Raw genomic sequence first — 60,948 nt, 5'->3', positions numbered from 1 at the left:
AGAACTCTGGCGGCTTGCTTTAGCGCGATAAAAAGTTAGTTCCAGTTTCAAACGCTGGGCGCTGGCGGCGGTGTCACGTGGTGGGAAAAGGTCGGATACTAGCGATTTGGGCGGAAAAGGAAACGATGTACTCTCATAATGGACCTCGGACGTCAAACGGAACACATAATATATTGCCATTGTTTTTCCTGAGGATGAAAGATACAATGATCGTAAGTACGAAAAACTGCTAGGACTTATTTTAATTTAATTTAAATAATTAAAACATTCAGCTTAATAATAATAAATGATTTTATTCAACAGTACAAAATATAAAACTATAGGCTATATATAACCATATTTGTTTATCCATTTTTTGGTAGTTGGTTTCATAGTTTATCCGTTTATCAAATTTCGCATCGAATGGTGGTAGTTTTATGTCGATACGGTCGGGCGTGATTAGGCGTGATTGAGCCTCAAACGAAGACCATTTTCATTATATATATATACATAGAATTAAAATAAATTTTATGTTTCATTATTTAATTTTTTTTCATATTTTTATTATTCTTCTTTTTAACTTCCCGCTAAGAAAATTGAAATATTTCGTAAATCGAGTTTTTGACAGATGTTGACGTTTTCACGTTCTAGGAAGTCCGTATGCATAAATTTTCATAAAAGTAAAACAGAAATAAAAAAATGAAGGAACGTTGGAATTAAAAAAATAAATAGCCATAAACCATCTAGGAAAAATTTCGCATCGATACGATCAGTGGTTTAAGCGTGAAAGAGCCTCAAACGAACACCATTTTCTTTTTATATATTATAGGGGAAGATCGTTACCCTTCGTACGCGGGGCACATTCATACAGTCAAAATAAAACTTGAACGAAACAAAGTACAGTCTTGCTTTTGTATGCGTGGGTGAGTCGAGGTACCAACTATACATCAACGAAGTTTCGTGAAATTCGCACCGATGAGAGTGAAGTTACAGGCATGGACGTGTTTTCGCGCTCGGTAAGTAATTTTTTGATCTATGTTTTTATCTCTTGTTACCGTAGATAAAATAAGTTTTCGTGTAGAGTATTCTATCAGTAACTAGCAAAATATACTTAAGATACGTCTCCAATACTTAATTTATGACGTTTTCCTATTAATATTAAAATAAATTATATTTTGTTGTTATTCAGTTAGTGGGGTACATTCGGACAGCACTAGATGGGGCACATTTGAACGAATTGTGCAACTAAATTTGTATAAAAAATTGTCGACGCGAACTGTCATTTTCATACAAATTAAGTTTTCGACTTTCTACATATCACACTACTGTTAAGGCATCTTGACTAAGTTTGATTTTGATGCTTGTGAACCAGATGCTGTGAATAATTTACCAATCCATCAAATAGTAGTTCCTTCGAAGTCAGTTTTGACACCAGAGGCATTTCGACCCTATCCACATTTTGTAAGAAGTAATAAAACAAACAAAATGACGATGACGGCCAAGAAAACCACGAATTTATACTGCCAAACCCGAAAATAAGAAGTGCTAATCCACGCCAAAGAGTAAAAAATGTGATTCTAAATTTAAGATACCTAACTAATTAAATTTTGTTTTACATAAGAAAAGTATTTTATTTTTGTTTAATAGAAGTTAAATCTTTATTTTTGTGTTTAATTTCATTGCTAATAAATGAATTTTGAACTACCCCACAGCTTAAGAAGGTACCCCCAACACTGTACGAAGGTGCCCCGTTGATGGGGCAGATTCGTACGTATTCCAGATTTAGTTTAAATCATAATTGTGGTTTAAACATCGGATTAAATCATTTGTCATTTTTTTATTTGAATCTCAGATAGTTAGACTATAAATTTAAGCTATCAGGTGATTGATTCATGGAAAAAGAAAAAATTAAAAAAATAAAATGTGAAAACCGTACGAAGGGTCCCCACCTTCCCCTATAGATAGATTAAGTATAATATATTAAAGCTAAATAACTTAACACAAAACTATTCTATACAATTGGAAATATTTCAACTAACTCAATGTAATTAAATTTGTTCAACTGTGTTTGAAATAAATTTAAACACACGGCACGGCACGGCAACAAAAAGCACGGTAAGATATTAAATCTTGAGGGCGGCGGGGAACACTTAATGAATTTTCTTCTGCGACATCAATCCATTTTAAACCCTCGTTTGTGTTACCAGCTGGCTTGTATTCTAAACCAATCCAATCAGTGTAGCCAGTACAAAAATATACAAAAAAAATTTCACAATATTCACAGAACACGTGTTACTTGCAACTAAACTGGCTGAGAAATTCCATTGTACATAGCAGCTGTCGCTCCGCTCTCCTGCTGTTCGAGATCCCTACTGCTATTTTTATACACAGGTATCTTTGAAAAATGTTCCTATATGTCTACTCAGGTAATATTTAACATTTTAAAAAAGTGAAAATATATGGTCAAACATAAATTTTTCATAATATTTTTTTTTAAATTATAACAATGGTGCACAAAAAATTTTTGGGTAAACATTGCAATTTATAGTTTAAAAAACAATATCCCACATCGATCATATTAATTCATGCACTGTTACTCTAATCCGAGGTTTTACGGTTTTGAATGCTCCGGGCACTCTACTACCTGTACAGGCTCTATTCACTAAATAACTATCACCTTGTTATAACGCATGTATAGTGATTTTTTATTAGTAAGACCGTTTATTTTTAAGTTTAAAAGGTAAATGTCATTATGGTATAGCTGCTAACTTCACGCATATTCTATTTCTTTTTACTTGTAGATTGTCTTATTCCCATCTCGCTCGCGCCGGCTATAATCACACTGATAATGTTGTGTCTCAGGCGCATCGTAAAATTTCACTCTCATCAATCTTTCATAACGCGCCTCGCGCGTGTCTTCTTTTCTTGACTCTTCCACTGAATTAAATAAAACCACTTATTCCAAGTTATTTTTATTTTTCTTAATAAAATCTTATACTAACAAAGACAGGTAGAGATCGCACTATAATAAATGGATTTCAACAACAGTGCGCTATTACAATAAATAAATATTCACTAACAAACTTAAACAAAATGACTAGATTAAAATATACGTTCCGCCAGTGTTAATTAGGAAGGTGGAAATACTACAAAGGTATCTACGAAATCAAAGGTAAATCACAAATCACGTCACATTCACCTCAAGAGTTTGAACAAGCGAGTTTTAAGCAAATAAATATAAACGATTGGATAAAAAAATGCGATTTCAAACCAAAAACTATATCGCCCGATTAGTAGAAATGCAAAATGTGCCCAACATCCAATCCTATGTAAAAAAAAGCGGGTTTTATTGCGTAGGTTTCAACTCTTGGGCATTCCTTGGGGGGTGGCAGTTTCGACCATCTTCTTGTATTTCCCGACAAGCTCAGGAAGGTCGTAGGCGATTGCCACGTCCAGCTTGGTGATGGGGCAGCCACGGAAGTACGTGCAAGTGGCCGATAGCTGCTGGAACTCATACAGAGGGTTCAGACGGAAGAAGTCTCTGTAAGTGTCAGGGTCGGGAAGGTCATACCTGGAAACAAGAAATAATTAATAGCTATTTATTAGGCAGTAAAATAATCACTGTATAATGTCGTGTATCAATTTTTGTTCGTTATTTTCTTTCCACGGCGTATCTCGAGATGATAACACACACAATAAAGATATTTAACAGTATACATACCTAGAAATGTTAGTAAGCGTGCTGAGACCCTCGTAGATGTGATAATTCTGAGGACTCTCAATAATGGCGTCTGCAATCAGCTTCCTGTTGCCGAAGATCGTCTTGTGGTTGTAGTAGGTGGTTAGGTAACAGTCCACCATTTTAGCGTGGTTCCTTACACGCACCTGTCATATTTTAATAATTTAAAATTTCTTTTAACATTTTATTAATAATTGTTCATAACGCTAAGTGTTAAAACGTAACAATAGATTGAAATAGAATTTTTGCAGTTGCATTCACAGTATTGACACCACTTCTATGTTAACTGGATATAGGTGACAATGTTACGAAATTATTAAATGTAACTAAAAAGCTAAAAATCCAGGGGCTCACGATTAAATGTTAATTTAGAAAGTAACGCTTAGAAAAAAAACTGAATGGTCGCAAAACCGGCGCTTGAACACATGACAAAGAATAGCACCATTCCACTCCGTTTAAATATGTACATAGATTTATATATTAACTACAAAACTTTTATATGTGTAGCATATGATATTAATCAATCTAACATAACTACTAAAACCAAATACTCACAGCAAACCGCCGAGCGCTGGCAATTTTGTTTTCAATGCGCCTGTCTATCGCTTGTCGCAGATCACGCAAGAGCTCGCGCTCTTGAGCCTGCAGTAGCCTTACAGGAGCGGATACTTCAAAGGGCATAGACCAGAGTGACACAGTGTACATAACCGGAGGCTGTGGTGAACTCATGAGGGGAGAAATGTTCCAAATTAATGCACTCTGTACCCGCATCAGCTCTTCGGGTTTTACAATGTCTGCTTTGTTTAGGACTATACGCGTCTGAAACATAAGCAAAGGTATCTTCAATTTTTACGGCGTATTAAGTCTAACAAATATATTATTTTTTAAATAGTCACGCAACATTACAGAACCTTTAACAATAATTACATAGGTGCGTTGTAATTTGATGACCTAAGAAAGCTGAGTAAACAAATATATTTAAACGCGAATTCTCTAAATTTCCTATTTTGCCATTTATAAACGAGCGTTGGTGGTGTAATGGTCAGCATAGTTGCCTTCCAAGCAGTTGATCCGGGTTCGATTCCCGGCCAACGCACACTTTTAATTTTACTATAAATGTATTATAGTAAATATGTATCTTTATTTATATTTCTTTTCAGTTGAACTTTTGGATACGCGTCTTATATTGTCAAAACAATGTAATAATAGTTTACGAACTCATAAAGGTCGAATACGCCCACATACCGCCTCGAACAGGTTCAATCTACAAAATGTTATATATTTACTACGAAAGATAATATTTTATAATCTAGTTCAAGAATTTCAAACGCAGCGTTTATTTATTACTCAGTGAGTAATACAAACTGGTGTTTACGTACGACCTGAAGGTGCTTCGTAAATAATCCAATAGTTTCGTTATTATAATAGAATGTTATACGGTAATCTTTTAATATCTAGATCTAGGTGTCACTTTATCACAAATGTTTAATTAGATAAACTGAAAATTCCCTAATACTTAATAAACACACACACACGTGCGCGTTATGTAATATCATCTATAGTAAAAAAAATTATTAGATAAGGTTTTTAAATATTTCCAAAGCGTACAATCAGGAAAGCAATTAAATAATCAATTAGTTTTAGATGGTGAGTTTAAATTGAATTAAATATGTTGTAGACATAGTTACGACGTAGTAACATTTATACATAGTTAACGAAATTATATTCTAACAAAAAAACTAAATAAATAATCGATTAATATACGAGTTCTACGCAGACGTTGTTAAAGGCCAGACGAGACACTCAAAGTGGTATTTAAAACGAGGTCAAACTAAATTTAAAATGTATTAAATCTAATTACCTGAGATTCCCTGCCTTTTAGCTGATCTAGAATTGCTTCTGTTTCCGGACCAACGTCGAGTTTAGAAGGATCATACACAAGGAATATAATATCTGCGCGGTCAATGAACCACTGGCAGGCATCATTGAAGGGGAACACTCGGGATACTTGCTTCCTTACTTCCAATATGCCAGGTATTTCTACGATGTTCACCTACAAACCAAAAGTGTAATTTTCGTAAGTATTACCAGCTCCTTCGTTGCATTGACAATTTCATATAGTCTATTTGTACAGAAGAATTTGTGAACACGAAAATTGTCTAATACATTTTTTTGTTCATTTAATTTATATTGTTACGAAGACGGGTCGACTGCAATGTTTTTAGATTTTTCCACTACTTAGAGAACTTTTCAGCAGGCTGAAATGTGATTTCTGACCGTTTCAGGAGAGGGTCAATCACATATTAGAAAATCGTGATTTACATAATGTTACCCTAGTTTTCAGGAGGCTGAAACATTTATTCAGGCCGTTTCAGAACACGTGTAGTCGATTGGTACACTTTCCAGGAAACCCGTTTTCAGGCGTTTTCAGGCCTGGTTATACCCCCTTGATGAAGGAATGTTCTAGAACGAATTTTCTAGGTGTGAGACTAGGACGGAATGATACGCGAGAGAGAGAGAGAAGATCGGAACCTTCTCCAAGCTAGACCGAGCACTCTAGAACGCCGTACGACAAGGACGGAGCAATGTGCGAAAGAGATAGCTAGTACGCACGTTCTAGAATTGTGGAATCGCTACTCAGTTGCGCTGCCGCGTAGAGAGTTCTCGAACATCGTTCAAGACTATTCCCAGGGATATATAAGCGAGCCGAAACGCGACCAGTTAGTTCAGTTTTGAATGCGATACCAAGCGATAAACACCGGAGTGACAAAGTGCGAATATAGTGAAGAAAAGTGAATACAAGTACTGTGTGAAGTGCGTTTTATTAGAGTAATTAGTGACAGTATTTTGTGTGTGTATTAAGTGAATTTTTGTGCGTAATTTCCAGTTTTTAGTGTTAACAAATTCCTCGTAGATTTAATTGAAAATAAACCCTTGAAGAGATTTACGGCGTTTCTATCCGATCCCCTAGCTCGTAACAATATTTAGAATAGTTGATGGAAACTTATAAAAAGGTAAAATGTTGCAAACCTTCTCCAATAACTTGCTGGGATACCTTAGACCCCTTAAGCGTTCTTCCAATCCTTGCCGTCGCCTGTCCGTCGTCTTATGACGTCGATGGACCCGCCGCTCTATTTCCTTGACCTTCATAATCTGGTGTGAAATATTCACAATTTCCAGTAGTAGGCATTGCGGTAGGCACGCAGGATGAATTTTGTATCGATCCCACTTCTGATGTCAGAGGTTCAAACGCGATGAATAATTACAAAGTTGGTATCACTACCGTCGCCCGACATTATTACTTAATATTTAAACACAGTCAGTGCGCACGTCCGGCGCAGGCGCCGATCGGAAGGCAACTCAAGCTCTTCACGACCGATTCTACGCACTACTGACAGCTTGACTTTGACAATTGACACATTGACACTTTACAACCTGTAAGATGTCTATGATATTGCGTGGTGTTGCCATTGCGTGGTGTTGCCATTGTAATCAAACAAATTACACCGTGTTCTATTATAACCTAATCTCTGACAACCATATTTGTTTATCCATTTTAATTTTTTTTTAAATAATTTATTTCATAACTATGGATACAGAGTCCTTCAGTCGGAATCATAGAATTACATAAGGTCCTTAAAAGTATGTAATGGTAAAGTGCAAATGTTATATTTATACCATAAATAATAAATATAATATTAGCATAAACATTCTTAAGCAATTACGTTAATACAAATTGTAATTATATGCAAATTAAGTATAATATATTAAAACTAAATAACTTAACACAAAACTATTATATACAATTGGAAATATTTCAACTAACTCAATGTAATTAAATTTGTTCAACTGTGTTTGAAATAAATTTAAACACACGGCACGGCACGGCAACAAAAAGCACGGTAAGATATTAAATCTTGAGGGCGGCGGGGAACACTTAATGAATTTTCTTCTGCGACATCAATCCATTTTAAACCCTCGTTTGTGTTACCAGCTGGCTTGTATTCTAAACCAATCCAATCAGTGTAGCCAGTACAAAAATATACAAAAAAAAATTCACAATATTCACAGAACACGTGTTACTTGCAACTAAACTGGCTGAGAAATTCCATTGTACATAGCAGCTGTCGCTCCGCTCTCCTGCTGTTCGAGATCCCTACTGCTATTTTTATACACAGGTATCTTTGAAAAATGTTCCTATATGTCTACTCAGGTAATATTTAACATTTTAAAAAAGTGAAAATATATGGTCAAACATAAATTTTTCATAATAATTTTTTTTTAAATTATAACAATGGAGTGCACAAATTTTTTTGGGTAAACTACAATTTATAGTTTAAAAAACAATATCCCACATCGATCATATTAATTCATTCACTGTTACTCTAATCCGAGGTTTTACGGTTTTGAATGCTCCGGGAACTCTACTACCTGTACAAGCTCTATTCACTGAATAACTATCACCTTGTTATAACGCATGTATAGTGATTTTTTATTAGTAAGACCGTTTATTTTTAAGTTTAAAAGGTAAATGTCATTATGGTATAGCTGCTAACTTCACGCATATTCTATTTCTTTTTACTTGTAGATTGTCTTATTCCCATCTCGCTCGCGCCGGCTGATAATGTTGTGTCTCAGGCGCATCGTAAAATTTCACTCTCATCAATCTTTCATAACACGCCTCGCACGTATCTTCTTTTCTTGACTCTTCCACTGAATTAAATAAAACCACTTATTCAAAGTTATTTTTATTTTTCTTAATAAAATCTTATACTAACAAAGACAGGTAGAGATCGCACTATAATAAATGGATTTCAACAACAGTGCGCTATTACAATAAATAAATATTCACTAACAAACTTAAACAAAATGACTAGATTAAAATATACGTTCCGCCAGTGTTAATTAGGAAGGTGGAAATACTACAAAGGTATCTACGAAATCAAAGGTAAATCACAAATCACGTCACATTCACCTCAAGAGTTTGAACAAGCGAGTTTTAAGCAAATAAATATAAACGATTGGATAAAAAAATGCGATTTCAAACCAAAAACTATATCGCCCGATTAGTAGAAATGCAAAATGTGCCCAACATCCAATCCTATGTAAAAAAAAGCGGGTTTTATTGCGTAGGTTTCAACTCTTGGGCATTCCCTGGGGGGTGGCAGTTTCGACCATCTTCTTGTATTTCCCGACAAGCTCAGGAAGGTCGTAGGCGATTGCCACGTCCAGCTTGGTGATGGGGCAGCCACGGAAGTACGTACAAGTGGCCGATAGCTGCTGGAACTCATACAGAGGGTTCAGACGGAAGAAGTCTCTGTAAGTGTCAGGGTCGGGAAGGTCATACCTGGAAACAAGAAATAATTAATAGCTATTTATTAGGAAGTAAAATAATCACTGTATAATGTCGTGTATCAATTTTTGTTCGTTATTTTCTTTCCACGGCGTATCTCGAGATGATAACACACACAATAAAGATATTTAACAGTATACATACCTAGAAATGTTAGTAAGCGTGCTGAGACCCTCGTAGATGTGATAATTCTGAGGACTCTCAATAATGGCGTCTGCAATCAGCTTCCTGTTGCCGAAGATAGTCTTGTGGTTGTAGTAGGTGGTTAGGTAACAGTCCACCATTTTAGCGTGGTTCCTTACACGCACCTGTCATAATTATATTTAATTAATTTAAAATTTCTTTTAACATTTTATTAATAATTGTTCATAACGCTAAGTGTTAAAACGTATAAGAATAGATTGAAATAGAATTTTTGCAGTTGCCTCTACAGTTTTGACACCACTTCTATATTAACTGGAGTATATGGATATAGGTGACAATGTTACGAAAATAATTAAATGTAACTAAAAAGCTAAAAATCCAGGGGCTCACCATTAAATGTTAATTTAGAAAGTAACGCTTAGAAAAAAACTGAAAGGTTGAAAAACCGGCGCTTGAACCCATGACAAAGAATTGCACCATTCCACTCCGTTCAAATATGTATATAGATTTATATATTAACTACAAAACTTTTATATGTGTAGCATATGATATTAATCAATCTAACATAATAGTCTAGTCGACAAGTTGAAAATGGTACAAAATAGAGATACTACTCTTAAAATTATGTGCGATAGCTCATTGGATCCGGAATGACGTCTAGAAAAATGTGCCGAAAGCGTGTATTAGCACATAAAAATTTGCAAAAGTTATAAACAATTAAAGATGAAAAAAAATGGCATTTCGTTTTTTGCCAATATTTAATAAACTATTAATATTTAAGAAATTTCAAAAAAAGATTCTGAAAGAGGAGGAAATTTCCAAAAAAACTCCTAACTCCCGGAACTCTATCTCCATTATTTATAATTTTAATTTAACGCTGAAAACAGGGTCTGCGCGTGACATTTTTAGGATTCGCGCGTGGCGTCAAAAGCGACTACGGCACATTAATTAATTTATTTAAGGTATTGAATTTTTTTTAATTTAAAAAAAATATGGTGTGTTCTGTACACTATAATTAATTTATTCCCGTTGGAAATTTTACTTAAAGTTAATTTTTCAACAAGCTAAACAATTGTTAACTAACGAAATTTTCTCGAACTACCGTCTTAATTGTAAGTGAAAAAAAATGTTTAAATAATGGTCGTAAAAAAATTTCGCTTCGTAGAGCCTTTCTTACATTCATACTTAACAAGATTGTGCCATAAAAGTTAATAAAATACTTATACTTTGTTTATAACAATTTTTTTACTTAAACAAAAACTAAAAAATCCAAGTAATGTTGTTTAAAGTTATTGAATTTTCTTAAATATTAATAGTTTGTTAAATATTGGCAAAAAACGAAATGCCATTTTTTTTTATCTTTAATTGTTTATAACTTTTGCAATTTTTTATGTGCATAATAATACACGCTTTTGGCACATTTTTCTAGACGTCATTCCGGATCCAATGAGCTATCGCACATAATTTTAAGAGTAGTATCTCTATTTTGTACCATTTTCAACTTGTCGACTAGACTATAACTACTAAAACCTGAGTATTTACTCACAGCAAACCGCCGAGCGCTGGCAATTTTGTTTTCAATGCGCCTGTCTATCGCTTGTCGCAGGTCACGCAAGAGCTCGCGCTCTTGAGCCTGCAGTAGCCTTACAGGAGCGGATACTTCAAATGGCATAGACCAGAGAGACACAGTGTACATAACCGGAGGCTGGGGTGAACTCATGAGGGGAGAAATGTTCCAAATTAATGCACTCTGTACCCGCATCAGCTCTTCGGGTTTTACAATGTCTGCTTTGTTTAGGACTATACGCGTCTGAAACATAAGCAAAGGTATCTTCAATTTTTACGGCGTATTTAGTCTAACGAATATATTATTTTTTAAATAGTCATGCAACATTACAGAACCTTTAACAATAATTACATAGGTGCGTTGTAATTTGATGACCTAAGAAAGCTGAGTAAACAAATATATTTAAACGCGAATTCTCTAAATTTCCTATTTTGCCATATATAAACAAGCGTTGGTGGTGTAATGGTCAGCATAGTTGCCTTCCAAGCAGTTGATCCGGGTTCGATTCCCGGCCAACGCACACTTTTTAATTTTTCTATAAACTCATTGCATTTTCTATTGAACATTTTCAGTTAAACTTTTGGATACGCGTCTTATATTATCGGAACAATGTAATAATAGTTTACACCCACATACCGCCTCGAACAGGTTCAATCTACAAAATGTTATATATTTACTACGAAAGATAATATTTTATAATCTAGTTCAAGAATTTCAACCGCAGCGTTTATTTATTACTCAGTGAGCAATACAAACTGCTGTTTACGTACGACCTGAAGGTGCTTCGTAAATAATCCAATAGTTTCGTTATTATACTAGAATGTTATACGGTAATCTTTTAATATCTAGGTCTAGGTGTCACTTTATCATCAATGTTTAATTAGATAAACTGACAATTCCCTAATACTTAATAAACACACACACACGTGCGCGTTATGTAATATCATCTATAGTAAAAAATTGTATTTGTTAAGGTTTTTAAATATTTCCAAACCGTACATTCAGGAAAGCAATTAAATAATAAATTAGTTTTAGATGGTGAGATTAAATTGAATTAAATATGTTGTAGACATAGTTACGACGTAGTAACATTTATACATAGTTAACGAAATTATATTCTAACAAAAAAACTAAATAAATAATCGATTAATATACGAGTTCTACGCAGACGTTGTTAAAGGCCAGACGAGACACTCAAAGTGGTATTTAAAACGAGGTCAAACTAAATTTAAAATGTATTAAATCTAATTACCTGAGATTCCCTGCCTTTTAGCTGATCTAGAATTGCTTCTGTTTCCGGACCAACGTCGAGTTTAGAAGGATCATACACAAGGAATATAATATCTGCGCGGTCAATGAACCACTGGCAGGCATCATTGAAGGGGAACACTCGGGATACTTGCTTCCTTACTTCCAATATGCCAGGTATTTCTACGATGTTCACCTACAAACCAAAAGTGTAATTTTCGTAAGTATTACCAGCTCCTTCGTTGCATTGACAATTTCATATAGTCTATTTGTACAGAAGAATTTGTGAACACGAAAATTGTCTAATACATTTTTTTGTTCATTTAATTTATATTGTTACGAAGACGGGTCGACTGCAATGTTTTTAGATTTTTCCACTACTTAGAGAACTTTTCAGCAGGCTGAAATGTGATTTCTGACCGTTTCAGGAGAGGGTCAATCACATATTAGAAAATCGTGATTTACATAATGTTACCCTAGTTTTCAGGAGGCTGAAACATTTATTCAGGCCGTTTCAGAACACGTGTAGTCGATTGGTACACTTTTCAGGAAACCCGTTTTCAGGCGTTTTCAGGCCTGGTTATACCCCCTTGATGAAGGAATGTTCTAGAACGAATTTTCTAGGTGTGAGACTAGGACGGAATGATACGCGAGAGAGAGAGAGAAGATCGGAACCTTCTCCAAGCTAGACCGAGCACTCTAGAACGCCGTACGACAAGGACGGAGCAATGTGCGAAAGAGATAGCTAGTACGCACGTTCTAGAATTGTGGAATCGCTACTCAGTTGCGCTGCCGCGTAGAGAGTTCTCGAACATCGTTCAAGACTATTCCCAGGGATATATAAGCGAGCCGAAACGCGACCAGTTAGTTCAGTTTTGAATGCGATACCAAGCGATAAACACCGGAGTGACAAAGTGCGAATATAGTGAAGAAAAGTGAATACAAGTACTGTGTGAAGTGCGTTTTATTAGAGTAATTAGTGACAGTATTTTGTGTGTATTTAGTGAATTTTTGTGCGTAATTTCCAGTTTTTAGTGTTAACAAATTCCTCGTAGATTTAATTGAAAATAAACCCTTGAAGAGATTTACGGCGTTTCTATCCGATCCCCTAGCTCGTAACAATATTTAGAATAGTTGATGGAAACTTATAAAAAGGTAAAATGTTGCAAACCTTCTCCAATAACTTGCTGGGATACCTTAGACCCCTTAAGCGTTCTTCCAATCCTTGCCCGAATTTTTGAAGCCCAGAAAATGTCCAATCAGCGGCTAGCTGTGTGCCATCTAAGACCTCAGGGTCTTTACCGTGCATCAAAATGTTGAAATAAGCTGGTGATGGTTCTGCCCCTGTTCAATTAAAAAACTTGTGACGTACCATGTATATATCTATTTAGTAGATTATTACAGTTATTGCCTATTGCCAGCAAGAGGTTGATAATAAATGCATTAGAATTATTCAAAAATAGAACTATATTCATGCTTCGAATACTAACTTATTACTTGAACAACGCTTGGGCAATCGAACTAACCGAAGCAAGAAATTCTTCAATTTCAAAATTACATGTACTTTTATAAAATAAAGTCACTTACCAGTTCTCAACGACCATTCAGTGAATTCCAAGCCAGTAAGATAGTTCAATATACTCGATTTTCCACCACTCCAGGGTCCCATGAAGAGTACTAAAGGCTTTGAGAAGATTTCCGGATCGCCGAAATGCCTATTACTTAAATCTCTGTACTTGTAAAGAACTTCTAACGGTTTTATTGAGCTCTCGTAAACGCGTTTCAAGTCTCGAAGAACGATATCAGCTGATTTCTCGATAATAAGTTCTGATTCACTTGCTTCTTCATCTAACCTTAAGACTTGGATGATGTGTTCACGGCTTCTTAAATTTTCGGGTATTTCTCCAATCTAAGAACAATGTAAATTGCTTTTTTATTAAATTTAATTTGGATTACCTACGGCGAAAGATTATCATGATCAGCCATGGATCATTTTGTATGTAAAACATGCTTTTACAATAGACGGTTTCCGATTTCAGAAAAAGATAATATACATATTATATTTGAAAGTGTTACAAAAAAATTTCATTGCAAAAGACAAGATACAAAATCGTCTGAAAGAGGTCCTGATTTCATGGTAGGTTTTATTACAAATAGAGATTTACCAGTAATAAATCTTCTTCAGGAGCACCTTCACCTTCTTCGGAAGCCTCTTCACTTTCTTCTTCAGGTGCTTCAACTACATTTTCTTCAGATGCTTCGTCAGTTTTTTCTTCAGATGCTTCAGCTGTTTTTTCTTCTGAACCAGTTTCCTCAGATTTGTCACCGTCTTCTGCCTCAGTGTCTTGTTGTGTTTCTTCTGCACTTTCCTGCGTTTGTTCTACGGACTCATCCTTTTGGCTTTCTTCTTTTTCTTCTTCAGATTGAGCTTTGTCTTCTTCAATTTGTGAGGAGTCTGTTTTATCTTCTTGAGAATCAACATCTTCTTTGCTTTCTTCCACAGCCTCATCTATTTCAGCCTTTTCTTGAGATCCATCTTCCTCGGTTTTATTTTCCTCTTTACTTTCTTCGCCATCAACTTCTTCGCCTTGAGTTTGTTCTTCTTCAGATGCTTCAGTAGATTCTTTTTTATCTTCTTCCTCTGCAGAAGCTGCGGTTTCTTCACTTAATTCTTCCCGAGTGTCTGTCTCTGTCTCTTCAAGACTCTCACCGCCATCTTCCTTGCTATTTTGTTCGTCCTGTTCTTGTGATTCTTCTTTAGTATAATCTTCAGGGCCTACTTCTTCATTACTCTCATCTTGGGTTTTGGATTCTTCACCACTTTCTAAAAGAATTAATTAAATTAAATTTCACATTTCACATTTCAATAATATATATGTATTACATTACAATCGACGTTACAATCGTACATCATTAATTAATTTAATCATCTTCATCGTTCAAAATAATTTACTTCAATTAAAACTAAAAACGTGTAGTTTATAAATCATGAAATTAATTTTTTATTAAATTTACACTTACCATTTTCGTCTTTTTCCTCAGCAGATGCTTTTTCTTTACTGTCTCCGTCATCTTCTGCTGTTTGTTCATCACTCTCTTCTGCCGTCACATTTTCCTCTACTGTAGCATCCTCTTTCGATTCGTTTTCGTCTGGGCTTTCTTGTTCGTCTTCGTAGGAGACTTGGGACATGTACGGCTCATCCGCTACTTCTACGGATGGCGCATCATCTTCTCCGCTATCTATTTGTTCTTTACTTTCTTCTATTAAACCTCCATCTTCTGTCGAAATGTCTTCTTTTGTTTCATTATCTATACTTAATTCACTAGAAACTGGCTTCTCTGCAGCATCTGAAATATTAGGTTTCATTATTTAATTGCTTTATTTGCTATAAATTATTATCAGAGTATTCGGTCACCATAACATTACACTAAAAATAAAAATTGGTCCCCAGCCAAGAGTTGTCGAATAAACGTGACTAAGTATACTACATCTATGAAATTATATTACACTACGCTTACAATAATTATGTAACGGTAATAATATGATTTTTTGTCGAGGCAATCTACCGGTAGAGATAGGTCTAAATTAAGAAACTACCGCGCAATTTTAAAACATAATAAGAATTGTCCAAAAATATAAAATTAGAAACCAAATTTGTCCAAAAAATAAGATTCTAAATATTTGTTTATCATGTCTAGTTTCAGCTTTAATTTAGAAAGTCCCAATTTTATAAAAAAAAATTATACAACAAAAATAAAATTGAAAAATGCATTGTAACAAGGGCGTGAAAATTAGCCTAGTAAAGCCACTTCTTGTTATAATAATAAAGTTTACAACCTTACGCCAATCTAGGAGTCCCCTGTGTTGAAACTAATTTTTAAGTGTCGATAATCTCCATGTCTCTCTCCATGTTTTGTTGCCCGTACAATACGCACGTATATAATTTTAAATATAGAATTATATACACTTATATTAGCTAACAGATAAACATGCTAATAGTAAAGTAGAGTCAAAGCCAAGGAGACAGAAAATACGCAAGGATAGTTTGTGCTAATTTTTGTAATTCTTAGCTGGGGTAGTCTATTATTACTGACCAACGCAATACGCATGTCGATGACGTCCGCTGGCCCAGTTAAAATAGAATCAACGAGAGATCAATGTTGATTTAAATGTTATTTTTGTAGTTTATAGATACATTGATTTTTGCTAGTAAGGTCAGTAATTGATAGTTCATGTCAAGAGCTAATGCTCATTAGATTATGTTTTAATTTAGTTTAGGGAGAGGCATTATGGTAACACTTATCTTAAAAGTAAATTTTAACATAAAAATAATGACCTTTAGGAAAACATACACTACTAAACTTACAAAATATGATATGCCGTATGTAGAACACGATTTGATAAAGGCTAAAAACCCTTGATCTAAATGTACGCAGATATATATGTAAAGAGAATGATCTCTTTAAATACAGACTATTGTCTTATATATATATAATTAAATTTCGCATGAACGTATCATTAGATAGTAATAATCTCAATGTAAATACAAAATCAAATTACTTTGTTAATACCTGGTTCTGTGTCTCCTGATTCTAGGTCCTTTAGAGCCTTTTCGATGTATGGACGGCATTGTGATTCTAAAGGCACGTCGTCATCGGCTGTAACAAATAATACAATATTTCATTTAACCCCATAGAACGTTACAAAACATATTTTATAGTGGACCCAGCCATACTTTTTATCAGTACCAGGCATAGTGTAGCCACAATTTTATATAAAACTAGTAGACTCGGCCAAGCGTTGCTGTGGCAAAGATTTTTGTTATATTACTACTATGTAAGTAGTAAACTATTCAAGAGAAACGGCAGGAGAACACCAATCCACCGTGCTTTTTTAGTGGTTATGCCATTAAATTGTAGCTTATGTGAAACGTTGGTACTTTCAACACAGCGCCATCTGTTAGAATTGTGACTATCAAATAATAAACAAATATTTTGTAATAAAATAATATTGCGGGTATAAATTGAGATGTAATCTTTTAAGTTGGATCAAACTACATACGATGTGCAAATTTGATATCGGTTCTGTAATTTAGGAGTCCATAGCGGACAAACAACGTGACACGTAATTTATATATATTAAGATTTTGCCTACTTTTCTCTTATATCATTTTATTCAATTGCGATTTTTATAGATATTCGGTCTAATATCGGTGCTCAGTATTCAGGACTTCTGAACCATCGGAATAAATTTATACGAAGGCTGTCCGGATTCCTAAGAAAAGTAGTCCATTCCCTGTGTTTGTGCTACTTCTAAATTGGTTTTGCACTTAAGAATTAAATGTTTGCAATTTTTTATATTAATGACGATAATTTTAAGTGTAAATGAATTGGTATTCCAAATGTTCTGAATAATAGAACCATTAGAAATAAATAAATATTTATAACTATTGAAAAGCCATAATGCATGCTTACTTTATATTTACATAAAAACTAAAAAGTTATGTTATTCTTTACTCCATATTTTTATTTATTTTTCTTAAACGTATAATTAAAAAGAAATAAAACTCTAACTTCTTCGCTTTAACCTGGCGACTACCGGCATTCTAAAGAATAAGTAAAATGCTGTATGCATTTTCAATTACTATAACAATATTAAACAATTCATCAAAATTGTCCTTGACAATTAAACACTTACAATAAATTCCTTTAAAAACAATTGGGACGTCTCCAAAATGCACTAAAAATTAAATACTTTTTTTTACGTACATATAAATACTTATTAAATTTATACCACCACTGCATCTTCTTTTAAATACCTCCGTTTATTCTAAATCTAAAACTGTTCCATTTCTCGAGTGACGACTTACCTACAAGCGAGAAATCACGACGCGGCGGCGCTTGTTTTGTATTTTTCGTGAGATATTTAAGTTAATATCCTGAAAGCTATCAATTACCAATCCTTTAGGTATCTTTGACCTATTCGCTGCAAATTCAAATCATTTCACACCTCGCTCATCCAGATTGGTCCATGAACGAAGGAGCTGGACTTGATAACCTCCTCCATCGGTTACTTTGATGTTGGTAACATATGATGTCAGTTGTACAAGGAGTGAGATATGCGTATGCGGAAATGAGAAGATTCAAAGACAATTTTATCTAATCTTCCAGCGATCCAGGCATCCAGCGTTAAGTTGTCGGAAAAGGAAGTAGCCTGTTTTTGATTTATATGGTACCAAGACTATAAAAGATAAAGGAAGTTGTTTTCTTGATTAGTATCTGTGGCTGCATCTAAAATATGGGTCAAATTTACTGCTTATCAGAAATTTATTTACTTCCACAAAACTTAATACAAATATCTGTTTCATTCAAACTCACCAAGATTCAAATTTCATCGGTAGCTAACAAGCTGAATTGACATTTTATTTCTAACTGGATCTTTATTTTTAAAGTAAATAGACAATGATCTCATTTCGGGAACTGAATGAGTAAATCATTTCGTCATATGCGTAATTAGTCGGTAGCTAGGAGAAAAGTTTTGACTATAATTAACATTTACATATTTTATTTTTACGAAACATACAATGGCGCGTTCGTTTCTTTCCCTATAACTGAATTTGACACAATAGCAAAGCAATAACAACAATTTCGTTCTCCTCCTCTACTTCTTTAGTACTAGCCTCCTATCATAGAGGTACTTAGAATATTCTTTATATTTTTCGAGTTTAAATAATTTGTACGATTATTAGCGAAAATTTGTATGGTCTTTGTAGACATTACACATATTAAGGTTGCCTATATGATTTAAGTTTGTTAAAAAATCAACATAAAAACATTTTAAGAATTAGGTAATATTTAAAAAAATAAAATTTCGTTGTGAATGAAGATTTTAAGAAAGATAAGTTAAATATTATTCAATTATTAATTTTATTTTTGAAAGCGTCACTATGAAGGACAAAATATATCTAACCCAGCTTTTACCTCAAACATTTCGGGTCAGGGTTAAACGTAGAACAACAGTTGCTGTTTCGGAAATAGAATTTTAATTTAAGTCATGAATCCTCAATCACGTCAAATCTTTAGGTATTTTATACCTATTTGTACTTTTGTATTTTTTATACTATTAATTTTATTCAAAGACTAGTACAGTACCTACTCGTAGATTTCGTTCCCACGCAAGTTGTTCAGTTAATTAATTTCATAGTTTAATAAATTAAACATATTATATTAAGAACAGAGTTTGTTCGTTAATGAATACTCAACATAATTCACCGTCTATTACTTTATTTCTAAATGATATTTGTCCGCTTTCTGTTTCAGCCTCCAGCCTTGCTATTGTCCATGCTGCTTGTATCTAGGTAGATCTGGTTTTAGAGTGATAAAAATGATAACTGGGCTTGGCAAAATCAAATCTGATTTAATATCTGTCAAACCACGTTTAGGTTTGAAATTTTTGATAACGCTCTTTAAACTTGTATATATATTAAGTCTACTTGCAATTTGAAGTACCTAATTTACTTGCTGTCATCAAGATACCATTTCTACATTGGTAGATAGGTACGTAGATGAATTATCCATTAGGATGTTGAAAAATAATAAAAATATTAAGTTGCAATGTCCCATATGGATGAAGACTCAATAACTAATGCAAAATTATGACCTATTTGTATTGTGTCACTGTTATAATATCGTCTTGATCCTATCATTTTTCACAAGATGGCGACGCAGCGACAAATCCCTGTACTTCTATTTATGTAAGTAGCTATGACGGGCTAACGTCTGGCGACCATCTACCATTGCTCTGCTCTGATTAATATGAAATAAGTACTCGTTAAGACAGCTAATAGTTATTAAATCAGATCCCCTCGTAGTGAATATTCGCTTAAGGTTATCGCCAGAAATAGAGCGCAAACGCGCTTTTTACATAATTTCAGCGCATGTTACACCGAAAATAGCATCAGTGACGCAGCGCGGGCGTAGAGAGCAAACGTCCCACTCCCTTTAGTTTAAGCTCGAGTTTGCCGGGCAGACAGATGCACCAAATAACTCACCTCTCGCAGCGAGCGCGAGCGTCGACACGGCAAACAGTATGCACAAACACCTCCATAGTTTTAACCTTTTGGTCCACATTGTTAACGTTCAGGAGTACCGAACTATTCAGTCATTTGCACTCACACAAATTCGTCGGACGAACAAACACATCTACACTAAAAACAAGAATCTCACTCTCCAACCCGAGTTGCAGCAAGATGCAGCTCGCGTTAGATCTCCATTGAAATGCGGTCAGCGATTCCGGAAAATGTACGAATTGAATGATCGCTCTGTGACCGCATTTAAATGGCCGTGATAACGAGAGCGGATCGCACGCGACTGTGCACTCAGACGTACTCTATTTCCGGAGACAGCACAGCATCGCTGGTCGAATTGGTACTGGCGCAAGAACAGTGGCGGAGCTGGGAGAACTCGTGCCAACCGGGGCGGGTAGCGGGAGGCGCCGCCACAGGGACACTCTATTCACTCCTATACAAACACATCAGTTTCTCGACTGAAAAGACCGCTTTATTCTGCAGAGTAAATATGATCGTTTGCTATACAAGAATTTTATATGGATTATAATGCTAGATAATTAAGACACGCTGACTTTTATACAAGACAGCTTAATTTAGGGTAAGATTCAGAGTCAAGACTGATCCCTTTGTCTCCAGTAGGTGTCTGTCATGAACCATACGATTTCAACATACGGGAATATAACTTAGCCTATTTCTTTCTTTTACTTTATAGATTATAAGTTATAACTTATAACATATCCAATACGCACGATCGGTTATCGTTATACACAAAGGGTTTTCCACATTCAAGACACACAACACGGACTACGGAATAAATTCGTTTCCAAACTAGAAATGATTAAGATAAAGATATAGATTACAGGAGATGAACTACTTTAGTGAGTGTGAGCGATGATTGGTGCTGTGATTAATATCATGTCGCTGTAGAATATCAGTTGGCACGGTTCAACACCACCCGCTTGAATATCTCAAACCAGCATTCCACGGATCATCGCACACCCCCAAACGTTATTTTTTACATCTCATCTTTGTTTTATCACCCTTAATGTAAAGCTAACCGTTATATTAAGAGTCGTGACTCAGCGATAACTCCCATATGCCAAAAATGTATTGAATTTGATATAGTCAAACTTTTTTATAAAACGCCAATGGGCAGGAATCTCATCGAATGTTAAGTGATACCGCTTAATTATAATAGGCCAATACACTCTCAATGCCGGCCTTTTTAAAAATGGTATGCTCCTTTCTTAAAGGACCCTATGTCGAATTGTGTCGGAAATGCCCCAACGGGCAGCTGCTTCCACATAGCGGAGGAACTTACCGCTAAGTTAAGTCTTGAATCTGAAACTAACCCTTAAAGCATCGAAACCTTTCTATAAAAAACCAATGTAAGTATAGATACCGGCAAACTTCTTGAGCATGAAACAAGGGAGTGGGGGAAAGTTTGCGCATCGCGGGACACAAACGTCAACTGATTTACTAATAAAGCGATCGAAACGTCACTCTCCCAGTGATACCTAAACATCGCTTCTGCGCAGGCAAGGACATTTGCTCAAGATGTTTGCCGGTATCTGTATATGGAATAAAAATGGCTTAAAGATGTTACATCTCAACCCAGGTCCAAAAATTCCAGACCAGAAAGTAGATATTTCTATATAAAACTCATTTGAGTAGTGCATGGCTGTGTCGCTTCAGAGTTTTTTTTCTGTTAGAGACAGTATATTATTTCAGACATTCGAAAATTCAGTATAACTTTAACTAATATATAAGTGTTAGTTATAGGTAACGTACTCACGCCGTCTTCGTCTTCAAGATTAAATTTTACACAGAACATTATATTTAAAACATATTTCAATATGACAAACAATGTATTAGGATGGGGTAGAAGTAATTAACATTACTTTAGCTTTTACTCTTTAGTATTGTTTAAAAAAAACTGTCCAGAGATCCAAAGTTAATTTATATAATTTAACAACAGATATATCTGTTGTCAACAATATATATATTGTTTTGTAAGAGCAGCCAGTTTTTTTTGTTGCATGCATGCATCAAAAAAATATTTTTTAAATTGTAGTTTGTCTACATGTTGGCTCAAAATTTGCAATCCACTGAGTCCAGACACAAAACATGAAACCAAAAAAGAATTTTCAAGGTTTTAAAATAAAATAAATAGTAAAGACAATTCTGAAACACTTACTCTATTTAGCAATCATATCCCACACATTTACTTAAAAATATATTTTTATTTACTTTAAAACTTATCTTACTTAATGATCAATAATAATTAATTCATCTATACTCCAATCTTCATAAGAATGGTCGGGGAGATATCGCCTTATTACAATAGGTATTTTACGTTGCTTAAGCTCTTTCATTGCTATTTGTAGAGGATCGGTCTCTCCTTCCAATTCGACCATAACCGGAGCACACATGGCTATTTGGAGGGCTCGAGTACCTGGAAATAGACCATTCCTCCAAATTGAATATCAATAAACTAACTAAAATAAAACACACCCTTGACAAATATAAGGCTCTAAATTAGGTATTGAAAATTTTATCATTGTGCATGTCGCATTTAAATAGATAAATGATGATGAAATAAACAACAAAAAAATTAATTGATTGAAATATAGAAGTTGCTTGTTGACATACAATCTATATTAATATTTATGGGAAACACAGGAAATTATAAATATGTAGTTCTTAAAATAATGAAAAGAACAAAACCCTCTATCAAAAACTTGTAAATAAAGCTTTAAAGTCTAAGGAAATGTTGAGTAGTAATCTTAAATAGTTTTTACTCATCTTTCTCAACAGCCTCAATGGGTATGTATACCAAGGTATTAAGTATTAATAATATCTTATACTAGCAGACTCGGCCAAGTGTTCCTGTGGCTAAGGTTTAGTTATATTACATAGTAGTAGGTACTATTACTATTAACTATTCCAAGGAAAAAGCAGGAAAACAACAGCCATGGGGATCACAATGCTTTTTTTATGGCTATGCCATTAAATTGTAGCTTATGTGAAACGTTGGTAACGTTAGTCAAATAATTTGCAATAAAATTACATTGCGGGCATAAATTGAGATGTAAGCTATCCTATCTTTTAAGTTGGATCAAACTACACACGGTGTGCAAATTTGATTGATATCGGTTCGGTAGTTTAGGAGTCCATAGCGGACAAACAACGTGACACGTAATTTATATATATTAAGATATAGATTAAAATGGGTTTCAAATCTTAATTGTGAGTAAACACAAAATAGAACTAGTTTTATCAGACAATATAATAGAGAAACTGATGATTGGATTTAAAAGAAGAAAAATATATATATATATATGAAGCATGTTAACTTTGTTATAATTTGAACACATAACCAACAAGATATTGCATGGTAAGGAAAGTTTAAAATTTCAATAAATAACTTATTTAAATGATGTATTTATTTATAGTTATCAATTAAAATTAAAGTTTTCTTCTTTTATTATATTTTTTAGTATCATATTCAGTCATAAGATTTTTTTGCTTATCAAAACATTGTTTTTTATGATTCCATATACTACTGTAGTCAGAAACAGAACTTTAAAAAAATGAGAAGGGTACTTATCAGTGAAATTAAAAAATATTATTTGGGGACACAGAAAGTAAAATTCAAGTTTAATTTAGTGGGTATGTTTTTGTTCTTATGTATGAACTGAATTGTAAGACTTAAGCATATAAAATAGCTGTACCTAATACTCTAGCTCGTTCATATTTGGTCATATATCTAGTTGTAATTCTCTTTGATTTTTCAACTCCTCCACCAGCTTGACCCGGGGCAACGCACTGCACATTGTAGCCCTCTTCCTCTTGCTCCTCAGTCTCTTCTATGTTAGTGTCCTCTTCAACCATATCATCATAATCTCCACCGCCGTCATCGCCATCATACTCTTCATCAGCCATGGTTAAGAGTGACTTTTTTATGAATATATTTTTGGGAAGTTTTAACCAACAATATCTGAAATTAAAAACAACTAACAAGTCAGAACTCAGATTCACATTTCTGATTTCACAATTCACGTCGTTCATATATAATTTACTCTATGGTCAGATTACAGAGTATATTATAGAATATAGAGATATTCTAAAATAAAATTACAGATCTACGTCCACAGACTATCAAGAAGGAAGCATTAGCAAATTTAAAACATAAAATCAAGTAAAAAGACTAGAATACTAGCGTCGAATTATATTTAAATTTAAAATGTTCATAAAATTAAGAACTCATAACTGTAATCGTGAAATTTAAAGTAATCAAAAACTATGTAATAAATAGCCATATGAAATAAATAGATTCATGGTTTTATCACGTTTAATTAATATTATTTTTTATTAAAAAATATAATTTTTTTGATGCACGCTACATTCTACAATCTTTGGTTTGATTTCAACATTGTCTCTGTCAGACTCAAGTGTGACTAGCATTAAAAACAATGCCTAAATTAGGCGAAACTATAATGAAAATAGTTTTTATCTCAAACCCAATAATTTTTAAAATATTCATTAACGATAATTAAATAAATGATATCTAAGTTTGAAACTTTGTACTAAAAAATATTGTAAAACATAACAGCGGAAACTTGACCATTTTACTTTGTGAACCGTTTTTTTTTTCTAAAATTTAGCAACTTTCTGGACGCACTAATTTTTTAAATAAAATTATGAACTAATCTGATGAATTTTCATTATTTTAATCTGCATGTTAATATTCTGCAAATTACATTTTGATCTTCTCAGTATACATCATTAATATACATTTGTTCATTTTGTGGTACATTTTCATTTTTACATAAGCAACACTGATAGTTTCCCTTTTCTGGTTTTGCGTTGAAGCTGAAACCATGCCGGTGTGTATATTTAAATATTTAACAGTATTAATTAAACATTAAGTAATTATTTTGTGTTATATGAAATATGTAAGTCACGAGACGTGTTTGGACAATCTACGAAAGTATGATCCAAAACGGAGGACCTTGCAAACCAAGATAAACACATGGCACTATTTGACGTTTCAAATGGATGCCCAAAAAACTCAAAAATTCAAGAAAATAAGAGTGACAGTGTTGTGAACTTTTGAATTTTTACTTAAAACGTTAATGTGTTAACTTCTACAATAGATTGTTTTAACTCGAATGTGATTAAAAAAATAACCTAAACGCTTTGTATTTCAGCTCGCAATTGACTTATTGCACCCATCCCCAGCGTCGGAGAGAAGGAAGCACAAGCTTAAAAGGCTAGTGCCCCACCCTAACTCATATTTCATGGATGTGAAGTGCCCTGGATGTTACAAAATTACCACTGTATTCAGCCATGCACAGAGGGTCGTCGTTTGCGCAGGATGCTCAACGATCCTTTGCCAGCCCACAGGAGGTCGTGCGAGACTAACTGAAGGTAATATTTGAATTTAAATTAAACACAAAATTATGTCTAAATTTAAAAACCCAGAAAACAACAATAACATACAATATGATAACATGAAAGAAGTTAAAGATATTAAAAGCTTTCATATTTTTTCAGTTATTTTACATTGCACAAATTTTATTTGTTTTCGCTACATAGTTATCTCTTAACATGGTATTATGTATGTTGCTCTTTTACTTTCATATATACTATGTATTAAAAGAATACTGCTTCATTCAAACTTTTATTGATATGATTTGCAATAGACATCTAAATGTAATAAACTAGATATCATTGTTTATTATTATTGTATAGTTTCTGTGCAATATTGTGAAATCTGTAATGATTCATCAATCAGACAGCTGAAAAGTTATTTTGTTACACACTTATCTTTGTAACAACTGGTTTCAAGAAATTGTTTGATAGTTTATTATTGACAAAAGCCATAGGTAATTTAACATAAATTTACTTGACCTTACTAGTAAGACCTCCGGGCTATCACTAATTTCTATCTGTATAAAAATTATTATGGATATTTTTTTTTATTGTAAGACTAAATTATAAACTATTAAATAGTAAAAAAATGGCAAATTATATTAGAAGTTTGTTTTATAAGGACTTCATTAACATAAAATTTTATTTCAGGGTGTTCATTTAGAAGAAAACAACACTAAGCCGCCTGGAGATAGAGCCCTAATTTAAGATTGCATTTTTATTTCTGAAAGTATGAATATTTTTCTTATTCATCTTATTTGTTAAAGCATTATAAATAAAGGCTTTTTCAAAGGGTAATTGAGTTTTTAATTTCTTTTATTATATAAATTTTTAGCTATCCTGTTTGCATAATATTAGAATTGAGGGCAGTAATAAAAACTACATAGTACATTTGTTGGAATTGAACAAAAATTTTCGAAAATTTGGTGAAAATAAATGAGAGATCATAAACGTAAGGTAAAAATGTTGTTTTGACTGGGTAGTCATGAGCATTGACAAACCTGGTCAACTTAAGAGTGCTGTAACAGCGTTCCACATTAACGAAATTTAAAAAAATATATAGAGTAAACTCTTCAGAAAGAGATCCTCTACAAAATTGTTCTGACATAATTTTTCGATAAAATCAAAAGAAAAATGTTATTAAGCAAAAAAGATTGTCTTTTACTTAATTTTTATGATAAAAATTAATTGTAGGCGAAGCGATTTGCTACAAAATATGTCGTCACAAATTTTTTGTACGATGGTGAGTTTAGGAGATATAGCCAAAAACGTTTTCACCCCTTTTTGCAAGATCGCGGGGGACGAGGGCGCCAACCCCACAAATTGGGGTTTAAGCATGTATTGACCCATGTCCCATAAATAAAATTGCGTCCTAACAAATTTTCAGCAAATATAACACTTCAATGGACTATATTATTATGGCGCCAATTCAAAATTTAATCTGAATTTAATTTTGTTCAAAATGGGCTAAAATATAAGTTGTGACGCGCCAACTAGGCAAATAATTGTTAATTTACATATCGACGTAGGAAAGCATATTTGCTGTAAGTAGACAAAATACCTAAAGTGACCTGCCATTAGAATCAGAAAAAAAAGCCGCATCGAATGATCCGGGTCCTGTGTCTCTACGATGAAAAAAAAAATACATACGCCGTTGAAAACGCCCGTACTTTTATTTTTTTTAGCAAGATTAAATGCTGTATGTAGACCAAAATCTAGTCATTTCAGACATTTTGTACTTACAGCAAAAGAAAAACTGCATTTTTTTCTTTACAAATACTTACTCCTTCCCACTTAAAAACTTAACGCTACTTACAGCATTTCAGCGACGTGTGATTTTTACATTCGTTTACTTACAGCAAGTTTAGGGAACCTACAGTTTTAGTTTTTTTTACCATTTACGACATTTTATTTCAACCAAACAATACATTACCAAATGACTACTGCATTTCTAGATCTAATCATAATTACATATAAACTAATATTACATCTTGAATTGCAATTGAAAGTACCCAAATACATAAATTTACTGCATACAGCATATTTACCGCCTGTAAATTGATAATATTTCCGCGAGTACATTTTTCTTCCTTAGTTACAGCGTTTTAAAGGTTTGTGATTTAAAAAACTGTTTGCTGTAACTAGCCAAACACGTACTTATAGTAACTTTGGTTAAAAAGTTTACATTGCAAATGGTGACTGGCAGTTAAATAAATATATGTTTCAAAAATGGTAGCAATATCATGGATAGGTCAGACACTATTAATTTTTTTCCGAAATTAATAAAGTTTTTTGGCTTTGGTGAACAATTGCAATATGTCTACTTACAGCAAATGTGCTTTCCTACGTCGATATAGTCATAAGTGGGCGTACAGACGAATAGCTCAGAATTAAAATTGTTCTCTTAAGAAAGTTTTTAATGTAATTGATCATTATAAAACATGGAACTGTTGAAAATGTTCTTAGGCTTAAAGGCTCGGCCAAGAATAACCTCGCCCAAAGAAGATACGCTAATCCTTCGTGTTGCTAAAAAAGATAGTAAAGGCTTCAAACAAATTAAAAATTAAGTTTATCGCCTGATGACCCGAGAAACATCTCGTCAAGACTGATACGCCTAAGATTGTGCTTGTCCCCCAGCCGCCATCTTGGAAAAAGGGGCTTGTTTTCAACACGTTTTTGGCTATACCTATCATCTAAACTATCCATCGTACAAAAAATTTGTAAAGACATATTTTGCAGTATTTCGCTTACAATCGCTATGTTTATGTGACTTTTTATTAAAGATGAAACGGATAGCAGTTTGGCCGGATACCTGATATTCGGCCAACCATGAGGCCGAATATCCGTCCGCCGGCGAAACTTAGCCGTTTGGTGTATCGCACACACACACACTTGCATAGGGGTGATTGATGCTGCAAGAGCACGCCTTATTGGAATATTTTAAAATGTCTTATGAAGAGTCCTCAAGTAGCAGTTCATCTTCAACACCGGCTAAAAAGAGCAGAGGAGAGGAGACGAAAGTTAGCTGTATCTCGCAAAGCTCATGACACGTTTTGGGATTGCTTTTATGAGGTAGCAAATGAAAAAAATACTGACCAGGTTCAACGTGAAGAAAGAAACGCGATAACCTGTGAGCTGGATTTTTATCTCAAGTCAGTGCGAATTGATTGCAATCGTGACCCTTATTCTTGGTGAGCAGCTAATGCCAAACAATACTCAAATTTAAGTTTGCCAAAATCTATCTTGCACCAGTGTGTACAGCGAAAGACTTTTTTCTGAAGCTGGCCTTATTTATGAAGGGAAGCGAAACCGCTTGCTACCTCACAATACAGAGAAATTAGTATTTATCCACCATAATTTGCTTTTAGTGCAGTAAGAGTACTAATTAATTCATTTTTTTTTCTATTATAGTCATTTATTATTGTGTCATTAAAATTTTACAAGTAAAACTGATTACATTTCTTAAGTGATACTAAGACTTAACTAAATAAAGCAAATAATTACTTAAAAATATTTTTTTTAAATTCGGCCGGATAGTATTAAGGCCGCCGGATACCGCATATCCGTTTCATCTCTACTTTTTATCATAAATCCAAAAAGTTATAGGAAAAAAGTGAAAACATTTCCTTTTAATTTATTCAAAAAGTTTTGTGAGAACAATTCTGTAGAAGATCTCTTTCTGAAGATTTTCCTCTATATTTTTGTTATACTTCTTTAGGCGCGTTATGAAAAATTTATGAGAGTGAAATTTTACGATGCGTGCGCACCGTGACACAAAATTATCAGTATGGGCGCCGAGCGTGCGCGAGCGAGATGGGAACAAGACAATCTACAAGTAAAAATAAATAGAATATGCGTGACGTTAGCAGCTATGCCAAGAATAATTTTTGAATGACCATAATGACATACTTTGTACCTTTTTAACAAATAAAGGAGTTTTAATTATTTTTTCAAAGAAATTTATCAATGCTTTTTCACAAAGACCTATTGTTACTTAGTTAAAAGGTTATGAAACATACCTAGTTATTAAATTGAATTAATAATATAATAAAATAATAATTACTATTAATATTAGTTAATAATTGAATAATATACTAAATATTAAATATTGTTAAATTATTAACGCAAAATATTAATTATTAATTATTTAATATTTAAAAAAAATAAAGAAAGCCAAAGAAGTATCACTTCTTACGCGCGTACATAAGTACACGCACCATTTTTTTTACGGAAATTCCATCTCACACTTCATCCTTCTTAGGAAATTCATTCACGATCTCCGCCATTAAGTTGTGGAATACGCTGCCCGACTCCGTACGAGATTGGCTACCTCTCTGTCATCTTTTAAAACTCTTCTGTATAATCATTTCTTAAAAAATCCTATCCTGATCAATCGTGACTTGTATAAATCTTATGTTTCTTTTTACATCACTATTTGCTGTCCATGTATTTGTAAGATTAGCTTTTAAGTTTTTAGTCTGTTGTTATAATTTTTTTTTTGTATTACTTTAGATTAAGGTACTATGTATGTATATATATATATATATATTTTTTATATAACATTTCTGCACTTCTCGCACGCATCATGTTTCTTTTTTTTTTTTTAGTTTTTCTCTTTAACTAGGGTTGCCTGGAAGAGATCGCTTATTAGCGATAAGGCCGCCCGTTGCATCCCTTATATTTTTTTTTGTACTGTGTTTCATTCTTTGTTTTTTGCAACGAAGTGTAAATAAATAAAAATAAAATATTTTTTTTTTTTTAAATTTCGTTAATTTGTAACAGCGCTCCAAAGTTTGGGTTTGTCAATGCTCATGACAACCCGGTAAAAAAAATGTTTACCTTACTTTTATGATCTCTCGTTTATATTAAACATATTTTCATAAATTTTACTTCAATCCCTACAATTTTACTCATATTTTATTACCAACTCTTTTCCTTACTTAAACGTCAACTTAAAATAACTTGTTTCTTACAATAATTTCTAAGAGGAGTATACATTTTCGAGAATGTTTAATTACCGTTTTGATGGCTACTCTGAATATCCTGATCTTGTAGGTAAAAAGTCGTGGGAACGCTTGCGCCGCACCAAAAAGCACAAATCGACGGTAATTAAATTTGACAAAAGGACCCTACCAACAATAGGCATCGCATGAAAAAAATATTAGTAATGTAAAAAAACTAATCAAATTTCATAGACCTATTAAAAAGTGCTCTGACAGAGGTGTTGGTGAGGGTTTTTGTGCTGACCAGGCTGAACCAGATGCAGATACTGTCATCGTCTTTACTGCACTTCGTGCCTCTCAGTCCTTTCGATTCCGTAACTATCGTAGCAGAGGACATCGACATCCTTATGTTGCTCATGGCATTAGGGAGGAAAACGTCAAATATTTTCTTAAAACCTTCAAAAGGGCATACGTCTGACCAGTTATATATCCCTTCAGCCTTTATGCATGGAGATATCATAGCAAAAATTTTGCTGTTTCTCCATGCTTTTCAGGATGCAAACAGAATGCCTATAACATGGGCTACTAAAATTCATAAAAATTATGGAAAAAATATTCTGAGCTAGCAGGTGGTACAGCGCTATTCCTCAATGATAAAGTAGATCCGTCTTTGCTCAGTCTCGTTGGCCAACGTTTTCTCGTTTCTTTATACGGTGGCAACAAGGACGATTCTCTAGACACTATGATATACAAACGATTCTCCAAGACAGTATAAATAAATCATTCAGTTTATCATCGCTTCCTCCAAACAGGATGAAGCCCGTTTTTACAGTCTCCGAGTGTATCACAAGATGAAAAACGGGGTAAGACAATAAATCGTCACTTACAATAACACCGATTTTAACGTATTTTTTTGACTGCTGGTGTTTTTATTAAAACCGCCAGTTTCTAACGTTCCGAACCACATTCGAAGTTAGCCGCCCAGAGTGCGTGGGGTGCGTAAATTTGAATAATTTCTGCGTCGTGATTTTTGAAGTGAAACTTCTTTATCGGGGTTGGAAAAAATTTTGTGTAACACTTTATCGTTACGCGTCACATTTTTCGGTTACGCGTCACATGTTTCGGTTACGCGTCACATTTGACCGTTACGCGCGTCTTTTTTTTAAAAAGGATTTTTTGGTGTGTTCTTTATACGTATATGAAGCCTGCAATCCCTTATTATTTACATAGTATGTAATTTGCCCATTTTTTTGCTGTAAAAGTAGATATTTATATAGAGATTATTAACATTTTTAATCATAAACAGGTTTACTAAGGGACGATTGCCTTCACGAAACTGAAGAAGTTACTGAGGCACTTCACCGTTTACCTCAACATGTAGTTGATGAACGCAATTATCGTTTAGTTAGAGCTGTCCAATTGTCCGTTACTAAAACAATTTTACCAAAGGAGGAGTGGACAAAATTTGAAGAGGACAAACTCTATCTAACACCAATTGTTGACCAAGTTAAAAAGGAAAAGCAAGAACGTGAAAACTGGGAAAAAAATAATTAAAATCAAAGTGTTAGTGCATGATTTTTTGTAGGTTTTAAGTGAAAATGTTTTAAATCAATGAATAAAACTCTTATTGAAGTGAAACTTCTTTATCGGGGTTGGAAAAAAATTTAGTGTAATATTTTTTCGTTACGCGTCACATTTTTCGGTTACGCGCCATGTTGCTTTTTGAAGTCAAACTTCTTTATCGGCGTTGGAATGAAAGTTCTTTATCGACGTATGGGAGAAATTTTGTAGCAAATCGTCACGTTTTTCGGTTACGCGCCATGTTGCTTTTTGAAGTCAAACTTCTTTATCGGCGTTAGAATGAATTTTTTATCGACGTATGGGAGAAATTTTGTAGCAAATCGTCACGTTTTTCGGTTACGCGCCATCTTTTTTTTGTCCTTACCACGGTTGATCCGAAGAGATTCGAAGCCATTAATAACAAAAATATATAATAACGATAACATGATAGTAATAATTCTATTACAATTAATGAAATTCTGTAATAATCTTAGTAGTAATAAGGTAAAATAAAATAATTGTATTTGTATTCATGTCTATGATAATAAAAGCCTTTTGTTAAACTTTATTTAACCAATTTCGTTAAGTTGCATATATGTAGTAGATCATTTTTCGAAAAATAAGGTCAAAGAAGTTTCACTTCTAACGTGTGTACACTAGTACACGCACATTTTTTTTTTGTATAAGCTTCAAGTGATTTAATCTTACCCCGTTTACTGTAACTTTATTTACAAGATAGATATTTAATAGATAATAGAATATTTAATTATAGTTTTTTATTCTTAGTTACGAAATGACATCATAATACGGCTATTTTTAGTAATTAAGGAAATATCTCAACTTTCCATCTTTACCCAAAAAAAATTACGGGGTACAAAAGTTTCGATCTTACTCCGTTCCCAAGTGTCATACAAAAATTCAGTTATTCTTAAATTTTAACTGGTAACAGGAAATAAATTGGCAACGTACCTTGTTGATATTTCCACGGTACTATACATTACCGAATATGCAAAGATAAGTAAATTAATTAAAATTTTTACTTAAAATAAAAACCGGCGTTAAAAGTATTACATTAGGTCACCCTCGTGTCTTTGCTCGTAAACTCGAAAGGAGATTAGCGAATGGCCTTAAAGTTTTGGAAAAATGGGGTTTTGAGCTATCTAGAAAAGAAATAATTTTTCTCGTGGAACGCTATACCACATTAAAGAACCATGTTCCAGGACCAGATTGGTTCACTAAAATTCTGTAAACGTCATGGACTAATATACGCGTATATTATTCCGAAGGAAGGGAACCCCGTCCTCTCGAACATGGCACAGGCAAAAAAAATACAGAGATGTTTTAACGGCCGTTAGTCCAATTGAAAGAAATATATCCCGTAAATTTTATGATGGGATTTGTGGAAAATTGAGATGGCAAAAGTTTGAGAACGTCTGTTTCAATCGTTGGGGTAAGATTGATATATAAAAAACAAACAATTAGCTGTATCTTTGTTAAATAAAGGTATTTTTTCACTAAAGTCAGATGTCAGTTTTCAAGACACTAAAGGCTATGGACTTAAAACCGTTGACGACATCTTACATTAATTTTAACGATTTTTAGAAAAAAAAATCAATCTTTCCCCGTCGCGTTTTCATCTTTACTCTGTTTTGTAGTCGCATCTTTTTATTTTTTATTTAATTATTTTCTCTGCTTTGGAATTGATTTAAAAATATGTTATTGATATTATATAAAAAAGTATAGTTATTGCTCTTTATTATTACAAAGCCATTAATTAGTACAGGTTAATATTTATTGTTCTACAATAGCTTTAAACACAACTCTGCTCATCTCATCAAAAAACCGTTCAGTCTTGCTTCTAATGCCCGCTTGTGAAAAAGTTGATGCTTGAATAGGTTATGTTATGTTGGTATATTGTTTTGCGTGATATGTATGTAGCCATTAAATACCTATGTCCAAAAAACTGGTTTCAATGAATTAAGCGAAAAAAATGTTTGTTTAAATTTTAACATCGCCACTAAAAATTTAAAAACGCGTTGCTTAGGTATGTCTACTGTCCGGGAGATGGATTGGCTGATGAATTTGCAATTGCAGCAATCAAACAAACAACCTGGACTGGTTTTAAATGTGTATTAAAATAAAATTCTTATTCGTGTCGCGCGCCGTGCGTCCGTAATTGTAACTGCCGGTCGGTCGCAGCCGCGGCGCCCGCGCCCCACTCCCGCCGGCGCAGATCATGTGCCGTGCGCGTGAACAGGCTCCCCGCCTTGGGAACCCTGGTTACCAAGAGACTCGTCCTCTGGGTTGATAGCTGGTAGCAGACAGACCCTGCCTAAGGCCCTCTGGATTACGCCACGTGAGGTCGTGAAATCGGCTACTCGAGTGATGCCGTCTGCCCCTGGATACAGTTTCTTAACTCGTCCCAAGCGCCATCGCATTGGGGGAAGGTTGTCGTCCTTGATGACAACAAGATCGCCCTCTTTGAGTGTTCTCCTCTGCTCTCGCCACTTAGTCCGCTGCTGCAGCTCACTTAAATATTCCCTATGAAACCGGTCCCAGAAATGCCGCTTAAGCTGTTCCAATTTTTGGTATCTGTTTGGATAATTTGTTAAAATAGGTGGTTCTGGTAAAGCTGTCGGCGGCCGGCCTATAAGGAAGTGCCCTGGAGTCAGAGGAGTAACATCGGAAGGGTCTGACGTTAGAGGAGTTAACGGGCGGGAGTTAAGAATTGCTTCAATCTGGGTGAATAGCGTCGTGAGCTCCTCGAACGTCAGATTCGCATTTCCTATTACACGTTTCATTAGTAACTTTGCTGAACGGATTCCAGCCTCGTTCAGCCCCCTCCAGTGAGGGGAATAAGCGGGCGAAAAATGAAATTTAATGCCCTCGCCGTGGGCAGCCGCACTAACAGAACTTTGGCTTGCCTGCAACATTCTGCCTAGCTCATTATTTGCACCCACAAAGTTGGTGCCATTGTCACAATAAATATCATGAGGCTTGCCACGACGTGATATAAATCTACGCAAACACATTAAAAATGCTTCAGTACTCAGACTACTAACCACCTCCAAAGTTAATGCCTTAGTGCTTAAACACACAAAAAGACTAAGCCAACATTTGGATATCTTACATCCTCTGCCCTTGCGGTCTACGATTGAGAAGGGCCCGCCAAAGTCTACGCCTGTCGCGAGGAAGGGATAGGTAAGAGTGACTCGAGGAGGGGGTAAGTTACCCATCATAGGCTGTATTGAGTTACTCTGCATACGAACACACACGATACATTTCCTAAATGTACTGCGTGCAAGATTACGTCCCCCGATGGGCCAATATTGATCTCGTATAATGCTAAGTAATAATTCAGGCCCACAATGTTTATGACGCACATGTTCTTTCTGAAACAACAGTTTCGTAAAGTTATGACGTGCACATAATAAAATGGGATGTTTTTTAGAATACTCACAGATTGAGTTTTAGATTCTGCCTCCAACCCTAATCAAATCATGCTCATCTAAGTAAGGGTTTAGTGACAAAATCCTCGATTTATGATGTATCTTTTTATTGTTTTTTAATGATTGCACCTCATTTGGAAAGGAATCTTGTTGGCAGGTTTTGATTAGGGTCTGAGTAGACCTATCTATTTCATCGTTACTCAGATCACCACTTAGCCGCGAATCCTTCTTTGTTTTACAATTGTGAATAAATCTTAAGATATATCCTACCACCCGGATCATTCGTTGAAATTTCGAGAACCTATCAAACTCAAATGAATGCTCAGCAGACACACAACATGAATATACTTTGAGCTCCGGAAGCTCAACATTTTCTATAGGAGCGCTTGGCCACTCCGTTTTAGGTTTCATTAAAAAGGGTGGGCCACTCCACCATAACTCTAAATCTTGAAGCTTGCTAGGGCTGACTCCTCGAGAAGCTATGTCTGCCGGATTAATTTCCGTAGAAATGTGATGCCATGTAGATTTGTCAGTCAGTTCATGAATTTCATTTACTCGATTGTAAACAAATTGCTTTAGATTACTAGGGTTGGTATTTTTAATCCATCCCAGCACAATTGTAGAATCACTCCAGAAATATTTTTGATCAAACTTACGACTGAGTGACTGACAAACCTTTGAACTTAACTGAGCACCAAGCAGGGCCGCTGCCAGTTCCAGCCGCGGTATGGTACTGGGCTTTAAGGGGGCAACCCTAGCCTTGGCTCATAATAACTTGACTGATACGTTGTCCTCTTGATCAGTACAACGTATAAAATATAAATACACATGCTGCAAATGCACTCTGAGAACTATCGACAAAACAGTGTTATTCTACTGACACTGGAGTGTCCGACGATGGATGCAAAACGTGGCGTGGAATATTTATCGCTTTTATTTGATTTAAATTATTTGCAAAGTCACTCCACTCTTTCGATACATCGGCGGACACCAAATCATCCCAGTCCAGTTTAGACTCCCACAACCTTTGTAACAGCATTTTAGGAACAATTGTACAAGCGCTTAGCAACCCTAGGGGGTCAAAAATCTTGCATGTTGCTGCCAGAATAGTTCTCTTTGTGAACGGCTGTTCAATCTGAAAGTCGACTGAAAAATACAGCTTATCCTGTGAGGGACACCAATTCAACCCCAGCACTGATGATTGATTCTGTAAGTTAGAGTACTGATCATTTGTCTGGGATAAATCCTTTTCAGTACATGTGGTTGAAATGGGTTCACTCGCAAATATACTCGGAATGTTAGTTCTAAATTTTCTAAGTGGGAGGCAAGCCTCAGCTAACTTGTCGACGACTGCATCACGTAAGTATTTGAGTTCTGTTTTGTTATCACAACCGGTTATAAGATCGTCACAATAAAAATCGTTTTTTATAGTATTAGCTACTCGTTTGTCTGAACACTCTGTTGATAACTGAACTAAACATCTGGTGGTCAGATAAGGGGCTGATGCTGTCCCATACGTTACAGTATTGAGCTGCAATGTTCGCAAAGGCTGAGCTTCATTGTCTCGCCATAATATCAGCTGTAAGTGACGTTGCAATTCATCCAGTTTTACTTGGCGGAACATTTTCTCAATGTCCCCCGTTAATACATACTTGTGCTGGCGGAATCGCAACAAAATTGACATCAAATCATTTTGTACTACTGGGCCCACATACTGGATATCATTTAACGATTTACCTGATGCTGTGCGAGCAGAGCCGTTAAAAACGACCCGAAGTTTTGTGGTCTCGCTTTTCTCTCGCAGCACCGCGTGATGAGGTAAATAATTTCCAATAGGCGGCTTCTCTATTTCTGTCAAATGACCTAATGTGGCATATTCATGTATAAAATCACTATACATTTCCTTTAACTTCGGCTGCTTTTGAAAACGCCTTTCCAAATTTAAAAAACATCTACATCAAGTGAGTAAGAGTCTCCAAGAGCCTCAGGAGACTCGCGAAAAGGCATTTTTACTTGGAATCTACCAGACGGTAAGCGAATTGTATTTTCATTAAAGGAATCTTCACAGATTTGTTCATCTGTTGACAATGATCGTTTTGGCATTATGAAATTTTCCAAGTCCCAAAATTTAGAAAGTGAGTCTTTAATTTCCTGACTAAAATGACATACAGATTTCTTGTTACACTTCACAGATGGCATGGCCAGAGTCATGGGCCCTGAAACCTGATAAATCAAAGATATGTGCACTCTGCAAAACGTTTATTCAAGACTGGCGCTCAGTGTTGCCCACTTAGTCTGCCAAATATCTAACACCTTCCCCCTTAAATGCTAAGCTCTCTTACATAGCTAATTAATTAGTTAATAAACTCTGTGTTCTAAAGATTTTTAAGATATATCAAATACCTAGGTAAATTCACAAGTAGATAGGTTGCTGTCTTAATAACAATAGTAATTTAATAACTCAATGATGGAAATACATAATAAGGAAAACAGTAAATAACAAAAAAAAACAATAAGTATATTTCTATGTAAGCTACCTCAATACCTACCTACCTCTCTCCCTATTTACCGAAATTAACACTTTTATTAAAGGTGACAAAAAAAAAAAAAAAAAACTTAAAAATAAACAGCTGCAATCTATTTTAAAGATTTACCTACTACTACAACATACAACATTTATATTTAATGGTCTAAATCTCTACTTGTTACAAGAATATAACAATTTACATTGACATACATGTGAAAAGATAAAAAAAAAATAAGTTTAATTTTAAAAAAAAATAATCTAAGATGCTTATATGCTACCTGAAAAAAAAAACATCTTCGAAGCCGTATCTACGAGGGGGTCTACGAATCCTACTAATTCTGTCTGTTTGCTGATCAGACGTTAACTCCCTGTAGACTACATTATCTTGAATCGGTCCCCCGGGCGTGGACACTGCTGGCACGGTGACGGCGGTGATAGCTTCCTGACGTGACGTATTGCCATCTGGGCTGCTCATTTCATTGTGGGATGCTCTTTGATTACGAACCGTTCTAGGTGACGTCAACATATCAGCTGTGGCAGACGACGCTGTCATAGAATCGGGGTCTCGTTCTGGGCTCTCTGAGGTTGGAAAAGCTAATGAACTTCGGGACTTAGGTTTTGGATTAACATGTGAAGGTTGACGATTTATGTCCCCTGTATTACTATCAACTACTTTGACCTTTCTAAACCTTAATTGATCGATATGTCTTTGTACTTCGGTTCCGAGAACAGATTTAACTTTGTAGTCAGTGGTTCCTAACCTATCCGTCAGCTGGCCTGCTAGCCACTTGTCCCGAGAGCGGTAGTCGCGGTACCACACCGGGTCACCGGGTGTAAGTTGACGCCGCGCTCCCCCCGCAAACTCCTCACTGCGAGCTTGGTGCGATTGAACTCTCGTCTCGCGTGAAGGCTTTAAGGCATCTAAACGCATACGTAAATCCCTGCCCAACAGAATTTTAGCAGGACTCTCTCCTGTAGTGTAATGCTCCGTATTTCTATAAGCTAATAAAAATCGAGAAAGTGCTATGTCCGGGTCTAGTTTTTGATTAACCGCTTTTTTTATGACTCTCTTACATATCTTAACTGCGTTTTCCGCTGCTCCATTTGAAGCCGGATGATACGGGGCTGAGAAAATATGCTCAATTTTATTTCTTTTCATGAACAACTCAAATTCCTTACTAGTGAAAGGTGGACCGTTGTCACTAACCACTTGTTTTACTAAACCAAAGCGAGCAAAATTATCTCTAAGAACAGCAATTACAGAATCTGCCTTTGTGCTTTTCATTCTGATTGCTTCAATCCATTTAGAGCAAGAATCTACTATTATAAAGTAAGTTACACCGGAAATAGGTCCCAAAAAATCTATGTGAATTCTGGACCAAGGTCTACTTGGCCATGGCCAGGCCTGTGGCGTGTGTGAAGGTGGAGCATTTGCGACCGCACCGCACACTTCACAAGACTGACATATTACTTGAATACTTTCATCTACCCCAGGCCACCAGACATAGCTTCTTGCTAACGACTTAGTTTTAACAATACCCATATGGGTATCATGCAATTCTACTAATACTTTATTCCTACATGAAGCTGGAATGACTAACCTATGGCCCCATAAAATACAACCTAGTTCGGTGTAAAGTTCATTTTTTCTATTAAAATATGGTTTTAATTCTTTGATTTCATTTCCTACCGGCCAACCATCTCTAATATAAGTTAACACTCTTGATAATATCGGGTCAGACAAGGTTTCTTTTTTTAAAACTGAGTAGTCCAGAAGAAGAGCTTCTGTCGCAAAATGCAGATATGTTTGCTCTGGCAAAGTATCTTCACCTATCTCTTTATGTGCTGTAATTAATCGCGATAGTGCATCTGCTGTGTTTTTGTCGGTTTTAATATACTCAATATTAAAATCATATGCTGATAACTTGATAGCCCATCTTTGCAACCTACTCGCTGCTGTACAAGGTACTGCTGAATTCGGACCGAAAATGCTTACTAGTGGTTTATGATCTGTTTTTAATGTAAACTTCCGACCGATGGAATTTATCAACAGCAAATATAATAGCGAGGGCTTCCTTATGTATTTGGCTGTAGTGTCTCTCCGCAGGAGTGAGTGAGCGCGAGGCATAGGCCACGACCCGCTCCGAACCGTTAGGTGCGCGCGACGCTAACACACAGCCCACGCCATACGAACTTGCGTCACAGGTCACTATGGACTCTGCAGATATATCAAAATGCACTAGAACTTCTGCACTACATAACAATTTCTTTACTTTGTTAAATGCTAAACTACTCTCCTTAGACCAAATAAACTGTTTACCTGCCTTTAATAGCTCATATAAAGGAGCCAGATGAGTGCTCAAATTTTTTATGAATTTTCCATAGAAATTAACCATTCCTAAAAACGATTTTAACTCAGAGACGTTCTTTGGATAAACCATACCTACAATTGCTTTTACTTTGTCTGGGTCCACTCTTATACCATCTTTATCTATAATGTATCCTAAGTACTTAACTTCGGAAGCCAAAAAATTACATTTGTTTTTCTTAATTTTTAACCCGTTGTTTTGCAAAATACTAAAGACTTTCTCTATTGTTTCCAAATGACTTTTAAAATCCCTACTTTTTAGCAATATATCGTCGTAGAACGTAATCACATCTGGAATATCTTTGAACAAATTTGCCATAAATTTTTGAAATATTCCTGGACTTGAAGCTAAGCCATATACTAAGCGATTATATTTAAAAAGCCCCTTATGTGTATTGATTACAGTGTACGCTTTTGATTCTGAATCTAGTTCAAGTTGATTATAAGCCTGTGATAAATCAATTTTTGTGAAGTATTTATTTCCACTGAGGTCGCTAAACAATTCATCAATCCTCGGAACCGGATACCTATCAATCATTAAGGCTCGATTGAGTGTCACCTTGTAGTCGGCACAAATACGAATTCCCCCGTCTGCTTTGGAAGCAATGACCAGCGGAGTAGCCCAGTCGGAGTGGTCCACCGGTTCCACAACGCCGGCCTGAAGCATGGCATCTAGTTCTGCATCCACACGCGCTCGCATAGAGAAAGGCAATGGCCTCGCTCTGCAAAATATAGGCTCTGCGTCCTCACGCACCTTCAACGCCACCGTACCACCAGTGTACCTGCCCAGGGTCCCGTCAAACACCGACTTATATCTGGAAAGTATATTATTGATTTGATCATTCGATTGGCTTGCTTGCACATTATTTACATTGCAGATTTTAAATTTAGGAATATCTATATTCAGTTCTGAGAGCCATTGTCGTCCTAATAAATGGGTACAGCCATTGTCGATAACATAAAGGTCCAAAACTTTACATATGTTGCCATATTTTACACTGATTTCTAAATATCCTAATGGTTCAATGGTAGCCCCGTCATAAAACTTTAATTTTAACCTGCATGACCTTAACTTTAATTTGTTAAAGTATTTTAAAAATGTACTCTTACTAATACAGGATAAAGCGGACCCAGTATCTATTTCCATATTCAACAATGTATCGTTCACTAACAAGGAAATACACACCGGTTTGTACTTAGCTAAGGACATCTGATAGATCGGCTCCTCATCCGTGTAGTCTACTTCCTCTTGCTGGCGCACCTCGCTCGCCGGCGCCGCTTTGGCCACCGGTCCAGCCTCGCATCCGGCGGCTCCCTGCAGCCAGTAGGTGTCGGCGGGGGCTCCTTGTCCGGCCCCGCGCCCGGCGCCACGTGATCGACCGCCACGCTTCCCGCGCCATCGCCCGCGCCACCCGCGCGATCTGCCACTGTACCCGTAGCTGTTCATCACGCCCTCACCGCGTACCCCAGTCTTCTCTCGTCCCGAACACATACGACGGAGATGGCCTGTCGTTTTGCAGAGGCTGCACACAAAATTTTTGTAGACACAATCTTCCCAGCGATGATTTGTGTCCCCACATGCTTTACACTCACGTATTTGCATTTTATTTACTTGCTCCACAATGAGTGAACGATCCACAACGCCCGCGTCACGTTCCGCCGCCTCAAGGTTTATCGCGAGCGACACGGCTTTTTTATAACAAAGATCTCCTCGGCAAACAGCCTCTGTCTTGTAGATTCACTTTTTAGCCCGCACACAAATTGGTCTCTAATATTATCTTCTAGTGTTGTTGAGAAATCACAAAACCGTGATAATTTTTTTAAGTCTGCCACGTAGTCGGCAATCGATTCGTTTTCTTGCTGCCTTCTTTGACGAAATCTGTAACGCTCCGCTAATATTGAAGGTTTCGGCTGCAAATGCGTTTCCATTAAATTCACAACTTCTTTGAAAGTTAGACTCGAAGGTTTCTTCGGACTGGCCAACGTAGATAGCAAGTCGTAGCTATCTTCCCCCATTACCGCTATAAGCGTGGGTAATTTGACGCCATCTTCAATTTTATTTGCCAAAAAGTACATCTCCACACGTTCAATATATGCTGACCAATTGCCATTTTTAACGTCAAATGCACTAATTTGACCAATCATTATAATTTTCTCAACACAGTTTAATTAATTTTTAAATTTATGTGAATTTTTTTTATCCTCGTCGCCACTGATAAATCAAAGATATGTGCACTCTGCAAAACGTTTATTCAAGACTGGCGCTCAGTGTTGCCCACTTAGTCTGCCAAATATCTAACAAACCAATCATCCAAACTTGGAATAAATTAACTTAGGTTTATTTTCACCTAATGATATCTGGCAACCTCCCTTAACAATATTCCACATTACATCGGACCCAATTAATATATCAACTTTGTTACTTTTATGGAAGTTTGGATCGGCGAGTGCAGTATTGTTGGGTATGTTTAAATCCTCGGGATCGATTTCTACACTAGGTAAGTTTTCTGAAATATTTGATATAATCATACAATGTACATAGTATGTGTGTAGGCATTAATTCTTGACTTTAATTTTAATGTACAATATTCAGTGGCTGTAGATATTGAATTGTTCAGTCCACCGTGACTTAGTACTATTAGTTTTAATTTTAAGTTTATTTTTCAGGTAATCTGTGACAAACGAACTTTGACTTCCACAGTCCAAAAGAACGCGTGCCAGGTAAGTACTGTTGTCACGCTCAACGACGACTTCAACCACTGCAGTGCCCAGGAGGACTTCGCTGTTACTCGAGTATGAGGTAAGTGTGGTCAGAACAGTGCTAGTGCTAGCCACAGTATTCAAATTTTGTTTTTCATGGCTAGTGTTTTGTTTTACCTCGTTAGTTTGTAAGTTCAAGTTACTTTCGTTTTGCAATACTTTATTGACACTATTATTATTATGACATAATAAACTATTATGCTTTTTGTTACAGGCTCTGCAGGAGCTGAGACGACAGTTGGAAGTGGAATGCCCTGGACGAAGACAATTGGAGCAGAGCTTGCGTTTGGAAACTTCAATTGATCACAATTGATCAAATTCTTAAATTGATCACATTTATACACACGATGATTCTCATTACACATAAAACATGATCCATTTGACGTAGATGAGAAAAAAGTTTTAATGTGTCTTGGTTCCTTACTACTACCTTTCATTTCTATTAACCTGAACTGCTCTAGAGCCGCCTTGGACGGTCTTTAAAATATCAGCACGTTGTCTTAAAAATTGGTAAAAATCTTCTAGTTCTATCGACCCACCCAGGTTTAATTTGTACTCTTCCCACTTAATGCTAGTTACACTATCTAGCTTTTGCACTATTATATAAATTACGAGACTATCCCACTTATCAGTGTGTTCACCAAGCGTATTTAAAGCCCTCAAATTCTTTGAAACATGATCTATAATGTACCTGAGTGATCTATGCGACTCCCTATTTAAAGATTCAAGGCTGAATAACGATTTGAGGTGGTTATTAATCAGTACCTTTTTGTTATTATATCTGTTACACAGTAGTTCCCATGCAACCAGATAATTTTCACTGGTAAACTCAATTGATTTTATTGTGACAGCGGCACCACCCTCTAGAGAGGACCTGAGGTAATGAAATTTGCTAATGTCAGGTATAGTATCATTTGCATTGATGAGCGAGTCGAAGGTGTCCCAAAATTCCAGCCATTTCAAGTAATTTCCATCAAAAGTTGGTAATTTTATTGTTGGCAATCAAATTTGATTATTTAAGTGGCTATTAGTCTTGGTATTACTGGAATTACTTTCAAGAGAAAGTCTACGCTGGACAGCCTCATCGCGCTCATCGCGTTTTGACACTATTTCCTGGGCACTAGACATGACCGCGAAGAACTGGCTTTCAATATCGATTCTCTCTTGTAACCGTTTATCTAAATTGCTTTCTAAATCTAATGCTTCTATTTGAGATTGGACCTTTTCAAAGTCTGAAAAATAATTCTTTTATTTTTGTTAGTCTCACATTAATATCACTTATATTTTTTGTCGTTGTCGTGTTGTTTGTACCACGTTTACGAACTAACAAAGCCAATTCATCCCGGTCCGACAGTTTACTTTGAGCCATGATTAATTTGCAAATGATATAAAAGATGTGGGCAAGAATGTGCAATCAAACCAAAATCCGTTGAGGCGAAGCGGGTAGACCCAGCGCTGCACAGCGGATAGGTCTCGCGCAGCAACAAGCGCGCAGCGGAGAACGATCGCGCCCAACCTGGAATGTTCGGCGACTCGGCTAAGCGATGTGCAATAGATGCGCGTATTTAAGCGCGTGAAGTGATAGGGCAATTTGTGAACTAAGAAAAGGCTATAGTTGAAAATATTCAAATTTCATGCAAAGCGAATGAAAATAATAAGTGTTTAACAGTTACGGAACTCTAAATTCAAAGATTTATTATTAAACAATTGGAGAAAATAAGATTTTATGTTTGGGTAATTACGTAGGATCGTTACTTTATGTAACACTATTTTGCTATACCATAATTCAAAGGAAAATATTACTTATTATTTATTATATATTATTTATTATTCATAACTTATTATTCATAACTTATTTCTTATTACTTATTATTCATTACTTATTATTCATAACTTATTATTCATAACTTATTATTCATTACTTATTATTAATTACTTATTACTCATTACTTATTTTTCATTACTTAGTATTCATTACTTATTATTTTTTACTTATTATTCATTACTTATTATTCATTACTTATTATTCATTACTTATTATTCATTACTTATTATTCATTACTTATTATTCATTACTTATTATTCATTACTTATTATTCATTACTTATTATTCATTACTTATTATTCATTATTCATTATTTATTATTCATTATTTATTATTTATTATTTATTATTTATTATTTATTATTTAATTTTTATTATTTATTATTTATTATTTATTATTTATTATTTATTATTTATTATTTATTATTTATTATTTATTATTTATTATTTATTATTTATTATTTATTATTTATTATTTATTATTTATTATTTATTATTTATTATTTATTATTTATTATTTATTATTTATTATTTATTATTTATTATTAATTATTTATTATTTATTATTTATTATTTATTATTTATTATTTATTATTAATTATTTATTATTTATTATTTATTATTTATTATTTATTATTTATTATTTATTATTTATTATTTATTATTTATTATTTATTATTTATTATTTATTATTTATTATTTATTATTTATTATTTATTATTTATTATTTATTATTTATTATTTATTATTTATTATTTATTATTTATAATTTATTATTTATTATTTATTATTTATTATTTATTATTTATTATTTATTATTTATTATTTATTATTTATTATTTATTATTTATTATTTATTATTTATTATTTATTATTTATTATTTATTATTTATTATTTATTATTTATTATTTATTATTTATTATGTTGGGTTATAAGTGTGCAGCGGTAGTCGCGTGCAGCAGTCCAGTTTATTAATAATTGACAATATAAAAACATAACAAGACCATAGCAACGCCAACTTTAAATAACGAACTATGACGATATAATATGTATGCAAATTACCAAAGAGTTTCCTCTAATACACCCCCTTGATTTGCATACACATTTAACAACAAATATGTACTAAATAGTCATTACAAAAATATACAGACATGCAATCTTAATCTACACCTAACATTGAGATGCAGCGGTAATGTTTCTGTCTTTGTAAAGCTTTTGTTAGCACATCCGCCGCCATCTCCTCGGTAGACACATACGATAATTGTATGTCAGTATTCTCCCTTAAAACACTTCTTATAAAATAATATTGAATATCGAAATGTTTAGTTCGGGCGTGGAAGACTGGATCCTCCGATAGAAATAAGGCACCTTGATTATCGCAGTACAACACTATGTTCCCGAAATCGCGCAACCCTATCTCTTTCATAAGACTATTCAGGTAAACTGCCTCTTTTATCGCCAAATTTAAACTAATATATTCGGCTTCGCACGTTGAAGTTGCTACGCATTTCTGTTTCTGGGATTTCCATGAAATCGCAGCCCCTCCTAACAAAAAAGCATACCCGGAGTATGACTTCCTATCTATAGGACAATTTGCCCAGTCAGCATCCGAATAACCAATTAAGCTCTTACCTGTTTTTCGATAAATCAGTCCATAATCGGCTGTCCTCTTAAGATAACGAAGTAATCTTTTCACCGCATTCCACTGTATCTGTCCAGGATTATCACAAAACGCTGCTAATCTTGTCACGGCGTGTGTGATATCCGGACGAGTTCCTGCTGAAAGATAAATCAAGCTTCCGATTAATTCTCTATATGGACATTCCTTCTCCAGCGGAATTTGTGAACCATCGGGTCTAAAATTCACCTCCATCGGCGTGGTCACTGTTTCTTTACAATTCTCCATGTCGAATTTTATCATCAAATCATTAATATATTTTTGTTGTGACAGTTTCGTGGCATACTCATTTTTGACAATGTCAATGCCTAAAATATATTTCGCCAATCCATAGTCTTTTAAATCAAACTCTTTGGAAAGTTCATCTTTGAAAGATTGTATGAGACCTTTATTGCGTGAAACTATCAGTAAATCATCAACATAAACCGCTAAGTATATAGACGTATCAATGGAGTTACCGTCCAAATAGTAGAGACACGGTTCCTTCAAAGACTGTTTAAAATGCATTGACTTCAATTTATTGTCAAGTCTTTTGTTCCATTGACGTCCAGCTTGTTTCAAGCCATACAGTGATTTCTTCAATCGACATACATCTCCACCTGTCTTCAGATCATTTAACATCTTACGAGCCTGCTCTTTTAAGCTTTCGTCTCTTTCTTCTTTAATAATTCTACCTAAGCACTCTGTCAACAATTCTGGAACCTCCATATAAATTTCCTCGTCAAGATATCCATTCAGATATGCAGTATTGATATCCAACTGGTGTATCTCCATGTCTAATTCAACCGCGAGCGCTGTAAGCAGTCTTACCGTGTCTAGTCGGACGACAGGTGAAAAAGTGTTTCGGTAATCGATGCCATATCGTTGACTGTAGCCCTTGGCTACCAACCGTGCTTTCTTCTTCTCGGTTTTGTCAACGTTAAGCTTCGTTGTCAATACATATCGGCATCCTACCGCTTTTCGATTTCTCGGCTTTTGAACAATTTCCCATGTTTCATTTTTTACAAGACTTTTGACCTCAGACAATATTGCTTCCTCCCATAGAGCACGTTCAGCGCTACTTAGGGCATCCCCTAAGGAAGTTTCCACAGTCAACGCAACATCCTCAGGTAAAGTTTCTTCTGCACGGCCATTATTATCATTGGGTATCATTTTATAGACCTTCTTAGGTCGGCCAACTTGGCCTTTCTGAAGTTTTGGTCTTCCGGGACCTCTCTTATACGTTACCTCTGTATCAGCTTGCGCTATTTCACTATCTTCCTCATGACATAGAGAAGGTGAACCAAGGGGTGAATCAGTCGTCTCCACGATCATTTCTCGAGTTCCTGAATAAGATGTACTTGGTATTACGTCCACCTCTACATATTTCGGCTTCCGTGTATCAACATCAGCAGAAAATTGGTCTAGCTGAAAAGGATCATGAGTAATTGCCGATTTCCTGTCATCATTAGTATCGAGCCTCGTCTTGCAGAATTTCACATCCCTAGCTATAATGGTTTTATGGTCTACTGGTATCCATACCTTATATCCCTTTTGGTTCATTGGATATCCAATAAATATTCCATTGACACTTCTGGCAGCAAATTTATCCTTGGTTGGACTCTTGTCTAGAACATAAACTTCAGCTCCAAACTTCTGAAGATACTCAATCTTCACTGGAGAGCCAAACCACTTCTCGTACGGAATTGTACCACCCAAACTACTCGTGGGACAACGATTCCTAATATGACATGCCACCAATACAGCATCTCCCCAAAAACCTGCTGAGAGATTAGATGAAAGTAACATACACCTAGCCATTTCAACTAATGTCCTGTTCATTCGTTCTGCTACGCCATTCTGCTGTGGGGTTTGAGGTACAGTCAGTCTTCTTATTATCCCCTCTTGTTTCAGGAATTGATCAAACTTATTATTACAGTATTCTCCACCGTTATCAGTTTGTAAATACTTTATTCTCTTAGCGGTAAGGTTCTCAACATAGCTCTTGTATTCTTTGAAACATTCCAGAACACCACTCTTACTCTTCAGTAAGTAAACTTCGCACCATCTAGTACAATCGTCAATAAACGTGACAAAATATTTTGCACCACCGACAGTTTCATTTCGAATTGGGATGATGGACAGTTTTTCGTCACATGGTCCACTCGACTTGGAAAATGGGAAAGAAGTCATCTTACCCTGCACACAATACTTACAGTCGTATAAAATATTTATATTTGACATATCAACTTTAATGCCCACATGACCTAATACTTTTATTAAATCCTTCACATTTAAGTGACCTAAACGTTCGTGCCAGGATAGTAAATCGTTCTTAGTTTCGGAAATCGCAGAAACAGAAGCATGGCCCTCCCGCATATAATAAAGGTTGTTTTTTCGATCTGCTATGAACTTAATATTCCCTTCAGAATCGGTTACATAAGCTAAATCTTTCTTAAAAGTTACATTAAAACCTTTGCTTGTAATTTTAGATACGGAAATTAAGTTGCATCGCAAATCGGGAACATATAAAGTGTCTGATAGTTTTATCGGAACCTCCCCATTCAAACTCACAGTTCCTTTACCTTTTGCAAATGTACTCACATTGGTGGCCAAACTTAACTTACTACTGCAATTTGTCAAGGTGTCAAATTTTCCTTTCGATCTACAAAGGTGCGATGTACACCCACTATCTATGAGCCAGTTTCCTCCACATCCCGAACCAATCACTCCGTTACACTCTGAAACAGATAGAACACATGAGTTAAAATTCTCACTAGCACCTAACTCACTAACACATTTTGAGTCCTGCCTTGTTCCTTTACACGGGCATTCCGAAGCTTTATGCCCAAATTTATGACATCTGTAACATTTAAATTTAAACGCTTGATCCGGTTTATAATTCTGCGGATTTTTAGATGTAGAACTCTTCGTGGTTTTTCTCCTAGCGAACATTGCTGACGACCCCCTCTCTGTCTCCTTCCTTTGCTGTCGCCTAGAGGCATCTTCTTCAAGAATTTTAACTTTCAAAGAATTCGGGTCTGGCAATGAATCTCTAGTCTCCATCGCACATCTAAAGTTCTCATAACTTGGGGGCAGACTATAGAGTAAAATAATAGATGCAAGATCATTATTTATATTTATGTCCATGTCTAGTAACTTTTCTTTGGCTTCAAAGAAGCTTAACAGATATTCACGCATGTCGTCCTCCTCACACATTTTGTGTAATATGAGCTGCTTTAACAGTGTCGCTTTCTTAGCGGGACCCGAAGACGCGAAGATGCTTTCTAATTTGAACCAACATTCTCGCGACGTACTCGTCCCCTTAATGTGTCGTAGCTCACCTGGACTAATTGAGAGAATAATCTCCGCTCTCGCCTTTGCATCCGCCGCTTCCCAAAGCAACGCCTCTGCTGGCTCAGCTGGCTTCTTAATGCTACCATCCACATAGCCCCACACATCGCTCTTGATCAATAGAGCATGGGCCTGGATTCGCCATGAGTCGTAATTATCACGGCTTAGTAATTCTATCCGCACACTCGCGAGTGCTGATGCTGTGCCCGCTGCACACTTGCAAGTGTGCAGCGGTAGTCGCGTGCAGCAGTCCAGTTATTAATAATTGACAATATAAAAACATAACAAGACCATAGCAACGCCAACTTTAAATAACGAACTATGACGATATAATATGTATGCAAATTACCAAAGAGTTTCCTCTAATACACCCCCTTGATTTGCATACACATTTAACAACAAATATGTACTAAATAGTCATTACAAAAATATACAGACATGCAATCTTAATCTACACCTAACATTGAGATGCAGCGGTAATGTTTCTGTCTTTGTAAAGCTTTTGTTAGCACATCCGCCGCCATCTCCTCGGTAGACTTTGTGTGGTTATAAGTGTGCAGCGGTAGTCGCGTGCAGCAGTCCAGTTTATTAATTTACTAGACTATGACTGGGCCCATAACCTTTGTTGGGTTATAAGTGTGCAGCGGTAGTCGCGTGCAGCAGTCCAGTTTATTAATAATTGACAATATAAAAACATAACAAGACCATAGCAACGCCAACTTTAAATAACGAACTATGACGATATTATTAGAGGAAACTCTTTGGTAATTTGCATACATATTATATCGTCATAGTTCGTTATTTAAAGTTGGCGTTGCTATGGTCTTGTTATGTTTTTATATTGTCATTTATTAATAAACTGGACTGCTGCACGCGACTACCGCTGCACATTTATAACCCAACAAAGGTTATGGGCCCAGTCATAGTCTAGTAAATTAATAAAAAAAAAAGGGGGAACTAGAGTGCTTAACCTAGTAACGATGGCGAGTGTGCGGATAGAATTACTAAGCCGTGATAATTACGACTCATGGCGAATCCAGGACCATGCTCTATTGATCAAGAGCGATGTGTGGGGCTATGTGGATGGTAGCATTAAGAAGCCAGCTGAGCCAGCAGAGACGTTGCTTTGGGAAGCGGCGGATGCAAAGGCGAGAGCGGAGATTATTCTCTCAATTAGTCCAGGTGAGCTACGACACATTAAGGGGACGAGTACGTCGCGAGAATGTTGGTTCAAATTAGAAAGCATCTTCGCGTCTTCGGGTCCCGCTAAGAAAGCGACACTGTTAAAGCAGCTCATATTACACAAAATGTGTGAGGAGGACGACATGCGTGAATATCTGTTAAGCTTCTTTGAAGCCAAAGAAAAGTTACTAGACATGGACATAAATATAAATAATGATCTTGCATCTATTATTTTACTCTATAGTCTGCCCCCAAGTTATGAGAACTTTAGATGTGCGATGGAGACTAGAGATTCATTGCCAGACCCGAATTCTTTGAAAGTTAAAATTCTTGAAGAAGATGCCTCTAGGCGACAGCAAAGGAAGGAGACAGAGAGGGGGTCGTCAGCAATGTTCGCTAGGAGAAAAACCACGAAGAGTTCTACATCTAAAAATCCGCAGAATTATAAACCGGATCAAGCGTTTAAATTTAAATGTTACAGATGTCATAAATTTGGGCATAAAGCTTCGGAATGCCCGTGTAAAGGAACAAGGCAGGACTCAAAATGTGTTAGTGAGTTAGGTGCTAGTGAGAATTTTAACTCATGTGTTCTATCTGTTTCAGAGTGTAACGGAGTGATTGGTTCGGGATGTGGAGGAAACTGGCTCATAGATAGTGGGTGTACATCGCACCTTTGTAGATCGAAAGGAAAATTTGACACCTTGACAAATTGCAGTAGTAAGTTAAGTTTGGCCACCAATGTGAGTACATTTGCAAAAGGTAAAGGAACTGTGAGTTTGAATGGGGAGGTTCCGATAAAACTATCAGACACTTTATATGTTCCCGATTTGCGATGCAACTTAATTTCCGTATCTAAAATTACAAGCAAAGGTTTTAATGTAACTTTTAAGAAAGATTCAGCTTATGTAACCGATTCTGAAGGGAATATTAAGTTCATAGCAGATCGAAAAAACAACCTTTATTATATGCGGGAGGGCCATGCTTCTGTTTCTGCGATTTCCGAAACTAAGAACGATTTACTATCCTGGCACGAACGTTTAGGTCACTTAAATGTGAAGGATTTAATAAAAGTATTAGGTCATGTGGGCATTAAAGTTGATATGTCAAATATAAATATTTTATACGACTGTAAGTATTGTGTGCAGGGTAAGATGACTTCGTTCCCATTTTCCAAGTCGAGTGGACCATGTGACGAAAAACTGTCCATCATCCCAATTCGAAATGAAACTGTCGGTGGTGCAAAATATTTTGTCACGTTTATTGACGATTGTACTAGATGGTGCGAAGTTTACTTACTGAAGAGTAAGAGTGGTGTTCTGGAATGTTTCAAAGAATACAAGAGCTATGTTGAGAACCTTACCGCTAAGAGAATAAAGTATTTACAAACTGATAACGGTGGAGAATACTGTAATAATAAGTTTGATCAATACCTGAAACAAGAGGGGATAATAAGAAGACTGACTGTACCTCAAACCCCACAGCAGAATGGCGTAGCAGAACGAATGAACAGGACATTAGTTGAAATGGCTAGGTGTATGTTACTTTCATCTAATCTCTCAGCAGGTTTTTGGGGAGATGCTGTATTGGTGGCATGTCATATTAGGAATCGTTGTCCCACGAGTAGTTTGGGTGGTACAATTCCGTACGAGAAGTGGTTTGGCTCTCCAGTGAAGATTGAGTATCTTCAGAAGTTTGGAGCTGAAGTTTATGTTCTAGACAAGAGTCCAACCAAGGACAAATTTGCTGCCAGAAGTGTCAATGGAATATTTATTGGATATCCAATGAACCAAAAGGGATATAAGGTATGGATACCAGTAGACCATAAAACCATTATAGCTAGGGATGTGAAATTCTGCAAGACGAGGCTCGATACTAATGATGACAGGAAATCGGCAATTACTCATGATCCTTTTCAGCTAGATCAATTTTCTGCTGATGTTGATACACCGAAGCCGAAATATGTAGAGGTGGACGTAATACCAAGTACATCTTATTCAGGAACTCGAGAAATGATCGTGGAGACGACTGATTCACCCCTTGGTTCACCTTCTCTATGTCATGAGGAAGATAGTGAAATAGCGCAAGCTGATACAGAGGTAACGTATAAGAGAGGTCCCGGAAGACCAAAACTTCAGAAAGGCCAAGTTGGCCGACCTAAGAAGGTCTATAAAATGATACCCAATGATAATAATGGCCGTGCAGAAGAAACTTTACCTGAGGATGTTGCGTTGACTGTGGAAACTTCCTTAGGGGATGCCCTAAGTAGCGCTGAACGTGCTCTATGGGAGGAAGCAATATTGTCTGAGGTCAAAAGTCTTGTAAAAAATGAAACATGGGAAATTGTTCAAAAGCCGAGAAATCGAAAAGCGGTAGGATGCCGATATGTATTGACAACGAAGCTTAACGTTGACAAAACCGAGAAGAAGAAAGCACGGTTGGTAGCCAAGGGCTACAGTCAACGATATGGCATCGATTACCGAAACACTTTTTCACCTGTCGTCCGACTAGACACGGTAAGACTGCTTACAGCGCTCGCGGTTGAATTAGACATGGAGATACACCAGTTGGATATCAATACTGCATATCTGAATGGATATCTTGACGAGGAAATTTATATGGAGGTTCCAGAATTGTTGACAGAGTGCTTAGGTAGAATTATTAAAGAAGAAAGAGACGAAAGCTTAAAAGAGCAGGCTCGTAAGATGTTAAATGATCTGAAGACAGGTGGAGATGTATGTCGATTGAAGAAATCACTGTATGGCTTGAAACAAGCTGGACGTCAATGGAACAAAAGACTTGACAATAAATTGAAGTCAATGCATTTTAAACAGTCTTTGAAGGAACCGTGTCTCTACTATTTGGACGGTAACTCCATTGATACGTCTATATACTTAGCGGTTTATGTTGATGATTTACTGATAGTTTCACGCAATAAAGGTCTCATACAATCTTTCAAAGATGAACTTTCCAAAGAGTTTGATTTAAAAGACTATGGACTGGCGAAATATATTTTAGGCATTGACATTGTCAAAAATGAGTATGCCACGAAACTGTCACAACAAAAATATATTAATGATTTGATGATAAAATTCGGCATGGAGAATTGTAAAGAAACAGTGACCACGCCGATGGAGGTGAATTTTAGACCCGATGGTTCACAAATTCCGCTGGAGAAGGAATGTCCATATAGAGAATTAATCGGAAGCTTGATTTATCTTTCAGCAGGAACTCGTCCGGATATCACACACGCCGTGACAAGATTAGCAGCGTTTTGTGATAATCCTGGACAGATACAGTGGAATGCGGTGAAAAGATTACTTCGTTATCTTAAGAGGACAGCCGATTATGGACTGATTTATCGAAAAACAGGTAAGAGCTTAATTGGTTATTCGGATGCTGACTGGGCAAATTGTCCTATAGATAGGAAGTCATACTCCGGGTATGCTTTTTTGTTAGGAGGGGCTGCGATTTCATGGAAATCCCAGAAACAGAAATGCGTAGCAACTTCAACGTGCGAAGCCGAATATATTAGTTTAAATTTGGCGATAAAAGAGGCAGTTTACCTGAATAGTCTTATGAAAGAGATAGGGTTGCGCGATTTCGGGAACATAGTGTTGTACTGCGATAATCAAGGTGCCTTATTTCTATCGGAGGATCCAGTCTTCCACGCCCGAACTAAACATTTCGATATTCAATATTATTTTATAAGAAGTGTTTTAAGGGAGAATACTGACATACAATTATCGTATGTGTCTACCGAGGAGATGGCGGCGGATGTGCTAACAAAAGCTTTACAAAGACAGAAACATTACCGCTGCATCTCAATGTTAGGTGTAGATTAAGATTGCATGTCTGTATATTTTTGTAATGACTATTTAGTACATATTTGTTGTTAAATGTGTATGCAAATCAAGGGGGTGTATTAGAGGAAACTCTTTGGTAATTTGCATACATATTATATCGTCATAGTTCGTTATTTAAAGTTGGCGTTGCTATGGTCTTGTTATGTTTCTATATTGTCTTTTATTAATAAACTGGACTGCTGCACGCGACTACCGCTGCACACTTATAACCCAACACAATTCTTAGAAAAATTTTTATGGTCGGATGAATCAACTTTTAAAAAAAACGGCTACATGAACCTACACAATCTGCACGAGTGGCACGTCGAAAATCCACGATTGATGAGACCAGACAGATCACAGTACCGTTTCAAAGTTAACATGTGGAAGTCATAGGGCCTTTTGAATTACCAGAAGTTTTAAATGCTGAAATTTATTCAGATTTCTTACAAAATCATTTGCCCAATTTGCTGAAGGACGTGCCGCTTACTATTTTACAAGATATGTGGTTCCAGCAAGATGGTTGTCCAGCGCATTACCGCCGCTTAGTTCGAAACCACCTTAACGAGGAGTATCCAGACAGATGGATAGGGCGGGGTGGTACAATCTCGTGGCCCGCTCACCCGATTTAAATCCTATTGATTTTTTTTACTGGGGAGCAGTAAAGGAAAAAGTCTATTCCAAGTCGATTCAAAATGTAGAAGAGCTTAGACAGAGAATAGCGGAAGCAGTATAATTTGTGAATAATGGACGATTTGCCCGCTTCATTTCACGATATTTTTTAAGGAGATGTCGAGCCTGTATTGCAGCTGAAGGACGGCAATTTGAACATCTTTTATAAAAAAAGTAATAAATCTAATCATAAAAAAGAAACTGTCTATTTTACTTATTTGCGGCCGTATACCATAAGCGTCACTATCAGTCTCGCTCACATTTTATGGAATGTCTCTCTCCATCTTTTTTAAACCACGCTGTGGTTATTAGGAACGCTTTGGGTACACTAGAATCGTTTTTTGTTATTCCAGAGAAATTTTTAAAAACAGACATTGTTTAACAAAAATTTTTTTTATGGCCGATCTAAGAAATAATGAAGTAAGTGTTATACCACGTTAGAATCCTTATAAAATGCGCAAGCTTTTAAAGCTGCTTGCCAAACTGGAGTAGTACATTTTTTTTCAGGACGATCAGAACTAGTGCGAAAATTAATTTTGAACACTTGGTACGGTATAAAATGAAATTTTCCTACAAATTGGAGTGATCGGCACAGGGTTTAGGATCATAGGTTACATAAAGCACTATTCGGGATGACGTAAGAGAAAAAAAATTAGCAAAAAGTAAATATTTGTAACAACAGGAATGAAAAACTGTCACATGGTGTACATTTTCTGGAATAAAAGGAAAATTTCCATAACTTCAAAAATACATGACTTAATAAATAATAAATAATAAATAATAAATAATAAATAATAAATAATAAATAATAAATAATAAATAATAAATAATAAATAATAAATAGTAAATAATAAATAATAAATAGTAAATAATAAATAGTAAATAATAAATAATAAATAATAAATAATAAATAATAAATAATAAATAATAAATAATAAATAATAAATAATAAATAATAAATAATAAATAATAAATAATAAATAATAAATAATAAATAATAAATAATAAATAATAAATAATAAATAATAAATAATAAATAATAAATAATAAATAATAAATAATAAATAATAAATAATAAATAATAAATAATAAATAATAAATAATAAATAATAAATAATAAATAATAAATAATAAATAATAAATAATAAATAATAAATAATAAATAATAAATAATAAATAATAAATAATAAATAATAAATAATAAATAATAAATAATAAATAATAAATAATAAATAATAAATAATAAATAATAAATAATAAATAATAAATAATAAATAATAAATAATAAATAATAAATAATAAATAATAAATAATAAATAATAAATAATAAATAATAAATAATAAATAATAAATAATAAATAATAAATAGTAAATAATAAATAGTAAATAATAAATAGTAAATAATAAATAGTAAATAATAAATAGTAAATAATAAATAGTAAATAATAAATAGTAAATAATAAATAGTAAATAATAAATAATAAATAATAAATAATAAATAATAAATAATAAATAATAAATAATAAATAATAAATAATAAATAATAAATAATAAATAATAAATAATAAATAATAAATAATAAATAATAAATAATAAATAATAAATAATAAATAATAAATAATAAATAATAAATAATAAATAATAAATAATAAATAATAAATAATAAATAATAAATAATAAATAATAAATAATAAATAATAAATAATAAATAATAAATAATAAATAATAAATAATAAATAATAAATAATAAATAATAAATAATAAATAATAAATAATAAATAATAAATAGTAAATAATAAATAATAAATAGTAAATAATAAATAGTAAATAGTAAATAGTAAATAGTAAATAGTAAATAGTAAATAGTAAATAATAAATAGTAAATAATAAATAATAAATAATAAATAATAAATAATAAATAATAAATAATAAATAATAAATAATAAATAATAAATAATAAATAATAAATAATAAATAATAAATAATAAATAATAAATAATAAATAATAAATAATAAATAATAAATAATAAATAATAAATAATAAATAATATATTAGAGGAAACTCTTTGGTAATTTGCATACATATTATATCTGTTGGGTTATAAATGTGCAGCGGTAGTCGCGTGCAGCAGTCCAGTTTATTAATAAATGACAATATAAAAACATAACAAGACCATAGCAACGCCAAAATTAAATAACGAACTATGACGATATAATATGTATGCAAATTACCAAAGAGTTTCCTCTAATACACCCCCTTGATTTGCATACACATTTAACAACAAATATGTACTAAACAATTCTCCATGCCGAATTTTATCATCAAATCATTAATATATTTTTGTTGTGACAGTTTCGTGGCATACTCATTTTTGACAATGTCAATGCCTAAAATATATTTCGCCAGTCCATAGTCTTTTAAATCAAACTCTTTGGAAAGTTCATCTTTGAAAGATTGTATGAGACCTTTATTGCGTGAAACTATCAGTAAATCATCAACATAAACCGCTAAGTATATAGACGTATCAATGGAGTTACCGTCCAAATAGTAGAGACACGGTTCCTTCAAAGACTGTTTAAAATGCATTGACTTCAATTTATTGTCAAGTCTTTTGTTCCATTGACGTCCAGCTTGTTTCAAGCCATACAGTGATTTCTTCAATCGACATACATCTCCACCTGTCTTCAGATCATTTAACATCTTACGAGCCTGCTCTTTTAAGCTTTCGTCTCTTTCTTCTTTAATAATTCTACCTAAGCACTCTGTCAACAATTCTGGAACCTCCATATAAATTTCCTCGTCAAGATATCCATTCAGATATGCAGTATTGATATCCAACTGGTGTATCTCCATGTCTAATTCAACCGCGAGCGCTGTAAGCAGTCTTACCGTGTCTAGTCGGACGACAGGTGAAAAAGTGTTTCGGTAATCGATGCCATATCGTTGACTGTAGCCCTTGGCTACCAACCGTGCTTTCTTCTTCTCGGTTTTGTCAACGTTAAGCTTCGTTGTCAATACATATCGGCATCCTACCGCTTTTCGATTTCTCGGCTTTTGAACAATTTCCCATGTTTCATTTTTTACAAGACTTTTGACCTCAGACAATATTGCTTCCTCCCATAGAGCACGTTCAGCGCTACTTAGGGCATCCCCTAAGGAAGTTTCCACAGTCAACGCAACATCCTCAGGTAAAGTTTCTTCTGCACGGCCATTATTATCATTGGGTATCATTTTATAGACCTTCTTAGGTCGGCCAACTTGGCCTTTCTGAAGTTTTGGTCTTCCGGGACCTCTCTTATACGTTACCTCTGTATCAGCTTGCGCTATTTCACTATCTTCCTCATGACATAGAGAAGGTGAACCAAGGGGTGAATCAGTCGTCTCCACGATCATTTCTCGAGTTCCTGAATAAGATGTACTTGGTATTACGTCCACCTCTACATATTTCGGCTTCGGTGTATCAACATCAGCAGAAAATTGATCTAGCTGAAAAGGATCATGAGTAATTGCCGATTTCCTGTCATCATTAGTATCGAGCCTCGTCTTGCAGAATTTCACATCCCTAGCTATAATGGTTTCATGGTCTACTGGTATCCATACCTTATATCCCTTTTGGTTCATTGGATATCCAATAAATATTCCATTGACACTTCTGGCAGTAAATTTGTCCTTGGTTGGACTCTTGTCTAGAACATAAACTTCAGCTCCAAACTTCTGAAGATACTCAATCTTCACTGGAGAGCCAAACCACTTCTCGTACGGAATTGTACCACCCAAACTACTCGTGGGACAACGATTCCTAATATGACATGCCACCAATACAGCATCTCCCCAAAAACCTGCTGAGAGATTAGATGAAAGTAACATACACCTAGCCATTTCAACTAATGTCCTGTTCATTCGTTCTGCTACGCCATTCTGCTGTGGGGTTTGAGGTACAGTCAGTCTTCTTATTATCCCCTCTTGTTTCAGGAATTGATCAAACTTATTATTACAGTATTCTCCACCGTTATCAGTTTGTAAATACTTTATTCTCTTAGCGGTAAGGTTCTCAACATAGCTCTTGTATTCTTTGAAACATTCCAGAACACCACTCTTACTCTTCAGTAAGTAAACTTCGCACCATCTAGTACAATCGTCAATAAACGTGACAAAATATTTTGCACCACCGACAGTTTCATTTCGAATTGGCCCAACTACATCGGAATGGATGATGGACAGTTTTTCGTCACATGGTCCACTCGACTTGGAAAATGGGAAAGAAGTCATCTTACCCTGCACACAATACTTACAGTCGTATAAAATATTTATATTTGACATATCAACTTTAATGCCCACATGACCTAATACTTTTATTAAATCCTTCACATTTAAGTGACCTAAACGTTCGTGCCAGGATAGTAAATCGTTCTTAGTTTCGGAAATCGCAGAAACAGAAGCATGGCCCTCCCGCATATAATAAAGGTTGTTTTTTCGATCTGCTATGAACTTAATATTCCCTTCAGAATCGGTTACATAAGCTGAATCTTTCTTAAAAGTTACATTAAAACCTTTGCTTGTAATTTTAGATACGGAAATTAAGTTGCATCGCAAATCGGGAACATATAAAGTGTCTGATAGTTTTATCGGAACCTCCCCATTCAAACTCACAGTTCCTTTACCTTTTGCAAATGTACTCACATTGGTGGCCAAACTTAACTTACTACTGCAATTTGTCAAGGTGTCAAATTTTCCTTTCGATCTACAAAGGTGCGATGTACACCCACTATCTATGAGCCAGTTTCCTCCACATCCCGAACCAATCACTCCGTTACACTCTGAAACAGATAGAACACATGAGTTAAAATTCTCACTAGCACCTAACTCACTAACACATTTTGAGTCCTGCCTTGTTCCTTTACACGGGCATTCCGAAGCTTTATGCCCAAATTTATGACATCTGTAACATTTAAATTTAAACGCTTGATCCGGTTTATAATTCTGCGGATTTTTAGATGTAGAACTCTTCGTGGTTTTTCTCCTAGCGAACATTGCTGACGACCCCCTCTCGGTCTCCTTCCTTTGCTGTCGCCTAGAGGCATCTTCTTCAAGAATTTTAACTTTCAAAGAATTCGGGTCTGGCAATGAATCTCTAGTCTCCATCGCACATCTAAAGTTCTCATAACTTGGGGGCAGACTATAGAGTAAAATAAAAGATGCAAGATCATTATTTATATTTATGTCCATGTCTAGTAACTTTTCTTTGGCTTCAAAGAAGCTTAACAGATATTCAC

The 60,948-nt window shown here is 35.0% G+C and overlaps 4 protein-coding genes and 2 non-coding genes across 7 annotated transcripts; 3 read left to right on the top strand and 3 right to left on the bottom strand.

Moving 5' to 3' along the window:
• Positions 1 to 2,938: 2,938 nt before the first annotated feature.
• On the bottom strand, positions 2,939 to 6,868 carry LOC125054072 (sarcalumenin-like). Its single transcript, XM_047655747.1, has 5 exons — positions 6,749 to 6,868; positions 5,580 to 5,771; positions 4,274 to 4,537; positions 3,701 to 3,864; positions 2,939 to 3,550 (listed from the first exon to the last, which is right to left on the bottom strand). The coding sequence occupies exons 1-5, from the start codon at positions 6,866 to 6,868 to the stop codon at positions 3,340 to 3,342; spliced, it is 951 nt and encodes a 316-aa protein (XP_047511703.1). The 3' UTR covers positions 2,939 to 3,339.
• Trnag-ucc lies at positions 4,743 to 4,814 on the top strand. The gene has a single exon. It is a non-coding gene; the product is annotated as a tRNA-Gly (tRNA).
• Positions 6,869 to 8,457: 1,589 nt separating the features above from the next.
• On the bottom strand, positions 8,458 to 20,565 carry LOC125053507 (sarcalumenin-like). 2 transcript variants are annotated; one of them, XM_047654873.1, is made up of 11 exons: positions 20,419 to 20,565; positions 20,082 to 20,237; positions 16,603 to 16,689; positions 15,052 to 15,378; positions 14,196 to 14,854; positions 13,618 to 13,939; positions 13,202 to 13,374; positions 12,035 to 12,226; positions 10,762 to 11,025; positions 9,216 to 9,379; positions 8,458 to 9,065 (listed from the first exon to the last, which is right to left on the bottom strand). In XM_047654873.1, the coding sequence occupies exons 2-11, from the start codon at positions 20,158 to 20,160 to the stop codon at positions 8,855 to 8,857; spliced, it is 2,478 nt and encodes an 825-aa protein (XP_047510829.1). In that variant the 5' UTR covers positions 20,161 to 20,237; positions 20,419 to 20,565; the 3' UTR covers positions 8,458 to 8,854. The 2 variants fall into 2 exon arrangements, with proteins under 2 accessions (XP_047510829.1, XP_047510830.1); XM_047654874.1 differs by having other exon boundaries at positions 20,082 to 20,232; positions 20,419 to 20,538.
• Positions 11,231 to 11,302, top strand: Trnag-ucc. Its single transcript has one exon. It is a non-coding gene; the product is annotated as a tRNA-Gly (tRNA).
• A 1,716-nt stretch (positions 20,566 to 22,281) lies between the features above and the next one.
• LOC125053508 (DNA-directed RNA polymerases I, II, and III subunit RPABC2) lies at positions 22,282 to 24,183 on the bottom strand. Its single transcript, XM_047654875.1, has 2 exons — positions 23,834 to 24,183; positions 22,282 to 22,554 (listed from the first exon to the last, which is right to left on the bottom strand). Exons 1-2 carry the CDS (start codon positions 24,168 to 24,170, stop codon positions 22,367 to 22,369), a joined length of 525 nt encoding a protein of 174 aa, XP_047510831.1. The 5' UTR covers positions 24,171 to 24,183; the 3' UTR covers positions 22,282 to 22,366.
• Positions 24,184 to 24,852: 669 nt separating this feature from the next.
• LOC125054035 (40S ribosomal protein S27) lies at positions 24,853 to 26,345 on the top strand. The gene is made up of 3 exons (XM_047655696.1): positions 24,853 to 24,988; positions 25,313 to 25,532; positions 26,187 to 26,345. The coding sequence occupies exons 1-3, from the start codon at positions 24,983 to 24,985 to the stop codon at positions 26,213 to 26,215; spliced, it is 255 nt and encodes an 84-aa protein (XP_047511652.1). The 5' UTR covers positions 24,853 to 24,982; the 3' UTR covers positions 26,216 to 26,345.
• The last annotated feature ends 34,603 nt before the right edge of the window (positions 26,346 to 60,948 follow it).

This window comes from Pieris napi, chromosome 11, assembly GCF_905475465.1.
Source record: "Pieris napi chromosome 11, ilPieNapi1.2, whole genome shotgun sequence".
In the NCBI taxonomy this organism is placed as follows: domain Eukaryota; kingdom Metazoa; phylum Arthropoda; class Insecta; order Lepidoptera; family Pieridae; genus Pieris; species Pieris napi.
Note: the sequence above shows the minus strand (reverse complement) of the source record. Positions and strands in the feature narration are given on the sequence as shown.

Excerpts from the sequence above, each read along its gene's own strand:
- LOC125054072 (XM_047655747.1), bottom strand. The coding sequence starts at position 6,868 with ATGAAGGTCAAGGAAATAGAGCGGCGGGTCCATCGACGTCATAAGACG. Across the intron at positions 4,538-5,579 it reads TAAAAGGCAGGGAATCTCAG|ACGCGTATAGTCCTAAACAA; the intron begins GTAATTAGATTT and ends CTTATGTTTCAG. Across the intron at positions 3,865-4,273 it reads CCAGCGCTCGGCGGTTTGCT|GTGCGTGTAAGGAACCACGC; the intron begins GTGAGTATTTGG and ends AAAATATGACAG.
- LOC125053507 (XM_047654873.1), bottom strand. The coding sequence starts at position 20,160 with ATGTGGACCAAAAGGTTAAAACTATGGAGGTGTTTGTGCATACTGTTT. Across the intron at positions 15,379-16,602 it reads ATCAGGAGACACAGAACCAG|ATGCTGCAGAGAAGCCAGTT; the intron begins GTATTAACAAAG and ends CTAATATTTCAG. Across the intron at positions 14,855-15,051 it reads TGAGGAAAAAGACGAAAATG|AAAGTGGTGAAGAATCCAAA; the intron begins GTAAGTGTAAAT and ends TAATTCTTTTAG.
- LOC125053508 (XM_047654875.1), bottom strand. The coding sequence starts at position 24,170 with ATGAACGACGTGAATTGTGAAATCAGAAATGTGAATCTGAGTTCTGAC. Across the intron at positions 22,555-23,833 it reads TGAACGAGCTAGAGTATTAG|GTACTCGAGCCCTCCAAATA; the intron begins GTACAGCTATTT and ends GTCTATTTCCAG.
- LOC125054035 (XM_047655696.1), top strand. Across the intron at positions 25,533-26,186 it reads TCGTGCGAGACTAACTGAAG|GGTGTTCATTTAGAAGAAAA; the intron begins GTAATATTTGAA and ends ATTTTATTTCAG.